At 51.8% G+C, this 68,325-nt stretch overlaps 19 protein-coding genes across 19 annotated transcripts in view; 9 read left to right on the top strand and 10 right to left on the bottom strand.

Annotated features, from left to right (window-relative positions):
• Positions 1-141: 141 nt before the first annotated feature.
• ALTATR162_LOCUS12138 (uncharacterized protein) lies at positions 142-1,047 on the top strand (the record flags this gene model as incomplete). The annotated part of the gene is made up of 2 exons (XM_043319784.1): positions 142-197; positions 294-1,047. 2 exons carry the CDS (start codon positions 142-144, stop codon positions 1,045-1,047), a joined length of 810 nt encoding a protein of 269 aa, XP_043175719.1.
• A 1,198-nt stretch (positions 1,048-2,245) lies between these two features.
• On the bottom strand, positions 2,246-5,749 carry ALTATR162_LOCUS12137 (uncharacterized protein; the record flags this gene model as incomplete). Its single annotated transcript, XM_043319783.1, has 3 exons — positions 2,246-3,058; positions 3,110-4,225; positions 4,274-5,749. 3 exons carry the CDS (start codon positions 5,747-5,749, stop codon positions 2,246-2,248), a joined length of 3,405 nt encoding a protein of 1,134 aa, XP_043175718.1.
• A 547-nt stretch (positions 5,750-6,296) lies between these two features.
• On the top strand, positions 6,297-7,146 carry ALTATR162_LOCUS12136 (uncharacterized protein; the record flags this gene model as incomplete). Its single annotated transcript, XM_043319782.1, has 2 exons — positions 6,297-6,547; positions 6,603-7,146. The coding sequence occupies 2 exons, from the start codon at positions 6,297-6,299 to the stop codon at positions 7,144-7,146; spliced, it is 795 nt and encodes a 264-aa protein (XP_043175717.1).
• Positions 7,147-9,195: 2,049 nt separating this feature from the next.
• On the bottom strand, positions 9,196-9,900 carry ALTATR162_LOCUS12135 (uncharacterized protein; the record flags this gene model as incomplete). Its single annotated transcript, XM_043319781.1, has 3 exons — positions 9,196-9,384; positions 9,434-9,793; positions 9,847-9,900. The coding sequence occupies 3 exons, from the start codon at positions 9,898-9,900 to the stop codon at positions 9,196-9,198; spliced, it is 603 nt and encodes a 200-aa protein (XP_043175716.1).
• A 1,595-nt stretch (positions 9,901-11,495) lies between these two features.
• On the top strand, positions 11,496-14,147 carry ALTATR162_LOCUS12134 (uncharacterized protein; the record flags this gene model as incomplete). The annotated part of the gene is made up of 1 exon (XM_043319780.1): positions 11,496-14,147. The coding sequence occupies one exon, from the start codon at positions 11,496-11,498 to the stop codon at positions 14,145-14,147; it is 2,652 nt and encodes an 883-aa protein (XP_043175715.1).
• A 1,103-nt stretch (positions 14,148-15,250) lies between these two features.
• ALTATR162_LOCUS12133 (uncharacterized protein) lies at positions 15,251-17,468 on the bottom strand (the record flags this gene model as incomplete). The annotated part of the gene is made up of 4 exons (XM_043319779.1): positions 15,251-15,865; positions 16,110-16,563; positions 16,617-17,363; positions 17,419-17,468. The coding sequence occupies 4 exons, from the start codon at positions 17,466-17,468 to the stop codon at positions 15,251-15,253; spliced, it is 1,866 nt and encodes a 621-aa protein (XP_043175714.1).
• Positions 17,469-19,524: 2,056 nt separating this feature from the next.
• ALTATR162_LOCUS12132 (uncharacterized protein) lies at positions 19,525-21,118 on the top strand (the record flags this gene model as incomplete). The annotated part of the gene is made up of 3 exons (XM_043319778.1): positions 19,525-19,849; positions 19,904-19,925; positions 19,975-21,118. The coding sequence occupies 3 exons, from the start codon at positions 19,525-19,527 to the stop codon at positions 21,116-21,118; spliced, it is 1,491 nt and encodes a 496-aa protein (XP_043175713.1).
• Positions 21,119-22,440: 1,322 nt separating this feature from the next.
• On the bottom strand, positions 22,441-22,992 carry ALTATR162_LOCUS12131 (uncharacterized protein; the record flags this gene model as incomplete). The annotated part of the gene is made up of 1 exon (XM_043319777.1): positions 22,441-22,992. One exon carries the CDS (start codon positions 22,990-22,992, stop codon positions 22,441-22,443), a length of 552 nt encoding a protein of 183 aa, XP_043175712.1.
• Positions 22,993-24,151: 1,159 nt separating this feature from the next.
• Positions 24,152-25,207, bottom strand: ALTATR162_LOCUS12130 (uncharacterized protein; the record flags this gene model as incomplete). Its single annotated transcript, XM_043319776.1, has 1 exon — positions 24,152-25,207. One exon carries the CDS (start codon positions 25,205-25,207, stop codon positions 24,152-24,154), a length of 1,056 nt encoding a protein of 351 aa, XP_043175711.1.
• Positions 25,208-28,511: 3,304 nt separating this feature from the next.
• On the bottom strand, positions 28,512-29,332 carry ALTATR162_LOCUS12129 (uncharacterized protein; the record flags this gene model as incomplete). Its single annotated transcript, XM_043319775.1, has 4 exons — positions 28,512-28,670; positions 28,722-28,820; positions 28,873-29,226; positions 29,306-29,332. The coding sequence occupies 4 exons, from the start codon at positions 29,330-29,332 to the stop codon at positions 28,512-28,514; spliced, it is 639 nt and encodes a 212-aa protein (XP_043175710.1).
• Positions 29,333-31,495: 2,163 nt separating this feature from the next.
• ALTATR162_LOCUS12128 (uncharacterized protein) lies at positions 31,496-32,590 on the top strand (the record flags this gene model as incomplete). The annotated part of the gene is made up of 1 exon (XM_043319774.1): positions 31,496-32,590. The coding sequence occupies one exon, from the start codon at positions 31,496-31,498 to the stop codon at positions 32,588-32,590; it is 1,095 nt and encodes a 364-aa protein (XP_043175709.1).
• A 2,084-nt stretch (positions 32,591-34,674) lies between these two features.
• On the bottom strand, positions 34,675-35,984 carry ALTATR162_LOCUS12127 (uncharacterized protein; the record flags this gene model as incomplete). Its single annotated transcript, XM_043319773.1, has 2 exons — positions 34,675-35,413; positions 35,584-35,984. 2 exons carry the CDS (start codon positions 35,982-35,984, stop codon positions 34,675-34,677), a joined length of 1,140 nt encoding a protein of 379 aa, XP_043175708.1.
• Positions 35,985-37,793: 1,809 nt separating this feature from the next.
• ALTATR162_LOCUS12126 (uncharacterized protein) lies at positions 37,794-39,582 on the top strand (the record flags this gene model as incomplete). The annotated part of the gene is made up of 2 exons (XM_043319772.1): positions 37,794-37,893; positions 37,991-39,582. The coding sequence occupies 2 exons, from the start codon at positions 37,794-37,796 to the stop codon at positions 39,580-39,582; spliced, it is 1,692 nt and encodes a 563-aa protein (XP_043175707.1).
• A 3,004-nt stretch (positions 39,583-42,586) lies between these two features.
• Positions 42,587-45,623, bottom strand: ALTATR162_LOCUS12125 (uncharacterized protein; the record flags this gene model as incomplete). The annotated part of the gene is made up of 3 exons (XM_043319771.1): positions 42,587-42,797; positions 42,851-45,181; positions 45,229-45,623. 3 exons carry the CDS (start codon positions 45,621-45,623, stop codon positions 42,587-42,589), a joined length of 2,937 nt encoding a protein of 978 aa, XP_043175706.1.
• Positions 45,624-46,609: 986 nt separating this feature from the next.
• ALTATR162_LOCUS12124 (uncharacterized protein) lies at positions 46,610-46,963 on the bottom strand (the record flags this gene model as incomplete). The annotated part of the gene is made up of 2 exons (XM_043319770.1): positions 46,610-46,831; positions 46,883-46,963. The coding sequence occupies 2 exons, from the start codon at positions 46,961-46,963 to the stop codon at positions 46,610-46,612; spliced, it is 303 nt and encodes a 100-aa protein (XP_043175705.1).
• Positions 46,964-52,128: 5,165 nt separating this feature from the next.
• ALTATR162_LOCUS12123 (uncharacterized protein) lies at positions 52,129-53,035 on the top strand (the record flags this gene model as incomplete). The annotated part of the gene is made up of 2 exons (XM_043319769.1): positions 52,129-52,194; positions 52,241-53,035. The coding sequence occupies 2 exons, from the start codon at positions 52,129-52,131 to the stop codon at positions 53,033-53,035; spliced, it is 861 nt and encodes a 286-aa protein (XP_043175704.1).
• Positions 53,036-59,411: 6,376 nt separating this feature from the next.
• ALTATR162_LOCUS12122 (uncharacterized protein) lies at positions 59,412-61,370 on the top strand (the record flags this gene model as incomplete). The annotated part of the gene is made up of 1 exon (XM_043319768.1): positions 59,412-61,370. One exon carries the CDS (start codon positions 59,412-59,414, stop codon positions 61,368-61,370), a length of 1,959 nt encoding a protein of 652 aa, XP_043175703.1.
• A 1,035-nt stretch (positions 61,371-62,405) lies between these two features.
• On the bottom strand, positions 62,406-64,004 carry ALTATR162_LOCUS12121 (uncharacterized protein; the record flags this gene model as incomplete). The annotated part of the gene is made up of 1 exon (XM_043319767.1): positions 62,406-64,004. One exon carries the CDS (start codon positions 64,002-64,004, stop codon positions 62,406-62,408), a length of 1,599 nt encoding a protein of 532 aa, XP_043175702.1.
• A 3,830-nt stretch (positions 64,005-67,834) lies between these two features.
• ALTATR162_LOCUS12120 (uncharacterized protein) overlaps positions 67,835-68,325 on the top strand; it is a gene marked incomplete at both ends in the record, with an annotated part of 1,128 nt that continues 637 nt past the window's right edge. Inside the window, one exon of the mRNA XM_043319766.1 lies at positions 67,835-68,325. This exon is cut by the window's right edge and continues 637 nt beyond it. Coding sequence (XP_043175701.1) covers positions 67,835-68,325 — 491 coding nt within the window.

The following is a 68,325-nucleotide window of genomic DNA, read 5'->3' as shown; positions in this document are numbered from 1 at the left end:
GCGTAAGCTAGCGCCACAGTACATGGTAAGCGGCTTCGCCCTGTTTCGTGGGCTCGGTGCACATAAAGTGCCTGGTTGCGTAATGCATCGCAGCGCAGCCAGGGGGTAGTATCCATTGAGTCCACTTCTGTCTTACTCAACATGTACACACAAGCTCTCGCCCTACTTTATTGGACTGCTGGCGTTAGTGGGCATATGTAAGTGTCTTCCCACAATGACGTGTGCACGCCGTCTGCAGCAGTCGGACCACAGAATGCGTGACATGGCCAGACCACAGACTAATGACTGGCCAGGTCGCTTTGGTATCCTGGGCCGCTCGGCGGTGCTAGAGAAGCCAACGCGATGTCTACGTATGTAGACCCCGAGCTTAACTTCCCTCTAGGATGTTGTGACGAGGACGGCCAAGCCACTTTGCCGAGCCCGGGTGTCTGTCGAGGCCATATTGACATGTTCGATGAGCAGGAGGCGCAAGTGGTCTGGCAGGCTGGCCAAGACGCCTACTTCCAGCTTTCCGACCACACTTACACAGCAGGCGTGCCGGGAAGCACACACTACGGAGGCAGCTGCCAGGTAGGCTTCTCTCTGGACCGCGGCCAGACGTGGAGGGCAGCGGCTTCGTTTTCTGGAAACTGCCCACGCCGGGCAGAAGACGGATCGCCCAGTAGCCAAACGTTTGACTTTCAGGTTCCCCGTGGCATGCCGAGCGGCGACGCCTTGTTTGCCTGGGTCTGGCTGAACCGCGAGCACGAGATGTTTGTCAACTGTGCCAAGGTCCAAATTGCAGGCAATGCTTCGCGTGTTCTATCGGCCGGCATGTCTCTTTCTTCTGATGGAGTCCGGCAGCAGAAGAGAGTAAGATCTTCCCGCTCCTGTGAGTGGAATACAGCTCCCATGATGGAAACGAGCTACTACACCACTGACGCCGAGTGCATGCCCGACGCCAAGTTACAGCATACGCAAAGCGACGACTTTGAGCTAGGCTGGGATGTGACGTGCGGCGCTGTAGAGGGCGACGGCGCTTTCCCAATCCAGATGATCGAGTGCTGAGGATGCTCATGTCATCATCCGCTCACACGTCAGGATCAGCTTTTCGTTGTAGAAGCGGTTGCAAGGGAGGCAGCTACTCAGGCGTGCTGCTACATGGAAAAATCAAGGGCTGAACCCTTTTTCCGTAATGAGATCGATAGATGTTCGTACAAAAATGAGCAACATGGAGTCTTTCCCTTACGCCTACTTCGTTCCATCGAGTCAGGGTGCCGTGTACTGTACTACGTCGCCCCGTGTCTTTGACACTACAACCAAACCAAAGATGTTCTTTGTTTTAGAGCTGTATTTTCATGCTGATCATGGGGCGAATACATGTTATCACGCGCCGTCTGGCATATCTGGATGCTCAGGATTCGTGTCGAGGTCACACTTACGTGGCGGGCGATCAGAACACAATCGAATCACGAGCGTTGGTCCTTACATTCGCGTACTGACATTGGGAAACACGTAGTCATGAGTGGTGGTTCCCTTGGAATCCTTTCCCTACTACCCAGCGCCAAGGGATACGTCGCCATCCTATCCCAGAGTTTACAAACAAAATAAAATCCCTTGAGTAGAGCGCGAAGCTTCTATATCGTGAACTATCCCTTTTCCACGTCTCTTAACATGTGCTAGCGCGCCGCCTAAGTGTCTTCGTTTGTGTCAAGCAATATGTCCTGGGTTGATAACGGGTGCATGACCATGGCGTAGCCACGAGTACACTGCCGTACATAGACTAGAGATGAATCGCTATCGAGCCACGGCAGCGATAACAAGGCCTGTATACTCTATTCATGACTATACCCAGACGGTCGCGGGCCGCGGGCCTGCTACTCGAACGTCTCTTTAGTGATCTCATGCGTGCCTTCCATGAGAAAACCTGTCATCGACTGCCAATCGAATGACTCGTGAAACGCTCATTTATAGCGGTGACATGTCTCATCGTCGTATATAGGTAACACAGGAGGCGTGAGGTCTAGCTTCGCAGTACAGGCAATATTGAACTTGACTGAACACGACATAGATCGTTGTCTCCGGGATTTACAGCTCCGTGAGTGCCTTTCAATAAAAAGGTCCCTTCTCACTATGAGCATCGCAATCGAGGTAACGACTTGTTGGTGTTGAACCATCGTTTCATACACGTCTTCGCTGATCGTCTTCGCAGCATCTTCACGCGTGGTGTTAAGAGGCCACCTATACCGTCTTCCGGTCGTTACGTTCATTTTCTGTTCTCCGATACGCTCGAGTCATCACCGACCACGACGATCGCAGGCGCAGGACTAGCCTCAGCATCAACCTCCTCGTTCTTCTTGCTTCTGGTGAACAAGCCCTTGACCTTCCTCATGCCTTTGCAGCACCAGCGGTAGACCACGACGACCGGCATGCCAACAACATGCGCAATAGCAGCGAACCATTCATCGGGGAAGCACCTAATGAGGACTGCCCACGGAATACAAACGAAACCAGTGATGATGCTGATAGCCCACTGTGTGCCATCGATACCTCCGGGCTTGATCTGGAAGGCGCGGCCACCGACGAACACAATGAGAACCTGCAGGCCAATAATCATGACAACGATGCCAATGAAGAACCAATTGCGAAGGATACCCTCAAGCACGTTGGGCTTGTTGTCGAGACGCCTGTTGTTGAAGATGTTGAAGATTTGCATCCAGACGAAGCTGTTGAAGATGACGGTGTCGAGCTCGAGTTGCTTGTTGGGGTCGGAAAGGTCGTAGCCAAGGATATCGCCACCAGCGAAGTAAAGCACGAAGATGACTGTGATCTTGTAGATGTTTTGACCAATTATTTGCTTCCACATGGTCGTCGTGATAAGAGGGCCTTTGCCCTGTGGTGGGCGGTCGAGGATCTTCTCGGTCGGTGGGTCGGTAGCGAGTGCGAGCGCCGCGAAGGTGTCCATGATCAAGTTTACCCATAGAAGCTGTACAGCTCTGAGTGCAGGCTTCATCTCGTCATCGTATGCCGCGGTAACGAAGGCGAGCACGACTGCGGTGATGTTGACAGTGATTTGAAACTATCGGCGTTAGTGAATGTGAATCAGAGGGAAGGGCTTAGTGTGACTTACTTGGAGGAACTTTTGCACAGCGTCATTGACAGCTCGACCCCACATCAACGCAGTGATGATAGAAGAAAAGTTGTCGTCCATGAGAATGATGGAAGACGCTTCCTTGGCAACCTCAGTACCGGAAACCATGGAGAAGCCAACGTTGGCTGCCTTGAGCGCTGGAGCGTCGTTGGTGCCATCGCCGGTAACAGCGACAATCTCACCAAGTGCCTTCAGACGAGTAACCAGGATGCGCTTGTCCTCAGGCGATGAGCGGGCCAATACCTGCAAGCGTGGCAGCATCTCATCTAACTGTTCGGTTGAGAGGCGGCGGAAGTCGGGTCCTTCCATCACCAAGCCACCTTCGGTATAAATGAGGCATTCAGTTGCGATCGCTCGTGCAGTTTGCATGTTGTCACCAGTAACCATTCTTACAGTAACGCCAGCCTTCTGTGCCTTACGAACTGCCTCGGGCACACCAGGGCGTACGGGGTCCCGAATTCCGACGAGGCCGGAGAATGTGAAATCGCACAGCAAAGAGGCGAAGTCGACACTGCCACCATCCGTGAGCGCAGCATTGGCCGTTGGCCATTGTGGGAAGTCGCGGTAGACCAAGCCGATAGTCCTAAGGGACCTGTTCGCATATTCGTTGATCGTATCGGTCAGGCCCTGACGGTGTTCTTCGGAAAGTGGCTCTGACTCCAAAGTCTCGAAGTGCGCGAACGCGGATGCGAAGCTGAGGAGGATTTCGGATGCGCCTTTGACGACAAGGCGGTATTGGCCGTTCTGAAGCTTGACAACCGCGCCCATACACTTCTTCGCCGAGTCAAAAGGAAACATATGCGATACCTGCTGGTTATCCCGAGTCTCTGACAACGAGACAAGTCCAAGGTGGTCTTTGGCGAGCTCTAGTAGCGCAGTCTCAGTCTTAGAACCGACGAAAACTGGCTTGCCATCCTCTTGGCCTTCGAATGTTGTGGAGTTGATTGCGATGGATTGAATGAGAAGCTCCTTCGCAGCAGATGAAATTTTCGATGCCCATGCTGATATCGCTTGGTCCTTTTCCGACGCGGCATCAGCGTGTACAAAGCTCGTAGTGCCGAATGTGCCGGCAACGACCGTCATTCGGTTGGTTGTCTGGAGGTGTGAGAATATGTCTATGTATAGTTGATATATAGCACTTACCAAAGTACCAGTCTTATCAGAGCAAATAGTTGTGGCATTTCCCATCGTCTCACATGCTCGCAAGATCCTGACGAGGTTGTTCTCCTTCAGCATCTTTGTTGTCGCGAAAGCCAGTGCTAATGTCACAGCCAAGGGAAGACCTTCTGGTACCGCTACCACAATGATGGTGACAGCGACGATAAGAATATCCATAAAGGCTGAGCCTTTCTGCGACGCTGATCGAGTGTCACCAGACAGCCCGCCAACGAAGCGGAAAAGAAGGATGAAGAACAGGATACCGGCAGCTGCGGTTCCAAGATAGGCAATAGACATTGCAAGCTTACCAAGCTTCTCCTGAAGTGGTGTAGCCTCGATCTCGACGCGAACAGACATCATAATCTGGCCAAAACTGCTGTGTTCTCCGACGGAGGTTGCCATAAAGGTACCAACACCTTCGAGCACCTTTGCACCAGAGACGACGAATGGATCGAGGTTTTTCGCTGGCTGTCCCGACTCCAGTGCCTTCATAACAGCAGCGCCTGGAGTCTTTCGCATAGCATCCGACTCTCCTGTGGCAGAAGACTCATCGCACTTGACGTCAGAGCCGTCTATGAAGATACCGTCGACTGGGATGACATCTCCGGGTTCCATGTGTATGATATCTCCAGCAAGAACATCATAGATGCTGATCATTGCCGTCCTTCCAGAGCGTGTCACTTTGATATCGCGTTGTTCTTTCTTTGCGTTGAGCTTCGCAAACGCCACCTCCTTTTGCCAGTCGTTGACGGCTGTGACGAGCACAACGATGACGATTGCCACAACAATCGCACAACCCTCGACCCAGTCAACAGGTGTCGGAGAACCGGGTGGATGCTCTGCACCGAATGTCTCGTAGAGTCCAAGTGCTAGGGATATCGCTGCTGCAACGGTAAGGACAATCAGGACTGTGTCGTTGTAGGCATTCCATATTAGTCTCCATAGAGGCGTAACTTTCTTGGGTGGTAGTACGTTCCGTCCGTGTATGCGAATCCGATCCTCGAACGGCTTTCCATCACTCGGCGGTCGACTTGATTCTTTTCCTTTCGTAGGTGTCTGCGGGTTCGTTGCTTCGTCGAAGGAGATGTGCCGAGGGACAGTCGACTCATCCGCACTCAGACCGGTGTGGATATTTGATTGTAGGCCGGCTGTGATGCCATAAATGCCACCCAGAGCTTGGTAAACAGGAAGGGACTTGAGGTTTAGGAGCTTGCTGAGTTGTGATGGAGTAAATGCAAACGGGTTGTCGGTGTTCGCTGCAGCTTCAGCGCGCAGCTCCTGTTGCAACGCTGTGTTGTAGTCTCCTACTACAGTAGATACACCGCTTGTGGACGCATTACTCGGCGATATCGGCGTCGGAAATGGGTCTGATGTTTGCGATGTAACAGTGTCGGCCTGACTCAGCGCACGCTGTCGCGTGTTGATTTGTAGTGTCAGAGGGGTAAGTTTGCCGGTCTCCATCTTGGATGAAATAACGATGGTTCGATGAAAATACAAGAAGAATGTAGTTGGGAGTAGTGTTTTGAGTATTTTGCTCTGTATGATAATAGGAGAAGACTTGGACCAAGTACAAGTAAAGGACGCATCGCAAGCCACCATATACACACGGAGTGGGCTGTGCAGTAGCGGATGATGCCCGATCCGGTTAGATGCCTGTTGAGCGATGCGGGCATGACTGCCTTGCCTTTGTTCGGACACAGCCTCGCCAGGCAGTCACTATTCTTGCCGGGCAGTAACTACCCTCACCAGGCAGTCACCAGCCTCACGAGGCTGCACGACATCATGGCTTGTCTTGCACGCACGGCGATCCCAGCCACAAATGACCGTTGCGTCTTCTGGTATATATCGACTAGGTCGCCAGCCGGAGGCCCAGCGGTCGAGCATCAACCACCAATACTTCAATATCACATGTTATAGAGACATCATGACCGAGCTGTCGCCAAACTCTACTACTATGCAAGCTCGGCATAAACACGAGCGGAATGCCTCCATGAACTCACCTACCGATATGCCTACGTCAGCCAACATAAGCGGATCCCTTGTATCCCAAACTGCTAACAAACAGTCAACCAAAATCACACCGAGTCACAGCAGGGGAGTCTCTGTAGATTCTTCACAGGACGGCGATGATGACGGATCACTAAGAAAGAACCACAGCTACAAACGCGCCGAAGAACCGCCGCGCAACGAAGACGGCAAGATGGTGTGCAAGTATCAAGGATGTCGTGGTACATCTTTCGACCGAAAATGCGACTGGAGGTGAGCGATTCCAAGTCATACGTTCGACAACGATCCCTGATTGACTTTGGTGCAGCAAGCACATGGACAAGCATGATCGTCCTTACAAGTGCAACGTGAAAGGATGCGAAAAGCTTCAAGGCTTTACTTACAGCGGTGGCCTTCTCCGTCACGAGCGTGAAGTTCACAAGATGCATGGTGGCCCCAAGAAATCACTCTTCTGCCCGTTCCACGACTGCAAACGCAGCTCGGGCGCCGGCTTCACACGCAAGGAGAATCTGGCGGAGCATGTCCGCCGCGCACACCGGAGAACATCAATGTCTGCAGATACGCATGGTTTGATCATCCGCCGCGACGTGCCCAGGCGCGAGATGGAAGATTCGCCCACCGCTAAGTCACGCTCCTCAGAGTCACCCTACAATGACCTCGACGAGGACGGCATTGAGGAGGACCTAAGTCTGAAGCGCAAGCGAGTAGGATCGGACTCTGGTGTTTCAGATTGTGGAAACGACGAGATGCGCTCTGAGATCAAGCGTCTTCGACAAGAGAATGAGGAGAAGGACTCACGACTACGGCAGCTAGAGCAGGCTGTCATGGTTTTACAGCAGCGTCATAAATAACGATGAGTATGGTATTCGTGCAAGCTCTATCGGTGCTTAACATGGCGTATCGTCTCTTGTCTGTTTTATCCTTTACTCCTTAGATTCTTGTTTCCCTCACCACACATATTGCTGGAGTCTTTTTTCTATGACGACCCAAGTTGTATATATTGCTTACCCACCAAAACTATGATATCACTCACCACTAGAAATTAGATCACGTCTCGATAATCAGACAGCGAAATCTTTAGCCAGCGATCAGCTCTCTTTACTGGCGCCCTGAGCCAGAAGAACGTTGGGGGCTTGTCTGCGGCAGCAATCGGCACGGTGTGCTACCAGGATGCTGACTATGCGGATGAGGCCACGCGCCTCACGTTTCGCAAGGCTCTCTTCGCATCGGCAGCTGGCAGGCAAAAAAAGGTCTTTGGCAAGGGGGGTATGCGCCACCAATACTATAAATGTAACATCCGCCTGATTTTGCACGGCAACTGGTGGGACGTCACTAGGTGGGAAAGATTGCAGGAGAGGGTTTCGCTTTAATTTGGTTGGGTACAAGATAATAGAAGATAGGGAGCTGACAATGCTACTGCCCACCCGAGTTAGAAAACTGAATCTTATTGTCGATCGGTGGTCAGTGGCGGTCAGATTCAAGAGCCGAGAAATTGGGGACGAAATTGCAAGCCTTGGACGTAATCTAGAGCTCACTACGCAAGCGATGGAGAAAGGCTGAAAAGGGCCTGAGGAGGACTTTGCGGCAAGCTTGGTGGAAGCATCGGTGGGCGACATCAACCTGGTGTCCTCCGTCAAATCTCTCAGGCCCCTCTCTACCTGCCGGGCCACGCTGTCCAAGCCGATTGGTGTGAGAAACTGCCCCCTCGCCAGGCACCCAGAGCACGGATGCCGGTTTGCCGCCATGCGAGTTCTTGCTCCGCGTACCCCTGAACATTCGTATGGAAAAAAATGACAATCCTGCAAGGCTGATAGACGCTAGATGTCATATTTTCGGTTAGGATTGGTACAAGGCCACTCTACCAGTAGTGCGTGATAGATGCAGGAAGGCGAAGCGTGTCAGTTGTAAGCAACCACTGTGATATTCGTGCTTTAGAAAATGTTTTTTTTGATAATCTGGCTTTGCAGTCACATGTACAAGTACCCTTCTTTGTTTCATATCTTGAACGATCCTCCGATGGTTGTCCAAGCGCAACTATGCGAGTTACGCCCCTCGATTCGCAGCAGCTAGTGGCCTTGTTGGGATTGTGATTGAATTGTAACTGGTTCCCCATGGCTACTTTCCGCCGGACCAATAGAGAAAGAGGCTGGTCATGCGGCCTTTTTGTCACGGATCAGATGTATCCCTTACAGAAGCGCGTGGTCCGCCCCACTTGATCGAGTCAGATTGGCCGCCATGCAAGCTACACGCATCCGCCCGTGTCTTTCCAAGCCACGCCACAGGAAAGTGATGCACTGGCTAAACCACAAACTGATAATGCTGGGAGTACATAAATCGACAGTTTGCTGCCAACTTCCTCTTGTGGAAGCATGGAGATAGCCAGACAGATCTATCTGGGAGACGTGCGTGGATCGATCGGCGTTACAACCTTTACGATAATATCATCCATCACATTTTTCCATTGGGCGAGGCTTTCGCGCTGTTCTGCTGACACGAACTCTACCCATGCATACTGTAAAATGGTCAGAAGATCATTCCGAGACAGGTCCCTCTTTGTCAAAAGTTCAGCCTCACACAAACATGTTGAGAGCGTCTCTGTATGGCAAAAACCGCACAGGAAACCGGAACAACCCCAAAATTGTACGTCTTCCACGCGGTTTGCGCGGTCCTCACCGCCATTCGTAGAGTAGGCCAAAAAATCATAACAGCAGCTTGAGCGTCGAGGAATTTCGGTTAACATTGGTGGTATACCTATTCTATCCTGCGGACTACAGTTCCTCTCAAAATATATAAGAAAGCGGCGGATGCGGTCACTACTGTGCTAGGGAAGAGATCCGTTGTAAGTTCGACGTCAACTACATCAGCACGGCGGTATAAGGTGCAGGGTACGAAGAGGCAGCCTATGATGTAGCCGAGATGGGTTTGTCCTTGCCTCGGCCTTTGATACCCTTGTTGGAGTTCTTGTACAGTGAGGCAAAGTACTCCCAAAGCTCCTTGTCCTCTTGCGAGACATAATCGCCAGGGTTGATGGCCGCAAACTTCGTGGTAAGATGCCTGAGCGTAGCGGCATGGAACTTGTTTTGGTGCGACTACAGCGAGTTAGTTATGGGATAGAGAGCCAGGATTCACGAAACTGACCTTGAGGTTGCCTAGCAGAGTGAACTGCTTGTCACAATCGCCCAGCTTACAACTGAAGGGCTTAATCTGTTGGTGAACGATCTTATGGGCTCGAACGTTGCCACGTTGAGAGAATGTCTTGCCGCAAATGTCGCAGCTGTAGGGTCGCTCTCCTGTGTGACGCCTCTCGTGCGTCTTGAGGTTACCCAGCTGCGAGAATGATTGGCCACATCCTGGTGCTTTGCAAGGGAATGGCTTATCACCCGTATGAGCGCGGATGTGGATCTCAAGATGCGACTCTGTGTTGAAGCTCTTGTTGCAGTCTTGTAAAATGCACTGGTGACGCTTCCTGGGCTTCTGAGCAGTATCCGCTGCATTGTCCTGCTTCATCATTAGCGATGTCAAGCTGGAGATCCTCAAATCGAATGACATACTTTCTGCTCATTCTCTTGAGGTGGGTTCGTCTGTTTCGCCTGGATGGCACTCATGAGTTTGTCCACGTTGGTGGCATTGTCTCTGCTAATACCAGGCCACAGTATGTCTTCCTTCTGTGTGTCAGACCCGCCTTCTAAGAAGATTTTGGAGGCGACCGGTGAATGATGCTCATAATTTGTCGAGGTGGTAACCTAAATATCTTTGTCGAATTCCGCTTCATAAGAACCATAGGGAAGGTATGGCCGGTTGTAAGTCGAAACGACGCGATTTTCGTCTATCGTTCCTCCCGGGTAAAGAGTCTGTTGTCCACGTTGGTTTCAAGAACAGTCTTAAAGCAGATGTAAATCTAAGGGAGCAGCAGTTTCATGATGATATATGGTTTTAGAGCTGAATCAACATGGATGTGTTGCAGGTTGGTCAACACCTCGGAAAATGGCCCGATGGGGTACGCTGAGTCTCCTGAGGACGGACATGCATGTCGTATGCAAGATTGATACGTAATCTAGAAGAAAACACCGGATTGAGACATGATAGCGAGATAGACGGCGACAAGCTTGGCTAAGGATCTTACACTCCCATGTATCTTTAAAGTATTGATTGAGACGCCTACTGGCGGCGGGAGCGGGCCATAGCTATCGGTTGGGATACCCTTTCTTTACGAGCCAGTAACACTTTCATCGGTGTGAGCGGATGCGTCGTCCCCTCATATGAGTTGTAAGGTCAAAGCTCGATCGCCCGAGCTTATGGGTGCGGCACCCAGCATGCTAGGTGAGTTCAGTATCTGCTGCTGCAGCACAATGCGTGCCCATTTTCAAAAGCCACAACAGGGTCAACCATGCTCCCACACTGCGCAGTAAACAGCTAATGACAGACTTGGCTACCGTTACATGCAGTCAGAAATCCTGATTCAGCAATGCAGGAACCAGCTGTCTTCTAGAGGCGTTGGCGCCGCCAATAAGAGCTTGCAATACGACGCTTGCGCGATCCATCCATCCCTGCTTTAACGAAGAGACTGACATACATCTTTGCCATTACAGGAGCCGAGTCTTAAGAAAAGATTTCGCAATTCAAGGCGTTTCCGAGATCTGGCAATGCGACAAATTGGGGTAGGCTCTAGTACCAGGAGTCAACTAGTTATATTGAGCTTCACAGAGGCTCTCTCCTGTCAGAAATTGGCAACTAAGCCAATTCCCACGCCGCCTGCCCCAAGGCTGCCCGCCAATTTGTTGCAGGCTGCCAGACACATACAGTGGCCGAACTCCAGTCGGAACACAGCCCACAAACCGTACATGTTCACCGGAAAAGTAGCCTCCTTCCCATCGCTAACCCTGCGCCATGACTAGAGCCGCAGTCCGGTGAGAATTTGCGGCTATAGCATTTTGGCCAAATGTCAGACTTGAGAGCCATTAACCCAAGCAAGACATTTTCGACCTATCTCCTACACTATTTAGCCCACCCAGGCCTCCAAAGCCGCACGACATCAAATTCGTCTCTCGGGATCTAGCGCAACTCATACGTCAATGCGCGGACATATCCAACCTCCTCACAACAGATCCGAAGACAGCTGAAACATCAACAAAGACACCAACTGATGGTTACGACCGCTATCATGGATCAGCCTCAACCCACGACACCACTTTACCCGGCCATGGACCTCCTCAACTACGTGCAGGCTTGGACTGTAGGTTCGTACTACATGCTGGCTTGCATCTTCGGTCTGTGTATTTTACAAAAACCGCGATTGGTATCGCAAACGAGACGGCGAAGTATACTTGTTTCCATGCTCATAATCTTGATCGCGTACATCACAGAGGTTCTCTACTACTTCAGTCGGTCAATGGGCGAACGGGACTACGAGGCACCACAACCTGCAGCGATCCGCTGCCTAGGGTCGATGTTGGTCTGGAGTCCGCTGGCGTATATGCTTTGGTCGAGCAAGGCGCTACGATGGCATGCGTACTTTGGCGCATTTGTTCTACAGTTCGCTTTCGAAACTACGACATGTCTGATAACGGCCTTCTCCATCCCGGAAACGAGTCGGCAGAAGAACGCGCCCTTTGTGATTGACTGCGTTAGGGCTGTCGCTTCCCTTGTCTTACTGCTCGATGCGTTTGTCATTTTGGTCACTAAGCAGGCGAAGATTAGCACGGACGAGGAACGCCAATCCCTACTGGGAAAGCAAGCGAATACAGCAGCCACGCCTAAGGGAAATGCTGGGTATGGCACTATCCCTACGGAATCCGCAAGCGACGGCGAGGAAGCAGCGCCAAAAGACGACGACAAGGACATCAAAGCTCAACAGGCGAAGCGTCTCGAAGAAGAAGGTGGCTGGGTCGGATACCTCAAAGGCTTCGCTGTGTTCTTACCCTACCTGTTTCCGAAAGACGATTGGAAGGTCATGGCTTGCCTGTGTCTGCGGATCGTACACATGCTGCAAGAGCGCGTCTTTAACTTGCTTACTCCTCGGCAGCTTGGTATTATCACGAACAAGTTACAGCACTCTTACGAGACTCAGAGTGGGATCATGCCATGGAAGGATATCGGCCTGTGGGTGTTGTTCTCGTATATCAGCAGCTATGCGGGTCTCGGTATTGTTGACGGCATTGCGAACTTGGTCATATCAAACAGTGCAAACCGTCGGATCACCTTGCTAGCTTACGAGCACGTGCTAGCCTTGTCTATGGACTTTCACACCTCGAAAGACTCAGGCGAGGTTTTGAAAGCCGTTGAACAAGCTTCGTCCCTGAACTCGCTCATTGAGATGGTTCTCTTCGACATTGCGCCAATTCTGCTGGATCTCGTCGTAGCGATGTACTACATCACTCACCTGTTCGATGCATACATGGCTTTCATCATCCTCTTCATGGGCGCAGCATACATCGCCATTGGATTCTATTTTACGACTCTCTCCCAGCCCAAGCGAATAGACTATGTCGAGAAGCAGCGTACTGAGAGCTCAACAGTCAACGAGACCGTCCACAATTGGCAGACGGTCGCTTACTTCAACCGCTTGGCGTTTGAACACAAGCGTTACGCAGAGAACATCATTGCCACTATCTCTGCTCAATACTCGTACTACTTCCGGTCCATGGGCGGCCATGCAGCACAGGACGTTCTTACAACTTTCGGATTCGCGGGTGCTTGCGTCTTCGGTATGTCGCAAACCGTGACTGGGCGCAAACCAGTTGGTAATCTCGTCACTTTGATCATGTACTGGCATACGATGACGTCGCCACTCTACGTGCTTTCGTACAGCTACCGGCACATTTCTAGCGCACTCATCGACGCTGAGCGTCTTCTTCAGCTACTCAATACTAAACCTACAGTTGTCGACCGAGACGGCGCCGAAGACATCGTGGTTTCTGCCGGAGAAATTGAGTTCAAGGGCGTCGATTTCCACTACGAGGATCGGAAATCCATCATCAAGGGCGTTAACCTGAAAGCTGCAGGCGGACAAACCATCGCTTTCGTAGGCGAGACAGGAGGAGGCAAGTCGACGATACTAAAATTGCTCTTCCGCTTTTATGACGTTACGGGAGGATCCATCATGATCGACGGTCAAGATCTACGTTCAGTCACTCAAGCTAGTCTTCACGATGCCCTTGGTCTCGTTCCGCAAGACCCCGTCCTCTTCAATCAGACTATCCGTCAAAACATTCGCTACGCCAAACTCGATGCTTCCGACAGCGACATTGAAGATGCCTGCCGCGCCGCGGCTATCCACGACGATATTGTCGGCTTTCCTGACGGCTACAACTCGAAAGTGGGCGAACGCGGCGTCCGTCTCTCGGGTGGCCAACTCCAACGCATAGCTATCGCCCGCGTACTACTTAAGAATCCCAAGATCGTCATGCTCGACGAAGCAACATCGGCAATCGACTCCTCGATCGAAGCGCTTATCCAACAAGCCTTCCGCAAATTAAGCCAGGGCCGCACCACCTTCGTTATCGCGCATCGCCTGAGTACGGTTGCATACGCGGATCAGATTTTAGTGGTCGAGAAGGGTGAGATTATCGAGAGGGGAGCGCATCAGGAGTTGTTAAAGAATGAGGGTGGGAAGTATGCAGAACTTTGGTCTAAGCAGACTGCGGGGCATTTACCCAAAACGCCGTCGAAGGAAAATGTCAAGAAGGATGGAGAGGTAGAGGCGGCAGTGGAGATGGTCGTGAACAAGGCATCGAAGGGCGAGGACGAGGCGACGGCGACGGCCGTGGAACGGAATGGTGATAGTGAGGATACGATCGCGAAGCGTAGATTCAAGCCGGATTCAGATCGTTCAGAAGGCAAGAGCATCGAGTGAGGGACACATCAAGGGTTGCTGGACAATGAGGGCGGTAGGGTTACGGAGCTTTGGCCTAAGTAGGCAGCGGCAACGAATTCGTGGGGGCCGATGAAACGCCCATCGAGGAAGAGAAGTGCGGTGAGAGTGAGAGAGACAAGGGAAATGAGGACTGTGATGCCATGATTTTGAACGTTAACAGTGCAATGTCTCATAAAGATGTCTCGGGGAAAGCACCGGCCTGTACATTCGAATGAAACAGTGACAGACTAGCACAGTCAATTACAATCAGTTATGTGGCTTCCTCTCGCACGTCGTATACATACCGCAAAACTGGCAATGCAACCATCCCTAGATAACAGAGTAGATGTCAACCCTCGAACCATCGTCGCGTACATCGTTGAAGAGTTTATTTAAGTGTCGGGATAGTTTTCTAGAACATCTCCGATATTTGCACATGGAAACAATTGTATGAGCCATTGAAAGAAGAGTTGCTAGGTCCAGTGACCATTTGAATGATCAGAAAGTATTGCCGAGCTCGTGCTCGTTATAGTCTGAGTGTCTTCACCCGGAATATCTGAACCATCGTTGCATGCTGGGCTCATAGGCAATTGAGATCGCACTCATAATCGATTTTTGCCTAGCGGTGGACAACAGCAGAAAGCTCCTAGCATCTCTCTATTCCAACAGGCTGTACAAATCGTAGTATACAGTCCTTTCGCCATGGCACCAATGTCCCTTACTTCAATCCACTACACGCCAGACTTGAGTGCCCATTGGCATCTTAACTATCGTAGACTTGCATTCATGCTGTCGAAGGTCCTCCACTCTACTCACACGATAGCGGTCAGAATTGGCAGTTAGAGAGATGCCAACGCCAATGATCTTTTGTAGCAAGGATTAATTAGCCACTAATCACAGCGTCCGTTCGCCGGCTCCTCATATGTAACGATCTCCATCGCTCTAGCAAAGCCCCAACGGCGGCTATAGTCCATAGGCTCCCTTTGCTTGCTTTCATCACTCTATCTGCCGCCAACATCATGAGACACGTCGCCGATCTTCATATCACGGCTCTCGATGCTCTGTGTTCACCTCTTATACATCGTAGGATCCACTGGAATGTTTCACCGTAGTATCATGGGATCGTATGTTTCTATCTTCACATTGTTGAAGTAACTGTCGCGCTGCGCTACCACAGGATATTGCGTAGGATCTTGTTGTTGTGGCAATATGTTCGTCTCGAGGAAACAAGGCGTAGTAGAGATGCTTTCCGGTACAGAACTGGTGGAGCACAAATGCGCTAGACCGTCTCGAATATGGTGTGGAGACATGTCGCTAACGTGTGGTATAGGAAAATTCATCATGGCATGCTGGGCGGTATTCTGGGTCGTGACTGGAGGAATCAAATCGTTCGAGGGATACCAAGGCGATGTTGTGTTTCGACTTGCCTCGCGGTTCTTGTCGGTATTGAAGAGACTCGTCCCTGAGCCAGTCGAGATACGGTCAGGTGTCTGTGTGGGGCTCATACGAGAAGGAAATGATGACGAGGTGTTTGAAGGTCCAATAAGAATATTGGAGATAATTTCCGCGAAGCGACCAGGCGGAGTGCGTCCTACGGTAAGGCAAGACAACAGAATCAAGAATCGAGACTGATAATCGTGGATCGTCGGAACAGGTGCCTCAGGTAAGTGTTGAATAGCGTCAGCTAGGCAACACGCAATTTCATATATCTGCTCGATCTACGGCATTGTTAGCTCAAGTTCGGCCTGACTGATAGCGCAAAGGGTGGCATAGGTATAGCAGACAGAATGGTCAAGCCAGTTTGGCTAGTCATGGCATAGATGTCTGAGATAGACGTTGCCTACTGTGGCGATAGTGCGATCGAAATATGACAAGGATTGTTCCAACAAGAGATGGAGGTACTCGAGCGGAGACAATCTCTAGGGTTGGGGCTGACACGCAAGGGAATAGGAAGTTGCTCACCAGTACTGCGCTGTAAACCTCCTTGGCTTGTTGGGTAGATCTCTGTACAATAGGGAAAAGATCCCGAGCGATTTCGATTGGGTATTTGAATGTAAAGAGGATGTCATTGGACACGCTGGTCACAAGGCCCTCCGAGACGCTTAACTGCCAAATTTTCGATCTCAGCCATTGTTTTGTGATGTGGATCCGGACTTCCTGGACTTCTGTGTACTCGAAATGTGCGGGGATGGCCTTTGACAGTTGGGTTTGGACTTGTGTAATCCATGCAGCGCTTGCACGTGTATCGTACACTCGATTCCAAACGTTGATGAAAGTGTCGTCAACGATCTTGAACATGTTGATCATGAGTTCTAGTCCAGCAGCAATGGGTCGATCGGATGGGACCTCATCCAGTGAAGGCGGTTGTATGGTCGGGCGTAAGGAAATTGGGCGATGTTTGTGTAACGCATAAGTCCTACAAGCAGTTAGCAGGGCGCATAGGGAAAACATGTTGCCTTGTAGTTGTACCTTTCGGCTACGAAGAGAAGCCAATACAGGACTCGTCTGCGTGATATATCGAGAGGGTCATCTTTGTAGGTCTCCTCGTCATGCATACCAAGTAACTGCGCTTGTGTGGTGGCATCTCGGAGATATGTCCATGCTGTGTTCTCGCACGCTAGTCCGAAGTAGCAGCCACTGTAGAACCACGATGTGAGCACGCTGTAGTGTGTAGGATTCTCACGGTGGTCGTAGCCTTGTCGCACACGAACCGACTCCTCGAGTAGGACATGGCCGATGCCAACGTTTGACATGTGGGCCATTTCGGGACATGGTAGTACGCTGACGGGCGGGTTGTGGTTGGCCTGAATCATGACGTAGGCGCATAGTGCGACCACCATGCAGTATGCCTCTGTCGAGCGGTCCATACCGACAGCGGCTTCTTGCGCTCTTTGGCGGTGCAAGACGGGCTCTGAAGGGTAGACATGAGCGAAAAAGTATTCTATGCAACTCTCAACGAGAGCGGGGGGCAAGAGGCCTGGTATGCGAGCAAATGCTGAGGGTAGTGACCGACCATCGAACCCAAGATCGGTTGGGAATCCTGCAGCAAGTCGGGCATTGCGTTGAGTTTTGGGAAGTTTAGACAGGACCTTGGCGCGGCCTTTAGGTCCTTTCTTCTGTGGGATCAAATTGTATGTACATGCAAGACCAGCAGAGACGCAGTTTTTGCAAGGGGCCGTGCCTTCACCAATACACTTGATCTTTCTTCGGTGACAGCTACAATTTGACGAGTGAGTGGTGTGGCATATGAATGTGTACCGACGATACGTACCTATCGCAGGCTCGCTTGGTCGGAACTGTTTCTGTAGACTTGCCTACCATGATGAATACAAGCGAGTGTGGGGACTTGTCTTTCCCTACCTGGTGAAGAGTTTAGATGCCAGTGGATCTGCTGGTCTCTATAAGTACATCACGCATGTTGCGCCTCCGTTGGGGACGGTGCCCCTGACTGTCCATTGTGTCATTGTGCTTGCATGAGCGCTCCTTTGCACCTGTTAACCGTAAGACTGGAAATTACAGGCATCGAACGTGCAAAGAAACATGAATAAGTGGGCTGAATATGGCTAGTGTGTGGATCCAACAGTCTGGTGTGCAGAAGTGGCTTGATGCTCCGGTTGTACAGGCGGGGAGAAGAGCCCACAGGTCACGCAAAGTCAACAGATTGCACCAGTGGATGTCTCTCAAAGAGGCCAATCTGGTTACGATCGGCTCAGCGAGGCTTCCGGTAGCGCCACGGCTGCTGGGGTGCACCATGGCAGGTGACATAACGCAACGAGGCGCCAAGTTACAGTCTCGTTCCTGACTCAGCCAGAGTGTGCCGCGCTTTAATTTGCTCTGGTTAGGCAAGGGTCGACACAAGAGGAAGGCTCACCGTGGCCCCGCCGGAACGACGCAAGAGCAGCATGGTCGCTGATCGAGACAGTGGATCCTGTGGAACTTTCCACCCGGTGAATGCCCACAAGCTCCCAAGATGAAAGACCCAGCGCTCATTGACAATGATGACGCTCGATGAGGGTAACACGTTACGTCGCAATCAGTGGACTGGCATAGGAGTGCGCACATATGGACCTGGACATAACTGTCCATGTGCGTCGGCCCTGCCGAAAGACGTCGTTCAGTAAATGCGCAGCTACGCATCCCACGGCCACTTAGGATATTTTCAGATAGGGCATGACGCTAGGGGTTCGACACCACGCCGCTAGGAGCCTCACTGCATGGTTATGAGAGCCCCGGTCGATAGAGATGGACTAGGAAAGGCACAAGACTAGCGTGAAAGAGGGGCAAGAACGGTAGGAAGCGTTGAGTGCGACGATCAATGCACAGGCACCAGCTCGACGAATCGAAACACTCCTCACACCGCCCATTATCTACAAGCTGTGACCACCATCTCATATGCAGGTCCGCAACAATCTTCCTGCTCGCTAGCACAGGTCATCGTGCTGTAGTGATTCAGCGGCGGCTCGGCTACTAGCGTATATGCGGTATCCAAGCAGATCCATGTACATCGTGGCGCTGGCCTAAGGTTCACTAGCCCTGTTTCGGCCTTGCGTTAGTATGAAAAGCCGCCATGGCGAGACAACCATACGGTCAGCTGAGAGATCAGCAATGTACTGCGTCCAGTGTGATTGGGTCACCCAATGATTTGTGGGCAAGGCTGCTACTTTCCCACTCAGCCCGTTGTGGACGGTTGACACGTGCGAGAATGCTCCGCCGCAAGTTGACAGCCAAGCCGTTTACGGTAGGTTTCCCCTCAACATTTGGGGGCGAGATGCGCTACCACTCTCCAAGTTCTGAAGGCATTGTCTACTTACCCTGTTGCATCTGGAGTTGTAAGCTCCTCCCATATACGCATGATAGTGGTATGAGGATGAGAAATTATCATGCACAAACAGTGGATAGTTTATGCCAAGACGCTTCGTGATAGCGTTTCTGCCACAAGACAGCCGGGTATGAGAAGATCAACATCGAGCTTCGGCAACGTGAGCTCATCTACTGACCGCGGTCTTCGCTTGTCAGGCGCAGGAACTAGAGCGGAGAACGGAGAGCCAAAGCAGCGGCTGTTTAGGGTAGCGCCTCCAGGCTAAACCTCGAGGACGGGCTGCAAGCCCACATTACCAAACTTTCCGTGCCGTGTCATTTCTTGATATATACCCACAATGCAGATGTATATGCCCGCCAGTCTTTCTCCCTTGTATTGTGCCTAACACGCTTAGTCGTTCCCACACTCGCACGGATGAACCACCCTCACCACCCTCACCACCATCAGGAATCTTTTGAGTATTACCATTCTGGATGGGATGGACATAACGGATACAATCCGCACCATCAGTCTCCTGTGCAAGACTACAATGGCTTCAACAGTTTTGCGCCGCTCCTAATGGAACCTATCTACGGGACTGGCATGCATCCACCACACCAAACGCACCCGACACCGAGGACTACACACCCACAGCTGCAGCCTCTGATCATGCCACAGATGCCGCAATGGCCGAGCATGCTGACCAGCCAATCGACCTATCGAGCTTCACTGTTTCCTTCAGCCCCACCACCGATAACGCCGGCATCAGCGACTCTAGTCTCAGCGAGCTCAACTCACTCCCCTAATTCGTCGAAACCACGGAAAACCCTCACCAACTCGGAACGCAGACGCATGTGCCAATACCACGAAGAGAACCCTACAGTCAACCAAACGGAAATTGGAGGTATGCCAGCATGATGCACCTATCCATACGGAACGTTCACTGACACTACTCCAGCCATGTTCGGCGTAGAGCGAAGGTACCACTGCGCATGCTGTATGTCTCTTTCTGTGCTGACTATCTAGTAGCACCGTTTCCAAGGTATTGCGCCAGAAGGAGAAGTACTTGTACCAGGACGACGGCAGCCGATCACCCATAAAAAGGTCGAAAGGCAAGTTTCCTGATATCAAACGTACGTTGTCAAACTGGGCAAGAAATCACCAGAGACAGGGACTGCCACTGTCAGATGCCATTATCCGAGAGAAGGCACGCTTCTTTGCCCAGACCGTTGGCAACTCGAAGACTCATCCCCAAGTAAACAGCTCGTGCTGGCTAGAAATGTTCAAGCAAAAGAACCATCTCATGGGAGCAAGGGCAAGAAAGGGCTCGATAGCGGAAGAGTCGGAGGGGGCTACCAACCCGCCATCGAACGTGCACACGCCAGGAGCCATCTCGGATCCCTCGCCTGGCCGGGTATCGCCTGCAACCACGACCATGAAAGCGAAGAAAAGTCAGGAAAACCCCAAAACAGAAAGCCCAGACACGTACGAGTCCTCGAACCATCGTCGGCTATCCCATTCGCAAAGCAGCACTTCTTTGTCGAGCGTGTTCACCGATACAGCCATGAGCCCTACATCGCTTTCGTCGCCTTTCCTCACGCCCGATTTAGCATGCGGACCAAGCCCGTTCATAGGAAACCGCCAGCCGGTGAGTGGACAGCCAGGCAGCAACAACTTCCAGCGGCCGCGAAGTCAGACCTTCCCTATGCTTGAGGGTGTCGAGCAGTATATGTCGCAACCAGGCTCATCTGATGCGCTGACTCCAAAGTACGTCAGTAGCGGTGCACTCAGTTCCCCTACGACCGAGATGCCTGGCACGCTGCCAGCCATTAATGAGGAAATGCCACTCTCCTCAACTCAAGACCCCAAATCGATGCAACCCCCTCCTCTACCGAGTTCCAGCCAGATTGGTGGCAAGGGGTCATCCGCCGTTTCCTCACCCATCGCACCATCCCAAGAAGAAGCTGCACGCGCATTAGAGCTCGTTTCGAATTTCCTTCAGTCACAAAACGCCGGTTTTGTTGTGGAGCCGCACGAGTATGTTACCATCGGCAAGCTGATGGAGAAGCTACGAATCAAGCGCAGATCTGAGTGTCTTTCTTCCGCCATGCGACGTGTGTCAGAGCCCACTCTCACTATGACTAAGCTCGAGAGTGTTGATGCAGTCCATTAGCGAATTGGATACGTCACTCGATCCATCGTTTGTCCTATGGCGCCTGTCGCAGCACGTACACACTTGCGATCTCTCACTTGTGTGGAACGGTCTCCAAAAGATCCACGATTGGCTACATCCTCGCGTCTGCATCTCTACCATCGCTTTCGGATCCTTAATCATCGATTTTATCCGGTCCAGGCGCCGGCACAAGATCAGACTGTTTATCGCAAGGAGCCAATGAAAATGGCAGGGTCATATGCACATGAGCCAATTGATTCATGTGGCAGTACGGATACATTCTCTGAGAACACGCCGGGTTCTCGAACATGGCTAAAGAAGAAGGTGTTTGTCGAGAATTAGAAGAAGAGAAATTGGCATGAGGCGGCTGTGATGAGAAGGGGGACGATGGTTTTGGACGTATCCAAAGAAAGCACGTTCAGTTCTGAACCGGGGGACCATAGTTCATCTATTTAGGACAGCACTATGGGAAAGGAATGGTTGCGGCCTTGAGGACCTGGTGGTATGGGAGATGAGGCAACTAGATTGACTCCTGTCGTTCATCAGCATAGTTCTCTGTATGCTGTAGCGTAGGAATACTTCCCATACACGGAACAAACCTTTACCTGTCTCATCGTCCCGAATCGACTTGCTTGGCTCTCTAGTGGAATCATTGGACTGTATACCCAAGTACGTGGTGGCAGACTAGTTTTGTAAATCATCATAAGCGATTTGTCCTTCTCTTGCATCCCTTCAGCCTCGGTACTACGGAACCTCACTATCATTTACCGCCCATTCAAGCCAACTACCTGATTTCAACTCAACGACGGCTGTAGTGCACATGACCCATTCCGATGTCACAAATATGAGAAGCGGCGCCGGTACTGATACCATGTCTCTTGATGCTCTGTCTCTACTGTCCCCACATTGATGTGGGGACGGGATTTTCCTTGGGTAATATCTTGAGACCATGTGCCATTGCGTCGATCTCCAAGCATTCACTCCAAAGTCGTTGCCCTCAAGACACGAGAATCGTATGCTGGAGTGGTTTCTGGATAGTATCACAATTAATCTTAATTTCATATATAGAGGCTTTGAAGTATATCTCAAATGAAAATCTGTTCTGCATTCGTTCTAGAAGGATTCCCTGCCAGGGAATCCTTTCAATGTAGTACCACAGCTGTTGTTTTCTCACTCTCACTCTATATTACTACCTCCCTGGGTGCGCTAAGGAGGTGTCTGGAGTAGCGGTCTTATCGCTTCGAAGCCAATGTTGCCCATCATGTTCAATACTGTTGGTCTGGTTATACCACTGGTAGCAATGGGCGTTCGTGTGACCTTTTTCATATATCGATTGGGGCTGACTGCCACTGGTCGTGCATTTTTGGCACCCACCTGGTGGCTGAGCTGGGAGAAGTGGTGCTGGTCTGACAACCTTGACAATTCTCGGTGAAGGAGGGAGGAGGAAGGAGCGGGAGGAACAATCCCATGATGGCACTCTTGACGTCTTCACCTCGTCCCTTGAGTAGCTCTCCCGCACCATCCTCCTCGAGTCCTTCCAGAGCATTGACACCGGTTTGGAAAACATAGCGGTTGACAGCTTGGACAAATCTATCTTGAAGCTTCTTCAGCTGTTGCTCCTTCTCGGCCCACTCCCAGGTGCTGGCGGATACATCAACAGAGTAGATGTCCTTGTGGTACTTGATAAGCGCTTCGATGGTCTTGGATGTAAGCTTGAATGCAACCTCATGTTGTGAAACCATGTCGACGTATACAACGTAGGCCTCGATGTGAATTAGCTGGTAGTTGAAGAGCGCTTCTACTAGTGGGTTGGAGTCCTTGCGCAGTTCCGAATCCGGGGCCTTTGGTACCATGATGGAGCAAAGCGACCACATAGCGCTGGATTTCGAAAGGATTTCTGTGAGAAATCCCGTGTGTTGTTGTACGTTGTTCAACGAACGCCTGACCGTTCTTACTCTCTTCAGCGTTTGTGTTAACCATGGCTCGACCTGGGAGGCTAGTACGACTTTGACGTTTGATCTGGGCGCAAAGGCCGCAGCCGAAGCGGGCAGTAACGAGATCGGCATTGTGTGCGGATGGTATTTGCGAGACGATGAGCTATTAGAGGGGACGGCTTACCAAGGATTTAAAGAAAAGAACAACACAGCTTGTCTCGACGCTCATGGCTCCTTTGAGCCGGACTCATGGGAAAGAGACGACCCTAGGGACCGGGCGGCTCCCGTGTCACAGTCGATGTGCACCCCTTACAGATGCGCGCGGTTCGCCCCACTTGATCTCATCGCATTGGCCGTTATGCAAGGGTCCGTACGTCTTAGGCTTCTGCTCTTCACTGCCGTACGGCGCAGGGGGGTTCTTGGACGTTGATATGTTGTACAATCAAGCTTTAGCAACATGTCAACACTGCCTTCTCTTACCAACGCCGTATAGACACTTTGTTGACAGGGCACATACACTCTGACCGCAATAGAGCAATTGCTCCATGCCTAAAACCTGCCTCGGCCCGGTACGGTGTAGAAAATGGATAAGCGCGCAAGACGTGCGTCGCTAGTTTGCTAGCGTATCTTAGCAAGCCTAAGGGGCCGCCCAGCACGTCGTCAAAGCCCTCATTAGAGTATGATGTACTTGACGCCCATTTTCGCATAATCTGGACTACGTGCGAAAGAGCCACAATTGAGTCTCAAGAGTGAGGATGAGGCGACTACGAAGCAAAAGAAGGTGCTGGTCTTTGTATATTTTCTAAGAAGAGCACGTTCAAATCGAATTGGCCACGCCGCGGGTCACGTCTTCAAGACGGCGCCATGGAAAGCCATCAGTTGAGGCTTGAGAAGCTGGTGGTATGTACGATGTAGCAGTTAGATGGACTCCTGTCGTTCATTGACACATTGGTATGTACGTTGTAGCGCAGTGATAGATAGCTGTACTTTTGGCAACAACCTCATACATAGAACGAACTCTCCCCTGCCTCACCATCTCGAATCATGACATTTGGTGCGTATACGCGGGACCACAGATCCTCTTGCTGGCAGTACCGCATCACGACCCACCTGCGCCAGAAAACAGCATCTCAATGCACTTCGTCAGCAGATTGCCTGCCTCATGCAACAACTCCCACCTCGTCTTTTTGAACATATCTCTCATGATGATCAATAATCCCAAGCAAGCATTGCAATTCAGAGTTCCGCTCAAGTCTTCAGGTGACCTTACACCGCCAACGCGATTGAGATACAGTACCATATCCTTGACCTTGTCCTCATAACTTAGGAGTTGGTACCGCTCCTTGACAGGCCCTTCCAGCGCAAAGCCGTACGACCAGACAATCAGTGTGGCAAAGTACAGCGACCGTGGTCGATATAGAAGGTGGTCGTCGCGCGTGGAGTAGGAGAGAACGGCGCTGGATGGGGTATTTGGGTTCGGACTGTGATCTCCTGCAAGCAGAACAGTGCGAAGAAAGCGGAGGGCGTGGAAGGTGGCCCGCCGGGCTCGGACAGTGGGAGCCCACGCTTCCATGCGGCGTTGCGCGCCGTGGTAGTCTTGCAGGAATACTGATCTCCCAAGTAGTTTGGGAGCACCCGCATAAATCTGGCAATCGACAATATCGACGTGCATGGCCATATGCGCCAGGTGGTAGAGGTCAGTCCGGGATTCGAAGACGTTGTCGTCATCAATACCATGAGAGTACTCGTATGGATTCGAAGCAGGGCAGTCTTCCGATCGGTTCAGTGCGCTGTCGAAGTCCTGCTTCCAGAAGTCAAAGCCAAGGATTAAGGGTCCTCGCCACTCATCCTGTCCACCAAGTACTGTTGTTGCACCGAGCGAGCTGATTTGCAAATCCCGCTGGTTCATGTGCCACGACACGCTCAGCAAACCTGCCATAAGTATCGTGCGTCCGAAAGAATTGGTCCGTACCGTTTGTCCGTTCAATGTCTTCTTAAGACCGTCAAGGAAGGATATCGGTTTAATGCCATCCGACGTCAGGAACTGCTGAACCCGACCTACTTCAGAACTACTCATTGCAGACCAGAGAGCTTCGTCACATGGCAGTGGAAGACGCATCTCGTGAGCAACCATGACAGCGCTGTGGCCAAACATGGTAGCGTGCAGTGGTGTATTCGGTCTTGAAGAACCCCTGTCAATATTGATTCTTCCCTATGGAGTTCTTCAACATTGAGAAAATATTGAGGATATTGAGGATATTGAGGATATTGAGGATATTGAGGATATTGAGGATATTGAGGATATTGAGGATATTGAGGATATTGAGGATATTGAGGATATTGAGAATATTGAGAATATTGACAGGGGTTCTTCAATACCGAATACACCACTGCTGCTAAGGGTGGTGGTGGAGCCAGGAGGCTGGAAGTTTGGCGGAGGCATTCGGTTGCCAGGGCCAGTGTTGGAGGCTCCAGAGGACGGAGACTGCATGCCACACGGCCCTTGGGTCTTGATGCCGTGTGGTTTTGAAGGCGGTGCATTCTTTCCACCCAGTGCAACTGTCCCGATGAGGTCCAGATCATGCATGTTGAAAGTATACTTGCGCAGTAGTTGCGAGCCGCGTGCCATGTGCCTCTCCTTGTGGCGGGCGCATAGGTCTTGTCAGACGAAGGGGCGGTGGCAATCGGGAAAGTCGCAATGGTAGACTTGCTTACGGTTGTCTATACAATGTCAGCCTTGTCATTCCAGCGCTAGCGAGGCATACTGAGAATGGTGCACTCACGGTTCAATTGATGGCGGCACAAATGCTCTACGCGAGAGTAGCTCTTTTCACAGCCCTAGTGTTGGCACTCAAACTTCTTTTTAAGGCCCTTTGTCATGTTGACGGTCCCGGATCCTGCCGCTGTTAGGCGATGCGGGAGTGGAAGGCTCACTCGCAGCACCGACAGTTGAATTTTATCGTCTCCAAAATCCGTCTGGGACTTTCTCAGATCTGACGCGCTTGTAGACAGAACATGCGCCGTTATCGTTGGCGAGGGTTCGAGTCCAATGTCGTGTGTCTTTAGTTTGCTGAGAAGTAGAGTTTGTATGACCTGATAGCGAGAGAACTCTGCATGGCCTTCGGATGATGTTTTTATAGTCTTGAGAAGTTGTTTACCGGGTTTTAACGAACCAGCGTGGGGCGGCAGCAAAGTGAAGTGAGTCTTTCAGTCGAAACGAGCAGCGGGTAGGTCAACACAACCAATGATTCCCCGACAGTTCCGCGATATCTTTAGTGCTTCACATTGAAGCAGTGGTGGACTTGGGAGGCTGTTGCGATGGCCTACATGTACAGCGGCAGAGATCGTTCACAGTCCGACATATTCGTCCGCTGCGTCTCGGTAGGCTCTTAAGCGCTAAAGAAGTCCGACTGTGATATTGGCAAAACACCTGGCGCGGGGTGCTGCTTTCCGCGTCCGTAGTCGATCTTTGGAGATGCACCTAAAGATGAAGATGCTTGTGTGCCTGGTACCATATGAGCAGCCAAGGTCAGGACTTCTGCAAGCCAATCACGCTAGCGCGTGGCGTTGGTCGACATAGAGACGTTCCCGCGCTGCATAAGCCTGAGCTTACTTTCCAGAGCACGCAGGCTATGGTGGAGATGTGCCAGAACGTAAAAGGCTTAGAGGTCTGGAGGCGATATCGAGCCCTTGCACGGCGCATGAACGCGATGCAAGCCTCCTGTCGCCACGGTCTGTCTCTCCTGGCCTGCCCCACAGATTGCTGCCCTTCCAGGCTGACTGGGCCGCTAGTGCTCAAGAAGTTGCTGCAGCCGCAAGCCCCGTCTTGACATACGGGGTCGAGTTGCACAATTCATTCTTTTGATGCTGCAAGGCATACAAGATCAGGCCTAAATTGACTGCGTGGATGAGGACAGGCGCCCCCCTCGTCTCACCTGTTATGCCCAGATGGAGTTGGAGCCATTTCCCGGCAGCAACCAGCGTTTCGCGTCTAGCTTGCCCGATAACTCTCGTATGGTTTGGCTGTGATCTATGACGAAGATTGGACATTGCCAATACTTATAACTGTGGTACCCCTACTGGGAGACGTAGAACTTCAACAAGTCATTGTCAAACCGCCCTTAAACCCTTCATCGATTATCTTCCTGCACCTATCGTTGCTCACGATGTTTTATTCTGGGTGTATCAAGCTGAAAGTACGTGACATTGTCCATCCTACGTGTTGATCTAACAGGCACATAGCGCCAGAGTGCTGCATCAGATACACAAGAAACAGCAGACGAGGATAGTTGCCTTGGAGGGTTTTGGAAACTCGTCGGTTGGACGACTTCCAGTAATACCACATCTAAGACAAGATCAGACCAGCTGGAGGGGTGGAGCTCGCAGACGGATGGTTGGGAACACGATGTACCCGCTTTGAATCCGCATGATTCACGTGCCACAGAGAAGCCGAAGGTGCTTAATATCCTTGAGATCATTGGTAAAAATATCAAAGCATTGGTTGAATATGAAGTGCCGGGATGGACAGAGACATTTGAATATGACGTGCCGGGACGGACCAAGACATTTGAATATAAAGTGCCGGGATGGACCAAGAGAACACCGCAAGTATTTACGTTAAGAGAGTTTTGCGAACTGCGCAATGGTCCAGACCTACTAGCTAAAATGAAGCAGAGCACTTCGTTGCAATAAAAAAGTTTCCATCCAGATTACCATATCGAGAAGCCTACAGTTCCAACCGACTCTTTGTTAAGAATCCCAATGACTTTAAGGTGATCTCTTTCTTACTTTGGTGAGAACATAGCACATGGCAGAATACTTAACTTCGATTGACGCTTTACCGAGAGAGCTCAATAGAGACGGAAACTATCCTCGTCTGTTCGCATTTCCTCGACAGTCGTGTGCTTTGCCGCCACTGATCTGTGTAAGTAGTTGCATGCGAAGACTGTCGACCGCTGCACCCAGCTGCATATCCGGTGTGGCTCTCGATGTCTCCAGAGCTTTTATTCATTACTTTCTCCGACAATCACTCGCAAACTCTCTTCCGTTGGCAAGATGTCAAGGTAATTGCCGCGAGTCAAGATGCGGCCCAACAAGTCTGTTTTCAAGTTATATCACATAGGCTATCTTCTCCCGTTTTTTTGTCGTGCCTCCTCGTTAGACCACAAGCGTAATACAACCGCAAGAGAAGTAACTAGCACAGCTGAAGCTGAAGGGTATTTCATCTGTTAGAATAGGGTATCAGACTCTCACACTTGATCCCGTACAAAGCTTATGTGTCCTTGAATGAACACAAACTCATGTCAAGACCCCTATCTGATGGGAGACCCATAGAGAGTCATTCTCGAGATTCAGAGATAACGTATATATTCTTTCATCGCAATTTAAATTGCAGTGGAAATACAAGTGCAAAAGGTGCCTTTTACCAGAGTCGATGGTACTAGCTCCTTCCTTGCCATTCAAACCTGCTGTTCAGAGGTTTCCACCTTGCCCGAAATCCATAATTCTGTCATCTTACGGTCGATTTTAGAACCCCCACTCAAGCTCCACCGTTGGGTTTTCCTACTGTCGGAACTTACAGTGCTGCTCGATGACGAGTAAGCCAAATTCGCTTCGAGCTGTGTTGACTAGTTAGTTACGTCTCAACACAGACCTGTAGAGTGACATACAGAAGGTTGCGACCCGTTTGAAATACCCCGGCAAATTCGATACACCTCCATGAACGGAAAGAACCTGAAGCTTAAAAGTGACATCGCGAACAAGATCCACTGTTTGCTAATCAGTGAAATGAACCATCAGAAAGCGAGAACAAAATACCACTGGTAGATCTTCGTACACCCGTTTGTGACGAAAGAAGAAGCCAATAAGCACGAGAAAAGCAACGGCTTCCAGAATGGCCACAAAACAGCAGATGATACGGCTTCGTTGGGTATCACTAGCGCTTTTGTTTCCGGGCCAAATTTGCCTCAATAGCAGTAGTACCTGGATCACACATATGATCAGGCCAAGAAGTATAGCTGGCAGATGAATATACCATTCGTTATGGCCCGTGTAATCCAGGCGCTCAAGAGTTGGAGGCAGAAATGACAGTAATGGATTTAGGAAGCTGCAGATGCATACTCCGTAAAACAGCCAGGGTTGTCCACTAAGTAGAATCAGCGAGGTATACACACACTGCGAAGTGTTAGCATCGTATACAAACAGAGGGTTAAAGAAGAAAACGCTTGCCTCTGCGAATACAAGAGAAACACACGCACTTCTCTCGGCAGCTCCCATCCATGTCTGCAATCCTGTTCCTGTAGATAGACCCAGAGCGGCGATTGATAGGAGAAGGGCTATGACCCCGCTCGCGACAAGTCCACCACGAGCCCACCTATAAGCTTTATCGCTCAAACCGAAACCAAGCGTACTGGGAGCACGAGGAGGATGTATGCTTAGTTTCCAATGTGCAATCGGAGTGACGGTCAATCCAACGACAACGGATGGTAGTAGAATTTGATGATAAGACAGCATTTGCACGGCTGGAGCTTTGATGTTCGGATGATGCGAGACGAGAAGGCGATGCAAAGAAGGCAAACGAAAGGTGCTGAGCCTCACATTCTGTGCAGCAAGGTACGATCATTAAAAACCGTGCTGCAAGAAGGATTCGAAGGAGGGTGTGAAGACCGGGAACCCTGCTCATCCACCAGACCATCTCCAAGCACATCCGTACCCGTTGCATAGTCTCGCTTCGAGCGGAAATATGGCACCGGGAGTCGAACGACTTCTAGTTGAACAGCCTTTAATCCCTACTAGGCAGCATCAGCCGTCTGAGACACTGCCCGAACTCCTGGTTCGGAAGTGGCTGAATCGACAATCGATAAATGACGATGTGGAGAGCGCATGTGCTTCCCCGGCCCGCTTGTGTCGGTTTCGTGCCGTACAGCCACACTGGAGATGTGCACATCTTAATGTTTACAGCACGGGGTACAGAGGCCACTTGCGACTTCGTCATATAATGCAGTTTTGATTACGCAGACTCAAGGTCTATGCAGATCGGCTTTAGATTTGCGCATCCCTCAATAAGTCCAGTCTTTGTACGAATGACCGTCGAGCTCTCTATACTGGCGCAGCGTTCATGAGGGTGATTTGCGCTGCGACCTGCCTCTCGTGCAAGTGGTCTGGAACGAGATGAGACGTCGAGGTAAAGTTCTCGCTTACGGCCTGTCAGCGAACGCCAGGTACATGGATTGTGCACGGCCACTAGCGGCATGAGCGGGATGTCAGGTGTCGGAAAGGCCCCCACAAGCGCTCGTTCGCTCGACAGGCCTACCAGGTTTGACGCACGGATGGTGGGAAAGACCGCCTAATCGGCTCACGTTGAATACGTGTCTACGGTCGCTACTAGCTTCATTATTCACAGCCACTGCACTATGTTCAGACCCCATGCTTCACGAGTGACAGCCAGACTTTTATTAGGATCAGCGGAAGGAGACCTCGGCTGTCGTTCGCATCGCAAGATTGTTTTCTCACTTTAAAAAAGCGAATAAGAATGTCGGCGATGCTAGAGAGGACAAATATAACATAACTCGGGAGAAGTACAGCAGGTCGTAGTCGATTAGAGGCTTAGTCACGTTTGGTGTTGTGCGTGTTGAACACGAACAGCGAGCGCCTACTAGCTATTCCCGGCTAGCTCAAACAATTATCAAACAGTCACATGTTGATAGTGGCGTCGATCGCGCCTATAGCCGCATTCCACGTATCCCCGTTTTCCACGCACCGTCGCCTTGCACCCATCGCCGCATTCCACGCACCGTCGCCTTGCACGCACCACCGCCTTGCACCCATCGCCGCTTTCCACGCACCACCGCCTTCTACACACTGTCGCCTTCCACGCACCACCGCCTTCTACACACCACCGCCTTCTACACACCGTCGCCTTCTACGCACCACCGCCTTGCACCCATCGTCGCCTTCTACGCACCACCGCCTTGCACGCACCACCGCCTTGCACCCATCGCCGCTTTCCACGCACCACCGCCTTCTACACACCGTCGCCTTGCACGCACCACCGCCTTGCACCCATCGTCGCCTTCTACGCACCACCGCCTTGCACCCATCGTCGCCTTCTACGCACCACCGCCTTGCACCCATCGTCGCCTTCTACGCACCACCGCCTTGCACCCATCGTCGCCTTCTACGCACCACCGCCTTGCACCCATCGTCGCCTTCTACGCACCACCGCCTTGCACCCATCGTCGCCTTCTACGCACCACCGCCTTGCACCCATCGTCGCCTTCTACGCACCACCGCCTTGCACCCATCGCCGCTTTCCACGCACCACCGCCTTGCACCCATCGCCGCTTTCCACGCACCACCGCCTTCTACACACCGTCGCCTTCCACGCACCACCGCCTTGCACCCATCGCCGCTCCTCCCTCATTAATACACCTTCCAGTAGGCAATGACTACCGAAGCGCTACCTGTTGCAGATCTCAGTACATTTGGAAGCCCGAAAACTATACTCGATTTGCTAAATTCCGCAAATGAGAATCCCCAGTTAGGCGCCCAGGTAGACTTTCTTGTAACATGTTGGAAGTTAGCCAAGGCCGTCAAGCTGGCACCAAAGATCAAATCCTCATTAGGGTCGCTTCTGGAAGAGAATAAGAAAAACGGCGTTCGTTTTGACGATGACCAGCCCTGGGATGCTAAAGTGAATCGCTTAAAGCAGCGAATTCAGGACAATAAGACGTCCAAAGCAGCACCTATGTTGAAGTCCTTTATCGAGACAGCTGACATTGTCGGGTGGGCGTATGGCGAGGAGCAAAAGCAGCGTTTTACAAAACTGTCAGAGCCTGTCAACTCGTGCAACTCTACACTGTCTTTTCTGAGAGTGATAGTGGCCTTCTCCAAAGGTGAGCATGACAATACGGAGCAAACTTCCTCGCTTGAACAGCCCACGCAACATCCAAATGCAGTCCCTTCGGGTTCCAAACGTGCTTTTGAGCACTCCATAGAGCCACGTCCCAAGAAACAGCGCCTTGAAGGAACCGATGACTTCGCCAAGCCCTTGTGGGACGACAGTATGCGCCAGGGCCGTTGTACTGTTGGCAGCAGCCCTCTGCTTCGAGAAGAGGCATACGTTCCCAGCGAGACATTGCTTTCGAATCAAGAGCCCTTACATAGCGAGTTATCAAAGTTGCAATACTACGGGGAGGAGGAGATTCCCGGCACAGGCGATATACGCGTCGTATATCGTTGGAGCGGCCGAGCAGCTTTGCTTACTCTCGTAGATGGCTGTCACATCGGGGATGATAAAACATGGTACCGGGAAAACATCGCATTGGACTTGCTGCCGTTCAATTTCTTAGCAGAGATTATCAAGCAGTCCGACAGGTGGAAGAAGGAGAATGTGAAAAGCTCGGAGAAGACAAAGTGTCTGCAAATCTGCATGTATCAGAAACCTCTAAACGCCTACTGCTTCCTTGACTGCGTTGTCCCAAGCGCGTTGGTGTCTCAGTGTCGGGGCATATATGATATGGATCCCACCCCTATATAGGCTAGCATGATGTATATATAGATAGTCGTCTTGTCCACTACCAGGCTCTGAAGCTGTTCATGTATCGTACTAGCAATACTATTTGATTTCATGATGCCGCATCTGATAATCATTTAAACCTATTGTCTTGTAGGCGCGACACAAAGCGACTAGAGAATGAGCCATCTACGGCAGAGAAGAGAACTTGTTATTTGAACTAGAGCGATACCTTAATGATACAGCGAAACGAGCTCGGTTATTATTCTTTCATATCCTTAATAGTAAAGCTGATGCCTATAATGCTCTGATCCTTCTTTATAGACACATCTGTATCCTGAGGAATAAGTTGGCCTTGTGGGTCATAGGCTAAGCCTTGAACTCGAACGACAGTATCCTTCGGAGCTATCCAAGTTTTTTTCGTCGGAGGTTCCTCCATGCTTCCAAGCGGCGAACAACAACTGGCGTCGAAGTTTAGATCGCTGGTTTAAGACGTTGTGATCCAGGCGAAAGTTGCGTCTTCTACACTATAGTAAGCGACCAAAGCAACAATGGTGTGAGGGATTGGTACCAGAAGGAGGGAACAAAAGCCAGTGTTCGAATGTGGTCTTATTCTAGTAATAGAGCGCGAGCCTGCGAGTGTTCGCTATACAGAAGTACAATCGGCCTGCTGAAGATATCTCGGCTCGTAGCGGAAAGCGACCGTCTTCTAAGGTCTTAAGGAGTGGCCGGACTTTGAAGTCTAAGCACAGCCTGGTAGCGGTCAACACAGTCACACAGCGCAGGGGCTTTACTTATAACTAACTCTCTATTGATGTGCAGGCGTTGTGTGGAGGACTCTTCGGTGGCGCTTTCTGTACAACCCTAGGCTGAAATCGGTATCAGGTGAGGTGGTGAGCTAGCCTGCAGCAGACGAAGAGTACATTATTCGTGGCGCAACCTACTCAGTGCATAAGTAAATGCTGTTGCGATGAAGACTAGAGATACCTAGTAGTCGGTGCTGTCAAGAGGACGAGAGGTGCTGATGGCGGGGCACTTGAACTAGATGCCTCGCCAAAGTTTTCTAGCGATGGTGGGGTCTCCTGACCCGCAACCACCAACTACCAATTACGAAACAAATTTCCACTTCGCTCTGTTGATTAAAGGGATGTTTGCGTTGGGCCGCTACGCATCTCGCGCGCGGCGGGGACCACGAAATAGGGCAAGGCTATGGGGCGCGGCAGACAAAGGCTACTACACTGGCCTATTGAAGTGCGCGCAGAATCCTGGCCTTACTATACCATACTGAACACCAGCAGTGCTAGTCATCGGCTTCTCCATATCGCGAGCGCAGGTCAGGCCATACGTAAGAGCGCACGCAGAAGGGAGGCATGCGCGGAAGCTCGTGCCCCGCACTAGGCCAGCCTCGGCAGTCCAATCAGGGTGGAGCACGTTCACTACCGCCGCTGGCAGCGCTGGCTACGTCGCGCGTCCACGATCGCTCTCCCGGGACGATCCGCAGATAGCAGTAAGCCTGTTTGAAGGCGGTCGGTTGAGGTAACGCGAAGGTTGAAGCGTTGCTGGAGACCGTATAGAGTCGGTGACCTTCGCGAAGGGCGGGACCCGCCGCTAGCAAACCACCATTAGCCGAGTGCGCTGGGCAGGCTGTGCAGAACGTGTGACTCACCAGGCAGGTAGGCAGGCAGGCAGGCAGGCAGGCAGACAAGCAGTCTCAGTGGCGAGGCATTTGAGGCAGTCAAGATAGAGGTACCAGAGGTCGCAGCCGTTCAAGGAGCGGACGGACGTATTATAAGCTCGTGGAAGCGGACTGCAGCGATCGTCTCCGCTTGTATGTACCTGCAGGTGCGCAGCACGTTGTCACCAACGGAGGCGCTGCTAGCTCGGACTCCGCAAGATGGTACCCAGCTCGATCACACGCATCGTCTCACATCCCAGCAGAGCGTAGGCGCTGCCGTCTGGACATGATAGAGCCCACCGATGCCACCCCAGTTGGTTCTAGTCCCATGTTGCAGGTGACGCTACTATTCTTACGCAACTATGCCTGCCACGGTGTACTCATGGAATCCGGTTTCCAGCTTTGTATTAAAGCGGACAGTACACTCGGACTGTCAGGGCGGCCAAGGCAGGGTGAGAGATTGCTCGGTTTCCTCTGGCTCGCGCTTCATGCTCTTGCTGCTTCCGGTTACGCTGTGCTGCGACATTCTGTCAGGACTCTCCATGCTCTGGCTCCGTGAATCGTATTCCGATTGTGACGGGCCTGCAGCGACTTCTTCCTGTCTTGTCTGGTGGTAAACCTCCGTGTAGTTGGAACCCTCGTCTTCTCGCTTGATGATCGACTGCATCCCTGGTACAGGTGCTGTCCTTGCTCCGCTGATCAAGTCTTCTTCTGACTGTGGTTGAACCAGAGGAAGAGGTTGGCCTAGCTGAGGGGGAACGCTCGACCAAGATCGAGGGTCTGGGCGCCTGCGACTGAATGAGCTATTCCTCCTTCTTCGTCCGCCGGCACTGGAGCCACTGTCGGTCCGCTGGTGACCATAGCCATGCATCGGGGGCCCTTCAGGCATTGGCAGAGGCATCTGGTGCAGCTGCGGCGGCATCGGCGGCGGGTTTGGCATCAGCTGAGGGGCATTTGCAGGCATGAAGCCATACAGGGCAGAGGCAGGTATCACAGGCACTTGCGATCGCGAACTCATGCCTGTATCGGTTGCAGAAGGGTGAAGCTGGAATACTGGCGCATTCGCACGCGCGCTCATCTCCTGCTCTCCGAGCTGCCAATGCATCGACTCGGCGGACCGCCAGGGAATGCCCATCGCTGTAGCAACCTTTTGCCACATTTGGTCCTTGAAACTAAAGCAAGGGTCAGTATTGTTTTTGAGTATACGCGTAGAGACGCGTCACATGCGAGAGCGGCAGATGGTGCTGGGGTACATTTGAAGCCAAAAATATGGGATCAAACGAAGGAAAGGATGATCAAAATGAATCAGTCTAGGCGTCTGGAGTGATCGAGTGGTACGTACCGCGCATAGAGTCTTGCAAGTCTGTTTTTCTTCTCCTCGTCCCAGATGGCTCGCTTCTCGAGGTAGTTCTGGTACCGTAATCGGCAGGAAATGGAGCTTCTTCCAGGTAATCGTTTCGCAATGTCATCCCATTTCATTCCCTGGCCTCGCAGGTCGATGGTCAGATTGTCCTCCTCTGGTGTCCATTTGGACTGTTTCTTGGCGGGGCTTCCGTCGGGTAGCGGGGTTTGAGAAGCTTGTCGTTTTACTGTTGAAGGGGGAGAGTGATCGGTACTATATGCATGATGTGGTGGTGAAGGTTCATGTGGGCCGGAGTAGAGTGGGCGAAAGTGCGGGAGTGGGGTAGGCTCAGCATGTCGATGAAGTCCTGAGATGGCGGGTAGAACAGGTCCTCCTAGCATGGGACCGGGTCCTTGGGGAGCTGATGTCGATGCCTGGGTATAAGCGGATATTGGTGCATAGTGTGGGGGAGGTGGGTATGCTTGTGTTCCAGAAGCGTAGGCAGGCAACGATATTTGCGAGGGACATGAGGAAGGTGCAGTCGTGTCTCTTCCTGTCGCTCCTATCGAGTGGGATGCATTGGATATAGAGCTTTTCTTGCTCGCAGGTGACTCTGAGCCCCGAGCCTGAGGTTCGAGGAGGAGGTTGATATCCAGGATGAAGGTGAAGGACTGGATTCAATCCAGTCCACGAGATGATGCAGGGTTCCCAATCTCGGATTGGCGCCAAGATTGGAAGTTCTCGAAGGGAGAACGGAACTGTCGCCGGTACAAAGGACGGCTTTCCGCTGAACGGCTAGGTGAGCTTTCTTGCCAAAGAATGGTGTTCAATGGCAAACGAGCTGAGTAGCCGTTGGCATCGGCTTGAAAGCTTCCTGTACTTGTTCCATCGCTTCCACATGCCAAACTGTGCCGTCGCTCGGTTGGCAGGGACTCCACTCGAATCCCTCTCGTTCGTCCAGACGCACTGCTGGTTCGTGGGCGCTTACGCGCACGAGTCACACAACGCCGACCTGCTGGGACAATGCACAATGCACGATGACTCTCGACTCTTGCAGCTACGATACAATGACGGTCCCATGCGTTCGTGTACTATCGTCACTACCGGATCCCGGTAGCCTTTGCAGAACGACAGCCGTTCAGGGTTTGCTGCTTTGGGCGATGCTGTTACAACGGACGATACATTGAACGGTGACCTGCGCCTGTTCACGGAGCAACGCTAGGGAACGACAGCCACCTGCTGACTAGTATAGCTTGCATGAACGGACGGCGCAAGGAAGCTGCACTTGCACTATAATAGAAACGCCACGTAACCAAACAGGAGGCATCCTGCAGCGATCGAAAGCGTAGGTCGTGACTAACAGCCTGGGCGGCCGATATCGAGGCGGCAGACCAAATACGCCCCGCTCTGCGTCTCATCCCTCGTCGCGCCTGACCGCTCGCTCCCTTGATTATACGCCAATTGCTATGCAAGTTTGGAGCTACTACACCTAACCCACTCCGCTGTACGCCATCTGCAAGGTCCACCCCACGACAGACCATACAGTGGGCAACCATCTCACCCAACGTACATCGATTCCAGAAGATGGAGGGTGAGAGACGGCGGGAATGACTGTCTGGCGCATCTTTCTTTTGCTGCTGTTTCGTTGTGGAGGCTGCACTGAGAGTGCATGTAGTTGGCTTGTCTCGTCACGCAAGACACGAACCACCACTCGGTGATTGTGCGTAGTGGGAGGTTTGAACGCTTTCCGAACGCTCCCACAGATGTTAGATGCGTTCTTTCCAACCTGGCTCTCTGTATAAGATCCGGAGTTGCAAGAGCCGAAGACCAGGGGTCCGGGAGAGGTGGGTGCCAAAAGCGCGCCTTCCATGTCGACTTGGGTGGCTATCACCTTCCCTAGAAGTGCCATCCGTGCATACACTGTCTTCTCTTGGTATCCCGCATCTACTTCCCCATATACCGTCATCGGGGTTATTTCCCCGGCACGTTCTCTGAGACCATGTCTGTTATATGACCTTCCTCTCGGAGCCGATCTGAGAACGGCCAAAACTGTCGTATTCATCTATAACCAGTCTTTACCGTATTTCCTTTCGCTTTCTACCTTCTGTAGTGTCTCCTCTAGCTCCTTGCCTGGCTGGTCTTCCACGATAGACTCCCAGCATCACCGTCACATACGTATACTCCACGGCCAACCGAACACAACGTCCCAAATGCCTCTCCGCACAGAACGGCCCATAGTGCGTGTCGAGCACAGCTCTATGCGTACCATCGAAACCCGCAGCACGGAGAACCTGTTTGGCCTCTGGTCTGGTGAGTGACATGCAGGAGCCGTGGCTCTGCTATACGCACGATCTATCATATGTGATAGCGTCTAAACTGCACAACAATCGCTAACTCGACCTCACAGTCTTCGCACAATGCTCGCCCGCCATTGAAGATGGCAAGCGCTACGAGAACATGGCATGGCGGTTGTGGTCCCGCGAGACCTTATGCTGCCAGCCAGACCCCCTGGCCGCTCCCCAGTGGGCCTTCCAGCGACAACTATCGACCAGCGCCGCGGACATGCCTGAGCTGTCTACCAGCGTCGCCTCCGACGACTCCAATCTGGAAAGCGCTATCACCACGACTTCCCGGACTGATCTCTCCGCCGACCGCCCCGACCTGCGCCGCCACGACTCTACTACCAGTCAGGCCCGCGGCGAGCACATGACGCCCATTGGTCTCAAGAAGGTCGTCAACTCGATACAAGAGAAGAAGTTCATCGAGCCACTGTCGCCGCTCCCAGCACAACTCGCCCCACCTGTAGTCGAGCAGAAGCCCGTCCAGGACAACATCACACTATCCTCCACCGCCCACCCCATCCCCGACGCCTCCACCTCTACAGTAGCCACCTCAGTGGACTGCGGCATCATAAGCCCTGCAGTCGGCTCAGAAGCCAGCACATCTACCGACGTGAGTGAGCACAGCGTCGTCCGCGGTTTCGAGCCTGGCCACATCTCCACCTCACTACCGTCCAGCACCAACCTGGACCCTACTCCCATCCTCAAGAAGACCTCCAGCTTCATTACCAAGTCTCTTCCCGCCAAGGCCGACGCCAGCAAGAAGAAGCAGCCCATGTTCACTCTCGGTGGATCCTCAGAAGAAGAGAACGGCAGCTCATTCGAGGCCTACTCGCTACAACGCAGCTCTCTCTCACAACAACTGCGCAACGCTGCTCCCATGCGAAAGACTACCTCATTCAAGAATGAGGTTAGCACCCGCACTTTCCACGACGTCTCCGCGAGCAGTGAGGCTGCCATTGAGAGCGACAGAGAAGAGGACGATGTCGGCGAGAGCGCCATCGAAGAGGAAGACACCGATGAGGAGTGGGAAGACGACGACAACGAGGAGAGCGGTCCCCCAAGCGTTGCTGAGCACCGTCCTCAGTTCCCGCGTGTCGACTCACAGGCCAACCTCACCTCCCGCCGCTCTCTACTCACAGCTGCCCTCCACCAAGGTGACCACGCATCGGCTCTACAAAATGCCGCATCGCGATCATCACCTGCCATTCGAAGATCACGCACCCATACTCCCAACGGCCCTTCCGCTGGCAGTTCTCCTCACGACGACAGTGGTTTGATGATGCGCGAGCAAGCCTCTCGTCCAAAGCCCATCATCATGACTACCTCCAACGTCCACCCACCCGCCATGTCCCCCAAGACCACTAGACGCAACATACTTACCAGCGAGTTGACTGGAAGCTTGAGGCAGAACCTGCTGTGGGAGAAGCAGCAAAAGAACGCCACCACCAACGCGGTAGCAAAGCGCCAACAGAGCGCAATCAACCTACCAGCACTACGCCGGGCCATGACCACCGGCGATGTCAAGGGCCTCAACACCAACGAGCAACAAGCTCAAATCAGATCCATCACTTTCCGGGACGACAACAAGCCCGACAGCTCGTACAACCAGTTCTTCGACAGCGGAGACGCCCAAGAATACCACCGCTCCGGATGGTAACGGACGGTCGTTTTTCGCATTCTTCAATGCAGCGGCGTCTATGGTCGGCATCGAACAACGGCGTTTTATTTTTCAGCGCTTTAACAGCCTTGGTCTTACTTTGCTGCAGTGATCGGTAGTAATGGGTCCTGCTGTACTGCAAAATCTTTGGTACTATGACAATATTGAGTATGTTCAACGAGAGAGAGGACGTCGCTGTATGTTACATAGTAGTCATATGGAACAAGGGTATAGGGCTTTGAAGTACTCATGGATGCTCGTCTTGAGGCCTTTCACCTCAACTATATCTTCTACCAATCGATATTACTTGGGAAACATGTAACCGTATCAATAGTACCATAGCCTTGCACTTCATCCAGACCTCATCGCCTATGATATTCGAGCAGACATCACGCGAAAGAACTCTCGTGGTGGCCAGAGCCGATGGTCTCGCACAGGTGTAACCGGAACCTCTGAAAGCTTACATCCAGAACACTTCCTCTAGGGCTAGGTAGTGACACTTGAATGGTAAGCTCATATTGTCGCACCTGCAGCAAGAGTTTCTCCCCAGAAAACAATCCGAGCAAACGGTAGCCAAGCTTGTCTTGTACCTGCGTCTCCACATTCTTACTCTACTTATTCAAACACTGATTCATTGGTGCTGGTATTGAGCAGGCCACGGATGCCATCCAACTCCACCAACTATCTTTCTCACTAGGAGTCAGAAGACTAGCCCACCGTACCATCACAGCTTGTATTGCGGCTCTATAGAGAGCCCTACTTGTAGTAGCTGTGTTGTTTTCGTAGCGCCCAACTAGAACCTATCCTGTGCAAGCGCACCATAACCGAGAGGTTGTGAGGGGCTCTCCGTTCCGAATGTCGCCTATGGCGTTTGTACGCTCGGGATCTCCCTCACCCTTCCACTCGCAATCTCTGCTTAACCTCGCACTCATGAAAGGATCCGTAGTCAAGAGCTTTCTAGCATAATAGTGAGGGTAGCCGTCAAGTGGTTCTTCACGCTGCTAATACTGCATGCAGAAACGCCCATGATATCGTCCTGCCCTTGGTCTCCGTGCCGCCATTATCCAATCATTGATGTGAAATATTTCGCATAGTGCGGTACATTTTCTATTGGATGCGCTGCATTGCAGCTTAGCAGCGCCGGTGACGCCACTCACCTGTGACGGGATGTGAGACGTCATCTCTGCACGTTCAAACCAGCCACACGATGTGCAAATCTCGCTATCCCCTCACAGGTGCAAACGGTTAATTTCTGTTTTTTTTTCGCGGTGTACGCGGCCCCCAATTGCATAGCGTAGCGTCATCGAGCACTGGTTCTAGCTACCCGCCGATCAGCCACGTGTGCTGGATGCCCAGGAAATGACCTATTGTGCGAGAGCTACTCTGAAGCCACTATGCGATGCTTCCATCTCAGTCTGGGTGAGACGGTAGCGCCATCCGAATCGCTCATGCCTGCGCTCAGCCAGTATCGACATGGGAGGCCCTCGCTACGCCTGTCGGTGCTTTCCTACTCAACACATTGCTTATTCGACATATGTCCATGGGCCTAGATGTGTCTTCCGAGTCTCACAGAAGGATGATGATGCACTGATCAGGTTACACAACAATAGTTGCAAGTGCATGTGTCAACGGTTCGCTGAAATCTCTCGTTTGCGACAGAATAATCCTCGGCATTCGCTTCGTCTACATGGGAACGTTCTCCTCTTTCCACGTCACGAGCTTGGCCCATGCACCTGCAATTATGCAATCGTTCCCGCGACTGGAGATCTTTCATGGGCAACATAGTACCAGAGCCAGCGGGTAAAGCAACCACAACCGCTCTCGAAGCGTGTCCTGGGCCAGACGACCCAAGTGACAAGGGCAGGGCGCTCGGCGATGGATGAATGGGTTGCGAGAGCCCGCGTAAACCGCTGTTTCCTGCTTCTTTGTGTGGCTTGCGGAGATCACCGTCAATCCTGCCTTCGGTTTGGGAGTTGACGTGAGGCCAGACTGAGTCAGCGACGCTGCAGTCTAATCTACCTGCATCTGCGAGATTTTGATCTGCCCTTTGTTCGGGCGAGCGTTGAATAGACGCGACTTCAAGACGCTAGTGGAGTTGCCAATCGAAGCGTGTCGCTCTTTGTCAATGCGGGCGTCCGCAGCGGACTACGAATCGGTTTCGCGCAACCGTTCGGTATACTCAATTATGAGACGCTCAAATACACGAACTGTGTATTGCAGGGCAAGCGCGAGCCAGCCTAGCATTCTGAAAATTCATGCATTTCTGTTTTCAAGTCCAGGGTGTTCTAACCTTCATCAGCATTGTCAAGTCTGAGCCAGCGTCTCGTTCAGCCCAACTGGCGAGTAGAACGCCGCGCTAGCTCGCACCAAAATGAGGGACGTAGAAGCAATCATGTACAGAACGCCACGATGTCACAGAGCACAAGTATCAACGTATATCATTTGTTATGGTATGCACAGTCTATACGGCTCAAGGCATATCGTAACGTGCTACGCCATCAGACCGCTGCAGCACAAGACATCCCTTCACCCCTCCCGTCCCAGGACTATCGACGTTACAAGTACGATACCGGTACCTGTTGCTACCATACACTCCACTTTTCTCTAAGCTGTGATCTCGGCGTGTGGGTGTTGGGATTCAGGGTTCCCTGCCCGAGGCATATCGGTCGGGATGCTGACTAGCGGCTCCGTGGGTGGATGAGTATCTCAGAGCACTTGCTAGAACGAGGGTACTATCGCCGTCGGCGGCATTCCGTAACGCATGCAGGCCTGTTACGACCTGGTCTACCAAGCGCTGTTTGTGACGACTTCTCTTCGGCACTGCCCCGGAGGAGTAGAACCTTCCACCATCTCGGCTAAGTCCACTATGACCTTCCAGCAGTGTCCCTCCACCTTCAAGCTCTGTGAACACGATTGTTGGCTGGCGACGGGAATCGTACGGCTGACGAGCGGCACCCGTCTATGCGAGCGCGAGGCGGGAGGCTCCATGCCAATGTTATCCATCTCACTCGAGACCCTGTTGCCTCTGGACGTTCTTGAGAATTTCGAGATCCATACGTAGGATGGGCGAGTTCTGCGCTACGTCGCTGATGACGGCAATGGTACGTTTGAATAACGCGGCGAGGTTGGCTTTCGTGAGCCAGGTGTCGCTGGGAAGGAGGGGGTATAGTTTGGACTTGTACACTGAGGCGAGGACGAGCATGTTGCCGAATTGTCTAGGTTCGTTGTTAGTTGACTGTGCCATTTCTATAGAAAGACATGGACTTACGCGTGAAGCGTACCGAAGATGTTGGTTAGGATAAGCCTCTTCTTGCGCGTAGGTTGAAAGTACTGGTATTGGCTGCCGGTCTCTTCGCCTACACGATCGAACGCGATGGTACTCCGGATAGCGGCGTTGATACATTGGCAACAGATCTTGATGATCTTGTGCTGGTCTTCGCTTAGGTCAACCATTTGTACGTTTCTGTTGGAAACAGCATTTCCGTAGGGCGATGACGAATTGTGGTGCGTAGCGCCAGTTGTGCCAGGAGGCGGAGGTGGGAACTCGAGCGTGTGGCTCGCAAGTTTGAGGTAGGGTCGCAACATCATGTATAGACCACCATAGTACTTGGCGCGTACACGAGCAATATTGAGATCTGTCGAGGGGTACTCGTCATCCGACCACGCCAGTTCCGGAGTAAGCAATTTTCGCCAGCCCTCGAGTATCTCCTTGTGGGCGAGCGCGTGGTGAGCAACCTCCTTAAAGCTGGTAGGGTCGAAGCTCATGCGGCCACTAGGACCGTACAACGCGTTGTGCGCAACGTTAAGGACAACTCGTAGGAAAGTCTGCGTGGAGTACAGCTTCATCATCAAATCTTTTCTGGGGCCTGCGCGGACTTCGATATCTCGCTGCACGAAATTGCTGTCCAGGTCTTGAGACCAGTTTTCGTTGACGCCTTCGGGGTACATAATCTCGCTTTGATGTGCAGAAATGCCGGAAGGTGGTAGAGTGCTCATCTCTGCTAGAATATCGGATTCCAACTGTAGAGCTGTCCAGTAGACACACATCACGAGATTGAGTCTGTAGCGCTCCCTGGAACTCCAGGTATGTCTTCTGTCGCTGTTCACACGGAGCAGCTTAGTGTAGTCGGCTTTGATGAGAACTAGGGCAATCCGGCAAGCGTTGTTAATCCAGCTCCAACTCTCCAGTACTCGTGCATACTGACTGAGAAACAGCGCAGCCAACAGCATAGCCTGCGCATGCTCAACGGTATTGCCTCCCTGTTGATTTCCGAGAATATCGGTGGCGTAAGCATAGTAGGCCATACCAGGCAGTAGATCGATGTTCCTCGTGCGTATCTCGTCGGGATTCTCGCTGCTTATGCTGCTGAAACTCCCGTTTGGGTGAGGAGAATTCCGAATGTATCCCCATTCACTGTGGACGTAAGGATGTCGATCATTTTGTGGCGCAGGCAGTGGCTCTGTATGCGAGCAGACTTTACCAAGGGCAAGAACGAGCAATACAATCGCGTTGCGCAATGACCGTACAATGTCAGTACGACCTGACGGGGGTCCATCGAGGTTGCTGGCCGAGCGCTTTCGCTTCACTCCATGAGCGGGAGCAGGGGAGTGGGCGTCCAGAGGCTTCGCGTCAGGACTGTATCGATCACTAAAGTCCTCGAACATACGCCTCAGTTTGTTCTCGTTCATGAAAGGATGGAAAATGTGCATCGTCTCCATGTAGGACCGGAGCAGGTCAAACATGACATGGCATCGAAAGTCGGGCCGACCGTCTGCACCGAGCCCGTTCTCCTGCCGCTGCAGCAGCTGCTGGTGCGGGAAATATTCTCGAGGTATGCTGCCCGGTGTTCGTGTTCCATTCTCGGCTCCGGAAAATGGGTAACCCCAAAGTCCTTCTTTGCCAGGCGCTGGTGAAGGGGCTTCCGAATCGTTGCTGCTTTCCGGGCTTCCAAGTCCTTGCGCTACGTAGGTTAGGTCTTGGCCCTCGCCAACACCCCAGACACGCAACAGTCCGCGATCCTGCTCAAGCTGCATTGGGTAGTCTGAGACTTCACGGCCGTTGTCTATCAGCCTTCTCAGATACGGAATGCCTTGATAAAACATGCTCATTTGTTGCCACTCGTCCAGCAACTTGTGCGCTGGTGTAGTGTGATCACCTTGCAGGCCGGTTTGTTCCTTGTGACTAGTTTCAGTAGCATGGCTGCGATCGGTCCTTACACTCTTGGCAGGTGTTGCCGATTGTTGAGGAGGCGGAGCGAATTGCGACTCTTGCTTGATAGAAGCTGATGCTTGCGCACCTAGTGGCGACATCATGTTCGAGTGGGGAGCGATGGGCGATTCCATTTTCGGGTTGTGGTTGACACGACCCATGTGTCCTCTTCCCTGTATAGGAGTAGGCCATCCGTATGTGCCATGCTCTCTTGGGGGTGCGGAAAAAGAGGCTTCAGGCGAAGCGTGATTCGACATCTCGTGATTCCGCGATTGTGGAAGCCTACTCTCAACACTTGATTTCCAGCCGTTGAACTGGTCCACCAACTGCGACAAAACTTCGGAGATGCTGTTGACACTTTCTTGAAGTTGCATCTTGCTTCTGTCTTGTCTAGGAAGGGTCAGCGATGAACCAAAGAGAGGGAAGAGGCAACGCACTTGGGTGGCGGGACGTCCTTGTACTGGCATTCGAAGTTGTTCTCTCTGCAGCATTGGCACGGTAGGGTTTCGTCACATTTCTGCTTTCGCGAACGGCATCTGATACAGGCCTGAGTGGCGCGCACCTGCCTTCGTTTTGTCCGCTGTGCGGTGCCATAGTCATTCATGTACAGGGTCTGCAAGTAGAAGGTGACAGGAGGGGCGTGTCGCTGGGCGGGCGGTGGCGGCTGAGAATAATACAGCGGTCCGTTGGGATGTGCTTCAGTACTGATGGCGTGGTTGTATCCATTTAGTATGCTGCCATTGGGGCGATGCTCGTGGTTGATTGTCTGGTGGTGATGGTGGCCGCCATGCTCTGTAGCAGTCGGTTGTTCAGGCTTGATAGTCGTATTCATACTGACGCGGGTAGACCAAGACCAGTCGTATACCGTGAACGTGTCGTGCAGCAATCTGGGGTAGGGAACCGGCAACTTTCATAGCTTGATGCGCCAAACGTGGACGCCGGGGGCGTGAACTAGCCATGATCTCTCCGTGCGGGAGGGTGCGGTGCGACGCGGGGATGCCGTTGCTTGGGTACGCCTAAGTTTTCGATCCTAAGAATGGGTATAGTGCAGTTTGGCGCACACGTTCGATGGATGAGTATCGGGGGGTATGGGCAACCTCAGTGACTTCTGCAGCCTGCTAGCATATGGACGGACACGCGTGATTGGGTCGAGCTGTTATCTTGTGGGGATCAGCGACGGCAAGTGCATTGGGTACGTAATGCCTCGAAGCGAACCAGCCACGGGCTCCAGCGGGTATTGTGTGACAGCCCACACCGAGGCTTTCTTTTGACACACCCCATCTCCTGCCGTCGTAATTACTTCTCTTTCCTCTTATGCGGTCAACGACGGCTGGTGATGGAGCAGTGGTATTGAGGGAGTAGCGCTTCAGCATGTAGCGGACCAGCCATCTGCCATTGTGACAAAAATCATGAACCAGAACCTTCGGCACGACAGTGGGCAAGGGTACTATAAAGCCGCTGCTGGGTGTGGCATGATCTCGGCGGTACTCAACAAAGTAAACCTGCCCTTTGACGTGGGTGCAGTGTGATAAAGACGGCAATGGAGAGTCACGTTGTGTTCGTGGTAAAGACGATTGTACTTGAAAGAATGTCTGTATGGCCTAGGTGCACACTGCCCAAACTTTCAGGTGCAGCCGCATATTCTCGCACATTCGAGAGCAAGTTCTACTGCTGTGCAGCGGCAACTAGCCATCATACGTCTCGCACTGGGTCGTAAGGCAGAGTTTCCTCGGGCGGTGGGGTGGGGGCGCTTGACGACGCACTCTTTCTCGCTGGTTGGCCAGATGTCTTATCTGCTAAACTGTCAATGCCTGTTGTTCAGCGGGGCGAATGGCTGTACGTGCCCTCATGCTTCAGGCGACGCAACGCTCTGCTGATGCGCCACGCGACAACCTCTAAGTTGACTGTAGGGATATCCTTTTCCACAAGCTTCGAGTTGATATTCTCGAGAGCCTTTTCCCTCTGGCCCTTATCAACATCCTTCCATGTTTTATTGGGATCATCTTTCCGAAGGTTCTTCGCTTCCTCGGTCGTGAGACGCTGCCATGATTAGGAATCACCAAGAGCGAGGGAGTAGAAAGACAGCCTCACGACAAATATGTCCCAGTGCGTCGGACTCAGTTTAGCAGCACAACGAGCCTGTTCGGCTTTTTCCTCATTTGAAAGCGGCATTTTGCTGGCCAGGATGACCGTCCTTTGATATCCAAGGATCGTTCAGACCCCGCATGTCTCTGACGTTGCACGCCTCTTGGTCATAGCGTATCGTGAGCCTATCAGCTCTGCGCATGGCTGGTCTTGTCGCTGCACCCCCCTGCTGCTCTGTGGCCTAAGCTCTGCGACTTCCCTGCCGTTCTGTGGTTCAAGCTCTGCAACCCCTGAGTCTTATCCATATCTTGCTTTCATGCCGTTCTGTATTTCAATATCGTGTATGAAACTCCTATTGTGCGCTATGCGACGTTGCTGGGACCCATTATCTTACACAAACGCAGCGCAGCACTGTAGTCGACACGACAGTTTGTGATACATCGCACCGTCGTGTAACGAAACCGCCAATAGCAATACATCGTGCGCCACTACAATTCTCTAGTGCGATGTCAGGGAGCAGCCGGCTCGTATTCGCCGCCGTGCTGCACTCGGGTCATTGCACTACTACAAGGGTTAAGCTGCCTAGCCCCATCGCTTCGGCTGTGACGCCAAGCCGTACCTTCGAGCCTATGCATCCGGCCGCCGTCGGCTACAGAACAGCCCCAAACAAGTTAGGCGCGATACGCTGAGCACGGCTGAGCTCGTCTCGCATTCAGCCGCTTGCTGATGTTGACCCTTGTGGTTTGCGCTTGGACGGTTCCCGTGCAGCGAGAGCGTGCTAGTCTGTTCGGGAACGGATATGCTGTGCGTGACCGTGAACTAAATGTTGCTCAACCGCGCTATGTCAATTTGCAGTAGGATTGAGGTTACGCAGAAATTAGCCGGTCGGCGCGATCACAATCGATGACGTCAACAAGAGCAGAGCTTATGGTAGGACCAGAGAGTAGCTTCATGAGAGGTTTATGATTTGCCGTCCGCGTGTACACCAAGACCCCACGGCCATTATGGGTTGCAGCGGGTCTCTCTGACTCCCTAACTCTCTAGTCACCGCTAGCATTCTTCTGACTTGCACGGTTAGCATCTTGTAGGTGAAATTTTAGCCTGATGTTATCTGAATATATTCCGAATGCAGATGTTCGGGGACCTTGCCGAGTGCCTGTGTCGCACTTTGACTCAAAGCCCCTTGTAATCTTGCGGACGAGGTTCTGACGGGGTAGCGTTGAGAGATGGGATCACAGTATCGCTCGGTCGGCTCAGAACAACCGAGTCTATGCATCGCCTCCACAAGGAGGTGGTATCTGCTGATTGACGTACAGGTATAGAGCAGTATGCCAAGTCTCAAGTCTGGCTTGAAGAGATAAATAAGAGCATCTGTTAGCCACAAGACACCGACTTTGTCTCTTACACCCAAAGACTTGTCGTTACCATATGAGACATCAGTTTGTGGACTCTTTCATTTCCTTCCCAAAACCGCCAATATGGCACAACCCTTTTCAATTATACCAGTGACCCATCGAGCTCCAGGGAAAAGATACTTGCTACCGACTAGCTCGTACCCGTCGTGGTCTGCCTTTCCGCAGGAGAACGTAAATAAATCACCGCAGTACCCTCCAATGCCGCCCTCACTGCAGATGAACAATCAGTCGAGACAAACTACAATCAGAGCCGAAAAACTGTATTCACCACCACTTCTGAATAGCTCCCTCGCGCCTCCACCCGACATACGACTGAAATCACACAACCATCTTCCCTGCGATGGATCAAAGACAACCACAGATAATAGTGGCCAGACATGTTCTTACACCTCCTCAGACTTCATACAGCGGCAGCGGCAGACTCAGCCTGCCAGTGCTCCGGAGGAATCCCGGAGCAGAGGACCTTGGTTCCGTGAGGATCATACATGGAATCCCAGACCAATTCCAAACGGGAAACAGTTCGTACTTCCAGACACATGCCACACCACTCCGCACGTCAATTCACAACAACCAGCATCACGTCCTCGCTCGAAAGTCAGCCACCATGTTCTCAGTCCACCAGATACTCTCAATCCGTATCGACCATGCAGAACATACGGATCGAGCTCACCATATCCACCACCACAAGCCTCTCACAAGCCTCTACCAACCCGTACCACTTCCGAGAGGGTTCGCTGTGGTCTAGATGGCAGGCGAATCATGTATCCCACAGAGGACAGAAAGTTCCACGGGAGACCAGGTCTGAACTGTTGGTTTTGGAATTACTCGAACGGCTCTTGCCGCTTCGGGAGAGACAAATGTAAACGCCCCCATAGGTGCGATTTATGCGGTAGCCCTTCTCACGGTCGTTTTTACTCTCGCAATGGTAGCGGTAGGGGATGTGAGAGTGCTCAGCATAGATATAACGATCCAAATTCGCGTCACTACCCCACTCCATGTCGCTGAAAGAAGCGTTGTATGCTCAGGTTTGATGACGAAGGGCTAAGACAAGAAAGAGAAGAGTAGTCCTGGCTGCCGATTGCAAGACAGGATTTGTACAAGAGAATGTAGGTGGGGGGATTCGTCAGGGAGTCGACCGTTACGTCGAAGCTGCGAAGGGTAGGCCTTATCGCGGCACGCATCTTGGAACCACGGAAAAATAGTAATATGTATGTTCAGTCTGGAGACTAGTGGGCTACAACGAGGCTCCACGGAGCTGGTGGCAATTCTTGCTAATGTAGTATAATATAATAACAAATTAGAGTACATTTCTAGTAGCGAATGAATGCACGTATACCCAATTATTTACAATGGCGTCTTGCACAAATACGGACAGTGTAGATGTCGCTTCAAGGACTTCATGGAGTCATTGTTCTCTATCTTCTGCATGCATTCACTCGTCCTTAACAATGATAGATAACGGTGTATGCCCAAGGAAGACAATTTGCTTTTGTGCTATCGCCATCTACAGATCAGCCCGACTCAACCCTTCAACGCTCATATTCGCGTACCCTCTGGTTCATCAGAAGCACTCATAGTCTGACTCACACTACATGCATCCAACTACACCTCTTGTGAAGCGTGTTCACTCACAATCCGTGCTTTGTACTATGTCATAGAGGCTAGCATTATATACTCTACGCCTATGGTTATCGACATCAGGACGGCACGGAGACACATGTCAAAGCACAAATAAACGCAGCAATTCTTCAGCCATCCATCCATTCACTCATCGTCTTGGGTCCCCCTAAAAGTGTCTTACAGCAGAGTATCTAGAACATGTTGTCAGAATTCCCGCTTCGCTTTCAAAACGTTATTCACGGACAAGAGCGGACGGATCGAACGGTGTGCTACATTCACTACATAGTCGAGAAACACACGATAAGCGGCTTCAAACACTTAGATGTCTTCCTCCCATTTTCACATTTATGGCTGCCAGTCTCAGCTGAAATCGCTACGGAAGTGATCGTGATTGCATGGACTGATATACCCGCGTGCAGAAGACACAAGTATAGGGAGTTTGCACGCAAGAAGCCAGAGCAAGACGAGGAGCATGAATGAATGCGCTGTGTGGTGTCACTAAGAGACTAAGGGGGATCATAATGGCCAGGACTGTTAGCACGGCTACTGTTATCAACGAAGGGCATAGTGCAAGGTGTGAGAGATGTACTCAGTACTTCCAAATGACAAAGCAAAAAGGGCAAACGAGAAAGGTATATCAGACACTGGCCAACTCCAGGAGAAGATGGGCGAGGGACTTCACAACGTCTGAAATGAAGCTAACATAGCATAGCAGTGTCGCCAGACACCAGGACACATCAAGTGCGAGCCAGACGAGCACTGCGCCCGGTCTGCAGTACTCTCAGCATGCAAATCGAAGGACGATGGATGACAGCGCCCGCACTCGGCAGCCTCGTGTCCCAGTCTCGACCGACAGCAGGCTGGGAAGTGAGAGCGCGGACAAGGCTGGACTGCTGGCTAAGCCGGTCTTCCCTGTGGAAGAGAGACCTGTGTCAGCACCAGAAGCACCCTCGCACAACCAGAGCCAGATGAAGGCTTTGCTCCTGATTAACGGCCTGGTAGCAGAAAGGGAGGAAGAGGCAGAGGGCAAGGTTTTGGCCCGGCGAATCTCAGCGCTCTTTCGCAGAAAAGTCCGACCAACAAGTCAGCGCTATGTAGGAGAGCCTCTGCCGACGTCCAGCACAACCTGCTCGACTGAAAGGATTCGGAGCATGGACCACGAAAAGCGGTAAGCGTGCAACCAGCTCATCCAATAGGAACACCACCCGCGGCACCCGTTGCCCATGCCCTCTCCATTCAATTGAGTACCTGGACGTTGTCATTCCTTGTAACGAGACAATCTCTGCCAGTGTGTTGTACCCTGTACGTCTGTGAGGTCCTGCCAATGTCTAGAAAATGAGTTGCTGCGTCCTGTGCTGTGCTAGCAGATCTTGCCGCGTCCTGGACCGAAAGCCTCACGGTACACAACCAATCGGGGGGCCGCGTTGGCAGTTTCGAGTCTGATGTGTCACGCTCGATGCCTGGACCATGCTTGCCTAACCAATGGCCGATGCCTGGGGCAGGTCCTCTGGTTTATGTGCGTTTGCGACTACGTGCAGGTCGCTACTGGGTGGCAGATCGTTGTGCAGGAGAGTGAAGGGCAAGATCTGGTTTTGCCTTCTGCCTTTCCGCTTCATTTTTGCGAAGGTGGGCCGATGCAGGATACACACCAATTCAGAATAGAAGCCACTTGCCAGAACGTCAATATTTCTACGCTGTTCATCTGAGATCGAAGCATAGGTGACAAGCTTCACCCACTTACTCCGGAAAGATACAACTTCACTCGCCATTGCACGCGCTCTACAGCAGAGTGCAAGCTACAGTCGACACGCTTCCGGCACTACATTCCTTGCACGAAACCGCGCTCAGTGCTGATCAATAAGCTGCCTTCTATCTTGTACCCAAGATATTCGACAAGGGCAGAAGTGATCAGCTCTTCTGCAGCCAGACTTCCTCGTTCCACCCACCCGCTGTCACGACACATAACTCTAGAATCATTTCTGAGACCGTCAATCTATCCAGAGCTCCGAGCCTCGTGAGTTGAAAGCTCTCATTGGTACACAGCCAGAGTTACACAACGTCCTCAATTTAGGAATACTATGAATATCTGCAAGCAACAGCCAACTCCTTCACCTGTATGCTGAGAATTCTTCTCTATTTGCCAAAGATATAAGCTGACAGTAGAAGCCGCCGCCCCCGCCACCCTCGGGCATGCCGCCCCTCCTTAACGGACCCGCCATGGCTTCTCCCGCTTCTGTCGGTCCTTTGGCCTATCCAGTTCCTCCCGCTCCGCTACCACCGCCAGTAAGTTATACGTCTTCTCGGAACATCCGATGCTGACCCTTCTAAGCCACCACCCCCACCACCCCCAACACCCGAGCCGTCCCCCGGCCGCTTGGTGACGTCTTTCAGCCCTCCAGAAGTCGAAACGCCAAACCAGTTCATCAAAGTACAGTATTCCAACGATTCTACCTCCGACTTTGCAAGCCGCGTAATCCGTATCGGGCCCTTTCGACGCAATCTCTTGATGACGAGGCATCCGGCCCACGTGGCAGATTACAAGGAGTTTGAGTGGCTTCTGAAACATGGAAGTTCTGAGATCTGGTACGAGAAGCCTACCAAAGCGAATCTTAGGAGTATCAGAACGCTTGAGGCGCCGGACGAATTACTTCCCCTACTTAACGCACGGCCAGTGAGCCTAGAAACGCCCAAGGTATGGGCATCGATGGCTATGACGACAGCAACAAACGATGGCATCTTTGAATGTACTGCTGGGCATGTCATTGATGATGGCTATGCTGGGACATGTCATGAATGCACTGACGCAACGTCTGAAGCCCTTGAGAACACTCCGCTCGTCTACTGCCTAGTCTTCAGCACTTATCAAGCGAGCGACCCGTTCATTCACGGTGCCCACTTCAACGGCCGCCCGATCTACAAGCTTGTCAAATGCGGTAGTCGCGAGGCTGCCGTTGCGGAAGCGTTCTATGCGGCTGGTGTCAATGACTGGAGCCTAGCTTTCAGTTGTGTTACGAAGCTAGGTGAAGACTTTGAAGAGAGACCTGGCACAGCCAAGAAAGTTAATGAGCTATGGATGTTGGCCGAAGAAGAGGATGACGTGAAGACTATCAAAGTCTTCTACTAAAACACAAAAAAAAAAGCGGCGTTTCCCGGGTTCTATTTGCTTCAAATCTCTACTTCCTTTACCAAAACGAGTTCCTGCTCTTCTTGTCCCTCGATACTTCGACCGTAACGTATCTACGCGAGTCTCGTCGCAGCCAGCCAACTCTCAACGTGGACACGACCGTCCCAGCGAAAACAAACTCGCCAGACCCGTCTAACCTCTAGTCCACGCCACGACGTATGCCATGAAAGTACACGTACAACGCGCTGATATATGCTTCCTAATGCACATACTGCGTGCTACAGTATTTGCCTCAAGCCATTCGTCTTGCATCCGGTACACCCTTGTCGCCTGGCATGAACATCTTCGAGTCGAATAAGAACCAGACGATTCCCTTTTGACTCTATCCATGGCAAAGTGCAGGCTGCGGTCATCTCCAATCAGCGGTGTTCGCGAGAACAGGCGCGTCGCACGGGGCTACCCCTCTCATACCTTGTTTCTTCATGTATGGCTGCTGTTGATTCTGCATTTCCATCACGTTGGTTCGTCTCTCATATCAGTCTTGTTATTGATGATTATGGTGCTTTTGGTGTTTTTGGCGTTGATTTCGGGATACGTATAACGCGGTGCAAGGATGATGATTAGCGTTGGTTATACGCTATGGGGTTATTACATAGGTATCGGCGTCACGGTAGACACATCCTATGGGATTGGTGTTACAGAAAGGGTGCGTTGAATATTGGTGGAGTACATGGCGCATGGGTATAACAATGTTTCCGTGTCGTTCCATGATTGCTGAGGCGGATACGTCTTGGTTTGGTATGCTATTCGAATGCAAGGCATTGCTTAATCGCTGTTTACATCCAAGTTTATGCACACTAAAGATACGTGAAATGGTGTGTTGATTGGATAGGGCCAAGTTAAAGGAGGGTGTTGTATAGTTTAGTAATCTATCGCTCTACCTATTCTATGTGAACTCAAATTCTTGGTGGTACTCGGTGATACATGGCCTCTGAGACTAGTCCGTACAGCTCTCATTATGGCAGCATCCTTGGGTGTACTTGTAGAGGATCACAGCGCTATGATGTCTACTTTCTCACAGGCTCCGGTTCTTGGAAGACATCTCTTGATCACGCTGAAGTGCACGGTTTCGGGCTCTATATAAGCGGGGGTATCAACCGTGGTGAGTGCATTGGCGAGTACACTGGCGAAACTATCTCGGTCGAGAAAGTGATCGCCGCGTGACGATATACGACTATCAGAAGACGGTGTACCTGTTTCGATCAAATTCGGGTGAGTCTCTACATCATACCAATATTGATCCGATTACTCATTCAAGGTTCAGAGCGAGACGTCGATGCTACCCAGCAACGCCACTTGCGAGCCTAGACGGCCGACAAGTTATGCTCGCGGTAACAAAGGAAACCTATTAGTCTCCAGTGTTGAAAAAGATAATCATGAGGGCTTGACGGTCTAGAAGAAATCTATATCTCTAATTGATAGCCTCTATTTCCCATGCAGCGGGCGTGCAAGGCGACTAATTTTCGCGAAGCGAACCTTATACCCCTCTTTTCATTCTCTTTATCCTTTCATCGATTGATAATAGAGAGGGTTTGTGTTATAAGAGAAGAGATGTTTGTTTTTCTATCTTTACGTAGCTAACGCTCTCTTCTTCTTCTCTTACTTTATCTACACGTGTTTTATTTCTGAATCTCTTATAAAATCGAAATAGAGTTAAAAGAAGCTTGATGGCTTTTAATAAGGAGACTTGATAAAGAATTAGCAACAGTGTGGTCAACAAACCGACGGTTTGACCGACCGATTCAATCGGTTTGATTAGTAATCAAACCGACCGACGGCTGGTTCGTTATCAAACCGACCGACCGATAAGAGCGGTCGGTTTGACTGCGTTTGGGTCGGTTTGACATAGCGGATTTGCTATGGCTATTACCGGTACGAGGGGCTTCTCGGGCCATTTCCTAGTATAGGTAAACAAACGAACTTTCTAGAAACACCCTCCAAATTTAATTTGCTCGTCCATGCTGTAGTTGTATATCGCATCGTCCATCTCCGTATGCCCCATTTCTATAAACTTCTTTATTTAGCCAAATATTGTCGCTTCGATATGACCTCTAGCAGAGACACTAGCCCTGCCATATCTTCTCTTCCATCTGGCTCACAGGTTGCTCGCGTCGATGACGCTTCCGAGACGTCCCTGACACCCTCTGAGTCTGTATCGATCGACAAGGAAGTTCGATGCGAGTTTGATATTGACTGGACGAATATCTGGCACGGCTCGATGCGGCTTGAAGGCGCAAAGTTAAGGCCTCGCCACAGGCGAGTGGTTAACACCAAGGCCAAAGAATCATGGATATTCCGACATGGCGCTAGCCTGGAACACGAAGGAGCGCGGTATTGGCTCTGTAAGCTTTGCCACCTGAAGAAGAGTTACTCAACGGCTCTATATTCGGCAGCTGGCACTTCTCACGCAGCGAAGCACTTGATCCGTGAGCACCGCATCTCTCCATCCGGTGAGCTTCCAAATCTGCCTGCCAATCCCTTTTACTTGCGGCGTCGTCAGTAACATGCAGGGCGCCTCTATCGCGTCAGTCTAGTGCTGGATTAGGGCTTCCTTCGCGTTTCAATGAATCCATGTGGAAAGCCCGGTTCGTCGACTGGATTATTCTGGAAGACGTCACTCTTCGTCAGGCATCTAGCAAGCGTCTTCAGTGGCTAATACGGAACGGCGGCGAGCTCGCTAGTCAGTTACTGCCCGAGTCTCACGCGTCTGTATCAACTTGGATTCATGATGCGTTCCAGAGGCGCGGGAATATCGTCTTCGACCTGATCAAAAACGCGAAAAGTTTGGTGCACTTAAGCTTTGATTTATGGACTGCTTCCAATGGGTTTAACTATGTTGGCATTGTGAGCCACTTCGTCGACGGCAAGGGCTTGAAACGTGACGTCCTTATCGGTCTGCCACGCGTGATCGGTCCGCATTCTGGCGAGAATATCGCGACCTATATTAAAAAGGTTATTGATTGCTACGAGCTGAGTTCGAAGTTAGGCTACTTCGTCCTTGACAACGCCAGCACCAACGATACATGCCTAGAGGCTCTTGCGCTATGGTTTCCTATAGACGTCAACAAACGACGCTTGCGTTGTATCGGCCATATCATCAATCTCATTGTACGAGCAGTTATCTTCGGTGAAAACGTGAGCAAATTCGAGGACGAACTTCGAGGTGCCAGCGACGAAACCTGCTTCGAAATCTGGGCCCGAAAAGGGGCTATCGGCAGACTCCACAATCTTGCCACCTATATCCGTCGGTCAGATCAACGGCGACAGGTCCTTCGAGACCTTCAAGACGAGCTTGCGAGCGACGATGTGATATTCACTATTGACCTTGTTATTGACGGCAAAACGCGCTGGAACTCAGTTTACCTTATGGTAAAACGTGGTGAGTTAATACCTTAGGCTTGCAGTCCTTCTAACTCCGAAGCTGACAGTTTGTTAGCACTCGAGCTTCGCGACGCTTTAGAACTCTATCAAATTCGCTGGCAAAAGCCAAAAAACGACCCAAGGCACCGAGACCTGACGAAAGACTTCCTCGATGCTGAAGGGTGGGCCGAGTTGCAACGCTTCCGCGACTTTCTGGAACCGTTTTATATCCTCACAAAGACTATGGAAGGAAATGCAAACAGAGATGGCAAAGGAGGTGGCCATGGCGCTGTTTGGGAGACTCTCAAGACGATGGACTATATGTTCATCGCATTTAACAATGCTGCAGCTTCATGCCGCGACGAACCGGAGTCTCACTTCAAACGCGGAATTGAGTGTGGCTGGGTGAAGCTTGAGGAATATTATAAGCTGACAGACATGACGCCGGTGTATCGCGCCGCCCTGGCTCTCCACCCCACCTACGGTTACGATTATTTTGAGGAACACTGGAACGGGACGATGAGAAAGCCTTCTTGGTTCAAGGGCATGAAGACGGTTGTATCAAGCCTGTATGACGAATATCGGCGCCAGGCCGAGGTGGAAGCTCAAGCTCAGGCTGGCTTAGCGCGTGACGAAGACAGCGAGGATGGACATTCTGTAATTAACGATTACAGCTCTTTCGGAAAGAGGAAAGGCAGTTCACTAATTCGCCAGCGAAAAAGGTCTAAAGTCGCCAGCGAACTCACCGCTTTTCAGGAGAGGGAACTTTATCCAGAAGACAACGATTGTCCTGACCCTTTAACGTGGTGGCATAATCATAGACACGAATACCCGGTCCTCTATAAGATGGCGTTGGACCTGTTTTCAATACCTGGCATGAGCTCTGAGTGTGAGAGGGTTTTTAGTCAGACGAAGAAGTTTGTTACAGACGAGCGTAACAGGCTATCGCCCGAGACCATTGAAGCGGCCCAGCTTCAGAAACACTGGCTCAGGAACGGCTTGGTATCGTAGTAGACTTGATGTACGGATGCTAACGTAATACAAACTTGGGACGCTCTAAATAGATAGTTACCTTTTTAGGCAGCCCGCTAACTTCTTTGAGTTAAGCTGTCAAACCTGATCAAACTCAAACCGACGGGCGACGTTCTATCAAACCGACTCAAACCGACCGACGAAGCCTACCTATTGAATCAAACCGACCGACCAAAGCCTCCGGTTTGAGTCGGTCGGTTTATTGACCACACTGATTAGCAAACTTGGCATTGTTAGCGATGTTGACAAAGTTGGCATGGTTAATACAGTAAAGTAGCTGATTAAAAAACCAATAACAACTATCAATATTCTATTCCATAATTAACTCCTGGGTGATTTTCTTTTACTACTAAGCACTTGCTACTTAGTCAATCACCCGGCATCTAGAGTAAGGGGGAGGCCGGCGGTGCAGCGCATGAGTATGCCGGTAGAGTTTCGAGCACTTCATAGTCGCAGGTTGCCGTTAGAGACATGTAGGTTGCAAAGGTTGTGGGAAAGACTACAGTCACTACGGTGGACGCTTGAACAAGCTACCGGAAACCAATGCCTCTTCCGTCATTGACAGATTCGGGCGCAATCCACGGATTGAGGGCAGGACAGTCCATTGATACATCTGGGCTTGTGGGAGCTCCTGACCAGCCTATCTATGTTTTCTGCTTCAGAATAATAAACTAAATGCGCTGCTTCGGTTGGCTGTTTCGCACGGAACAAGACTCTCTGTTCGACCTGATATAACGTTTGGTGATGTACTAATCGGGTGATTCCTAGCCGGAAGACAACCCGTTTTTCACCCCTGTCACCCCTGGTTCATGTTGTGGAACATGGTTACGAGCACACTTTTCCACCCTGGCAGTTCTCAAGACGCGCTAGCCTGCCACAGGCCATTCACAAAGCGGCGCAACGAGACGCGAAGACACGGCAGCGATCCTGTCTTGGCAGGAGTTCATGCCGCCCTCCAATCTGCTCTGATCTGGGGACGGTTGAAGTCACGCAGCAGTAGCACAACGCACCAATATTACCTTTGCAACAACTCGGCGGCGGTGATACGACCGATGCTTGGATCGCTCAGCGCTGTCGTGTTTGTAGACACAGCAGCCGCACGTGTCTGGCACCAGGCGAAAAACTTGCAAGAAGATGGACTCAAGGCAACTAGAGCTACTAGAATTCTTAAACCAGGCTTCCACCAACGTCCGTCCGCAAGTGGCGTGTCTTCGCTCCGAAGCAGGGTTCACATTGGCGCTGACCGACAAGCTCCTAAAAGAGCTAGTTCGGCATGTCGGGATGTGGTACCCGTCATTACCTGCATGTACAGACTAGTGCCTGCTTCTGCGTTTTGGATATTTATATGAAAAGTGGACTATTGCATACGGGCTGCGTTATCAAAAGGAGACAGGGTTGTCTTGCTGACTCGCAACGAAGAGCGCTTGTATAGGCAGTCTGCGCTTAGATTTCTCTAACAAATAGGTGAAGGAGGCGCTACTCTACATGCTTCGAGCACAACGATACGGCAGAAAATGAATAAATTCTTTAATAGAAACGTATTCAATCATAAGTTTAACAAGAACCGAGGAGCATGCAGTGGGTACGTACCACCAGCAAACCTCATTTGTCGTATTACTCACTCGAATCATGGGTGTAAGAAAATCAAGAGAAGATGTGTCCGAGAAGACAAGGACAGATGCAAGAGATGCATTGAAAAGGGTCTCGAGTGCACGAATCCCCCGATTGTATCAAGGAAGCGCAGAAAAGGCAAGTCGCTGAACACGAAGCAAGTTTCATGTGGAACAAAACCCAGCTACGTGCATAGGTCTTGCTATCAACCACCAGCTGCTAACATCCTAGTCTAGATTCGCGACAAGAACCCGGTCAAGCACTTCAGGAACGTCAACCTCGGGTGGGCGATAACCCAAATAGCGATGCCAAAATGCAAGAAAAATTGTCCAATCATACCGAGCCGGCCTCTGGCCGTAGTGGGCAGATCTACTGCAACGACGACACCACAATGCCCAATCCTGATACTCTATTACAGTCGTCCGCTACCTTGCTTTTCTTGACCGGTTTAGAGAATGGCACAATTATGCCAACCCGAACAAAAGTCGAAGCATCGCATTGCTATCCATGTACATCCACTACCGGACCTTTCAACGGTCCTACAACAAGTGCGTCCCTCGGAATTGTTGAGCCTCGACTACATTCTATCCATCTAGGTTCCACGTTTTCGGAATACGCTCGCGATAAGCTCCTCGGGTACATTAACTACCTCTTAAGAGACGTCAACGACGTAAAAGCAAGCCACAAAAAAGATATCATCATCGGGTGCGACATGCCTGAAGGCCAGCAGGTCTTGAGTCTGCATATGATGCAAACTTACGTCAGCTCGTACTGGGACCACGTCCACCCACAACTGCCCATCCTCCACAAGCCAACTTTCAATGCGAGCACCTGCCCCAAGCTCCTGTTGGTCGTCATCATGTGTCTTGGAGCGTGCTGTTTGGGAACGGATTCTAGTCAGGAGCTGGCTAACTTGTTGGCTTGGGAAATGCGCTATGAACTTCTTAAGGAGGCTGACACTAGTCTGGATGGCCAGCTCTGCGCTCTCCAAGGGCTATTTCTTCTCGAGATCTTTGAGAAGAGATACTCGACGCGTCGGCTATACGATCGTGCACGCGACTACAGCGGCAAGATACTAGATCGGATGAGGCGCTTAGGTTTCTTTGAAGAACATTTGGTCCCAGAGAGTGTTACTAGTAACGAGTCCTGGAGAACCTGGGTCAAGGCTGAGGCTACTAGGAGATTGGTGTTCGCGGCTGTTTTGATGGACCGTATCGACACTGTACAACTTGGCTCTAGCGCCAACGTTAGAAGCCTGGAGATCAAACTTTGCCTTCCTTGTGCGGAGGACTTATGGGCCGCCCCGTATGATTCCTGGGTAAACCGAACTCAGCCTTTAAATAACACTAAGCCAGCATTGTTTGTTGAAGGTCTCCGAAAGATGATGCGTCGGGAGCCAATACAGATCAGCTCGTTTGGACGAATAGTACTCATGGCAGACTTACTTGCTGTTCCATTCGGAGCAGAACAAGAAAGCCTGCTCCTCACACCGTTTCCTAACACAGCAGCAAGGATGCGCAACGAATGGCGAGAACAACTGTTCCTTGCCTTTGATTTCTGGAAGCGCGACTTCGACAGTGCACTGAACCGACCGGAGAACCGCCCTGCTTCGAATCCATACGGGTCCTCGGATAGTACTGACGATGACAACGTCTTCGAATCCCGGACTGTCCTCTACCACCTGGCATATATGGCCATGCACGTTGATATCGCCGATTGCCAGATTTATGCTGGTGCCACGAGACTACCTGGGAGATCGATAACTCTGCGAGATTACAACGACGCACAACGCCGGATGAAGGAGGTATGGGCTCCCGCTGCCCGAGCCCGACACGCCACATTTCATGCCCTCCGCTTTCTTCGCGGTGTTATGGTCGCAGGGGATGACAGTCCGAACGCAAATGCCCCATCCAGCGCCGTTCTCTCCTACTCCGCGCGCGACGATTACCTTCTCAATCGACCATGGGTGCTGTACTTTGCCACGCTGATTGTCTGGTCGTACGGCTTTGCGCTGGATGGACCGGTCAAGGAGCGGTATTCACTCCCAAGCTATGAAGATAAGGTCAAGGATATGGTACTGTATCTCAATCGCATGGGCGGTGTAAGAACACCTGAAGACTTAAGCGAGACTCCGAATCGCAATGCTTGCTTGGGGCTGCTGATCATCATGAGAGACATGTTCAAGCAAACCAGACGGGAGTTGCTGCAGGAGGCAGGCGATCTGCTGACGGAGTGCATCAAGAAGTTAGACGTGCATCGAACCGAGGAGTAAGCACAGTGTTAGACGACAAAGTGAAACAAAATACCGCATGTCTATGAGTGGGGTAAACATAAGCTGTCCTCTTGTAAAACACGTTGCTGCCAACTACGACAGTGCTTAGGAAGTTTTATCTATAACAAGCGAGCCTGGGAATACATGCTAGCCTAAAGTAACGCCACTGTAGACAACGTAGCCTTTTTCAACACACACGGACTTATCTGTCTGTCCGACGAGCGACACGCACGCGAGTCGGCAACGTCATGATATGGGGATTTCTTCGCTTGGTCTACACTTCCCACACGGATGCCGACGACAGTTGTTTTGCACCGTAGTGTGCTGATGTGTCGCAGGACTTCTCTCACGCTTCATTCTCCCATCACTACATCGCTGCACTATGTACCTAGACTTTGTACCACTACTCACGGCTAGAACAGCCTTGTCGCATCCCGCTTTGATTCTGCCTACTTTGCAGCGACAGTGGGGTAGGACTCACCACTGATCGAAATCATGGCTCTGTAGCCATCATGACAGGCAAGCCGGCCCGGCCCATGCCGGTACGTGTGCATGAGGAAAGTAGATGAGGGGTCCTTCAATGCCGAAGGGTAAAGTGGGGAGGAGGAACGGAGTTCAGGAGCCAGCGCTTTGGAGGGCACCAGAAACGGTGATGTATTGAAATGATATCTGTCGATGCATGAGAATACAAGATTATGTTGCTAAGAAATGTTCTCGAATCAGCCCAGATCGGAAGCTACGGACTGCCAGTGTTTTCATAATTGCCGACTATTATAGATGTAGCCACCGGTCATCAACCAGTAGCCATTGGCTAATCAGAGGCTAAGCTTAGTTGCCACCCATGCTCGAGCTGAAGTCCAGTAAGCTCGGATTGGAATAGCATTGTCGGTGGTTCGATTGTAGGAAATAGACATGTTCATCAATCATGGCGCGCCGGCGATTGTGCACAAAATAGGCAAGGAACTTGACAAGCCTTTCCAGCCTATGATGAATGCATGTCTTGTACGACATTCCTTGAAAGTGCTTCTTCTCAACCTAAGCGTGCTTATGGCTTTGCATATGCTCTTCCATGAATAATTCGGGCTCGAGTTGGTGCAGTTTCTTAGCATGTAAAAGATGGCCAATCACGCGTTCCTTGTAATCGTTGTAACAAGCACTTTTGCCAGCCCATGTCTCCGCCTCCGGATTGAAGAGAAGTCGTTGCTGCCCATGTTGCGGGAAGTCACACAGCATTGCCAAATTCAACCTTCTTAGGTTCGTGAGACTTGTTGCAATCGCCGGAAGAGCAGAGTCCCAAGTTCCCTGCGAGGGTGCTAGTGTGACAGTCGAAAGCGTAAGATGGTGTAGCGTGAGGCTGAGCGACTGTAGGAAACGTAGCAGGGTGGTTTCATCCGTTGCGATCTCGAGCTTGAGTTCCTCAATCTTCGGCCACGGCTTACAGTTAGTCAGCAAGGTAAGCAATTCTTTAGGGCCATCCCCATTCGTGTGACGCCAGTGATCAGATTGGAGAAGGCCATCCACCAGCCAACCAAAAGTCAGGCGCACTCTTTTCAGGTTCTGGCCACAGCAGAGAAATTCGAAGAAAAATCTTGCTGCCATGAAAAGGCCTCCGTCATCCTCATCTTCACAGATCGAGCAATCAAGGTGAGTGAGCTCTCCCAGAGCGTTTTCCATGATGACCAGTTGTCTGACGTATTCGTCATCTCTGGTCAGATCCTGTGGTATCGGTTCCATGTGCTCTTCTGCTTGCATAGCATCCTCGTATAGCTGCCGTAATCTTCTGACTTCGCCGTGTCCTTCACCCTGCCAGAGGCGTCGCAGGCGGCGTGGGCCCCAGAACGCTGGACCTTCGACATGGAACACCATGGAGTTGAGTTTGGTGAGATATTGCTTTGCCCATCCTATAGCCCTGAGTGCACATGACAAGTGCAAGGCCTCCATATCGTCATCCTCTTGGCAGTCTTCTTCGTAGCTGTCGGAGTAGAAATCGAAGGGATCGAAGCGTAGTCTCTGCCAGTGAGTAACCCAGCGATCTCTTAAAAGAATTGTAGGCCTGTGCTTGAACGAAGTGAGTTGTGTGAATTTTGCCAAAGTCTCATCCAGTCTCCTGATGATGCACTCCTCTCCCATCGGCGATGACCCAATTACAGACTGGACCTGCTCGCTGTAAGTGCAGCCCACCCTACGAAAACATAATGTTCTTGATAAGGATTGCACATTGTCATTTGCTGCCACGCGATCCGTCTCGTATCGATGGTAGAGGCTTCTCCTTTCGGCGTCTGTGCATTGTGACCAGTCGTGATATGACATGATATCGTAATGCGTATCCTCTTCGTCATCACCATCGTTAAACGGGGACAAAGTGATATTGGGATCATCTGGCAGGCTAATAGCTCGCTCCCAGTTGTCATAATCGGAGAACTGTCGCATTCTCCTTCGCCTCTGAAGAATCAAGGTTCGTGCATGCCTGGCTAAGTATTCGGTTGAAGCGACGTTGACCAAGTTCCCAATACTGGCCTCGCTGATATCGAAGGTGACTGTTTCGAAGCAAAGAGGCGTGGCGATGTCTCTGCATTCACGGTCTGCAAGCCGGAACTGCTTCATGTCTCGTAAATCTAGGTACTGGAACACCATGACCCAAATCTCGGTTGGAAGCCAGGACGAGTGCCCTTTTGTGGGGGTATAGTTCATTGTATCTGCTTCGATTGTCTTCTACTGGGCTGAATGTGTCGGTTTCTTGTTTGGACGAGCATGTGAAGCGCTATGAATGGACTGCCCATTCGACTTGTTGTTTGAGAGCAGTCTGTGATCGTTTTCGCATTCAAAGGGCTGCGGGTAGATCGCGGGTGTCGGAAGTGCATGAGCTCGTCGCTTGTGATGGAGGTAAGATCGATAGGGTGTGTGCGTGCGTGCGTGCGTGACGTGTCGGCTCAAAGCTGCCGAAGAGCTTCGTGTATCTGGGCGATGATTTATAGACAGTAGGAGTTGGTTGGTCTGAGTTAGCACAGAAAAGGAGTGTTTCTAGATGAGAAGAGGATGCGTGGTTTCAGAGTCGGATGAGTGTTTAGTTGGTGGGCGACGGGATGGGAGGTGACAGGCGACGCTCTGCTGTTGGCGTCTCGGCAAGTGCTCTGAGCTGCCGTTGGCCCAACAACATCGAAACGATCTCACCCCACTTCATCCATGATTCCAGCCATCACCGCCATCACGGTCATTTTCACCCCGCTTATAAAAGACATTGGGAGCGCTGGCTTACCGCAGTGCAGAGGCGTGGATGAGCGACATCACGTACCCAGTTGGAAGCCATCGTGCCGTCAGTGCACCAGTCATCCTGTTTACGCCATGGTAATAGAGTGAAGTCGCCTCTTTGCTTCGCTGCAGGTAGTGAAACCGCTTGCGGTGAAAATGCTTACCGTGAGGACACTTACCGTGAAAATGCTTACAACGAACCCCCTTACAACGAAACCGCTTACGACATCCTTGCCGCTCTTCGAGTGTAGAGCTCGCCATGCTTCACGTCGGCTCGCATCACTCCAGAGCAGTCGTAAGGGCAAAGTGCTGACCGAACCGTAAATCACCTTGTCGATAGGCAGCAACACGCGATTTGGAACGAACGTACAGCCGACAGCGCGCAGATCGTCGTCCCCGACTACGAATACCCAGCCGGGCCCGGCAGATGCCAGCTGTAGCAAACGGCCATCGGTGTAGTACAGACAAGGGACGAGACGCACAAACACGCAAAGGAGTCATGCGAGGCCCATCATGCGTCGTGCGGACGTGCGACCATCGAGGACAAGCGGCAGTCGTGCAAACCAGCCGACCACCGGCCGCCAACACCGCCAAAGGCAGAAAGAGCAGACCCCTCGTGTGCTTAAGCGCGAACCGGCCCTTGAGCGATTACTCGGATGATGTGATTCACGCAGCGGCAAAGCGCACTCAAGAGTGGGTCAACCGGCCAGCAGACGTCCGGTGGAGAGAGACGGAGCAGCGACACGGATACATTGCAAGACCTCTCAACTCGTTCATGCTCTATCGCTCAGCATACATCCCAGAGGCAAAGGCGCGGTCCTCTCGGTCTAAACAACAGGAGCTCTCGGCTATTGTAGCTGACAGCTGGCGCAGAGAGTCCCAGAAAGTGCGCCAGGCGTACGAAGCGTACGCGATGATCGAGCGCCGCAACCACCACGAAGCGTATCCCGAATACAAGTTTTCCCCCAAAAAGTTGACGATGAAAAAAGGAGACACCAGCTCGGAAGAGGCGCTAAGGACGATCTCTGAAGACGTATACAGCTGTGGCGGCTGCCCGCTCGCGGCGGCTGCGAACAAGAACCAAGCTTGGGACACGACCTCGTGCCCCATCGATACGGACGCTTCTGTGCAGTCAACAGCGCCCGGTGCGTTCGCGGCATCGCAGCCGACCCTTCTACCAATGCAGCCGACACTGTGGCAAGACCAGTATGACAACCATGCAATCCACTACCAGGTAGCAGGAAGCAACGTTCTCTGGCCGAGTGTGATGACTCCATCGCTGTTTCTGGGGCCATACAGCGCATCGTGGGAGCCCTCGATGGGCAGCATGGCATTTCCGACAATGCCAAATACAAACGGCCTGCCTGTTGCGGACCCATCGTGGGGCGGGGCAGAGATGCTGGTGGGGGCTGGCGTCAACTACGCGATACCCGCCCATGATCCGAGCTGTTGTGGCTATCCGTATACATCGAGCGAGACCGCCGCATTGCCGTGAACCAGGTTGGAGCATGCATGCGCAACTGTGAGCTCGTTTGTGGAACTGCCGGTCGACCCAGGCATGCTGTCTTCTTGACACAAAGAGGACCATATAGTGGGCGAGATAGAGGACGTTGGGGCCCTGAGCGTCTTCCGCACGCGTTACGTCGAGGGCGGATACGCCTACAGGGTCGTCTCTTGCAGTCGTTTGCGACGCTTTGTACGTTGGGCTTCGTGGTCGCAGCAGCTGGCCCTGTCGCGATCACACGATCCGTTGCCGACTGAGCATCACTCCGATGATGCAGGTCGCCATTTGTGCGCTTCAGTCGACGATGACGTGCGCGCCGCAGCGCCAAATGTGTAGCGGTTTGTAGGGAGGGTAGCTGAAGGTGACGCGACGGCGGCCACGGCGGCCACGGCAGTATCGTTGGTCGGTCGTGGGTTGCGACGGTGCAATGGCAACAGGGGAGAGAGGTGACGATGGTGAGGAACGTCAGGGTCTGCAGTCGGGGCTTTGAGAAGCCCCGAGCGCTTGGCGGAGACGCTACACCAAGAGCGACATCTCCCGGCAGAAGAAGACAAGCACAGAGAGTCTGAAAAAGGCTCTTGGATGAAATCGAAAGCTTCACGAAGGGTTCTGTAGGACGAAGGTTACCCTGCAGGAAGAGACTGCGTATCGCATGTTCTACAATGGAGAGGCAAACACCATATATATTGGCACTTCTTCAGGACGAGATGGCCCGCAGCAAAACATTGCCACTCATGACCGCCCGTACCATTGCGCAGCCACAGAATGTCGGAGCAGGAGGTTTTGGGGATCTTGAGGGACGTATCCGCAATATTCAGAGACGAGTAACCTTGGCGGGGCACTGTATTTGCAGGAAACGCCTGACGACTTGCAGGCTCAACAGCCCCAAGCATCACCGGAGACGGCACAGTAGGAGGTAGGTAGAGGTTCAAGGCGAAGTTACGGATAGATTATTAATGCATATCTGCGAGACCTGCTTTCGATGTACCTTGCGCTCAACGTGTTTGTACCCTCTCAGTGCTTGTGAGCGTGGCTAGCGGACGATCAAACCTCGCATCAGCTCGGGCTCTGTGGGTACGCGCCGGCATCTCCACGGCCGCGGCAACATCTTACGCCATCTGACGACGAGCCTCATGCAACGCATGCGCATCGTTGGTTTGTACACCCAAAGGACGAGTGTCTGTGCCGTGGAGCGGAGTGCGCAGCTGCAGATTCATTGTCACGCGCGACAAATGAGTAGTTTTCACTACGCTGGGGAGACGGCCCAGACCAAGCGCGAGTTGACGAGAAGAGTGCACTCTGCGCTGCTCGCACACGGAGGGACATCATGCCAGCCCTACGAATGTCATCACTCTTGTTGTCGTCGTTATCATTGCCATCAGATACCGTGCCGCATTGCTGCAGTGCGCGCTGCACTTCGCATCCAGGGTAAGTTCTTCCGTGTTCATTACGCTTACGTCTTGCGTCTGACCCGCTTGTAGGGTGTAGAGGGTCATTACTATGATGCGGAGGCGGTACCAGCAAAGGCGGGTCGACCTTACTTTTGGGCGCACGGTCCCATGCCGGTAAGCCGCACCACGACAGGAGGAAGTCATGTCAGCCGTCAGCTTTCACGTTGAGCTAGCGCTGTTGTCGCAACTCTCGGCCAACCGCCAACACCCTCACCCTCAACCGACCTCCGTCAAACAGCCCACAGGCACTTTTGCGGACGATGGAACCGCCGGCAAAGCGCATGCGCATCCACCAATCAGTTAGAGCTGACGGAGAGAATCTTGACTACGTTGGAGAGAAGCAAAAAAACCAACAAAGGCTCAAGAGCCAATTCGAGTCTATATTCGAGAAATTTGGCAACATACACGAATCCCAGAGCGACGAAATCGACATGAAAACAAATAGGGTGGTGGTGGATAGAGGGCATCTACGAAGACTACAGCGTAAGAGTAAAGGGAAAGAGAAGAGGTCACTGGATTCGCTAGGAGTAGCAGTAAGGAGCGAAGAGGAAGTAGACGAAGAAGATTCGGAAGACGAACTGGCCCCCACGCAGCTGGTGAAGTCCAAGACTACTAGACCGCCTCAGCAAGACATGAGCAAACGACAGGCCGAAACCATATTGATCAATACGCAGCAACCTACGTCACCTCAGTCGAACGTCCCAGTAACATCCATACCGCAATTAGGCATTCCGCAAACACCGAATATCCA

Source organism: Alternaria atra (assembly GCF_907166805.1).
Source record: "Alternaria atra isolate CS162 genome assembly, contig: 42, whole genome shotgun sequence".
Taxonomy (NCBI): domain Eukaryota; kingdom Fungi; phylum Ascomycota; class Dothideomycetes; order Pleosporales; family Pleosporaceae; genus Alternaria; species Alternaria atra.
This window is presented reverse-complemented; position numbering and strand designations above follow the sequence as displayed.